Below are 71,581 nucleotides of genomic sequence, written 5' to 3'. Positions count from 1 at the left end.
TTTAGTAGTTTAAATTTGAAAATATAAAAAAATGGTGCTAGTTACCCCTTCCAAAAGGTAGTAGTTTCATATGGAGAAGAATGGGCACGAAATTCTATACTTACTCTTTTAAAATAGTTTTTACAATATTTTGTATACATTGATTTGATAATTATATGTGAAGACCATGTGCCTATAACAAAAAAAACTACTATACTAAAATAGGCGCATAGTTTTATAAATAACAATATTAATATGTAGATGGATACCTACATGGTGCTCATATATTTTCAAATATTGCAACTATAGATTTTACATACTGCTACAGCTGTTTTAAGCTGAAAAATGGAAAAGCTTTTTCGTGGTAGCAGGATTTGCAAAGTAAGTCGGAAAAACACAACGTTTCTTACGAACACTGCCTTAAGGATAATGGATATATGATAGTATCCGCGGCCGACCGTCACGCGACATGAAACACACAGACGAAAAAGTTTGAGACGATGTAATAAAAATTTCACTTAAATACAATAACATAAAAAAAATTACAAATTTTAAAACATAGTAATTCCTAAATCGTAGAAAATGATATTTTCTAAAACTAATTAAGTAATAAAACAAGTATTCGAAATCACGAAACCATAACCTCACAGACGATTTTCACACCTCATCAGATCGTTATTAGAGAGACGCAAGCATTCAGGCGTAACTCAACCATTTATTGCTAAACAGTCATCAACGGATGGCTTTATGCAAACATGCAATATTCATTCTAGATACAGCCTTATACTAAACTGAAACAAAAGTTTAATATAAATATTTTCCTGCCTTATACACTATAGGTAAGATTCTGAGATTATGTGACTAGAAACGTATTGCAACATTTCGTTTCAATCAATCATAACATATTGTATTATTTGTTGTGACAGTCCTTAATTTTAATGTGTCTTTGCATAGCCTTACGCATTTATGCTGACAGCTGGAAAACCTTGCAAGAATTCATTGCATTCTTATTAGAGAAATTTACCAGAAGCTGAAAAACGTTTACGTAAGATTTCACTGTTTGATTGGATTAAGTAGACTGCAAAACTAATTTACCGATTTGAATAATCTTTCACCAAAATCGCCTATAAACATGATCTTTTTAAAGTTAGGGGCACAGTGTGAAAATTTTGATAAAGTAACCAAAGACGTAAAACAAGCGATAAAAAACGCGTACGATGCGAAAACTGTTGACAATAGAGCATGTACTAGATACAGTTTTATACAAGACTCCTATATCTACAAAGTCTGCAATATAATTATGTCTAACTAAATAAAATAAATATATCATGCAAAGCCGGGATTAAGCCGTTTACTTTATTTTATAACGACCGGTTCTATATTCTGCTGAAAAATTTCATTGAATTTAAAATCATCAGCCTTCTTTCCAAATCGAAACAATATCGCCAGAAAATAAAAGAAAGTCCTCCGGTCTACAGGCAGTTCCTATATCACGGAACCTGTTAATTCTTATACTAGATTAAACTTCTTATACTAGATTATACTTCTTATACTAGATTTTACTTCTTGGGCTAGATAACATTTTGTTAGTCTTCTGCATAGTACCGTCTGAAATAACGGAAGCGCATAAAGCCACAACGGCGCGTGATAGCTAACGTGTCAGGGAATACATTATGTAGCTTGTAGCCGAGTCTGATGGAGTTCTAGAGGGTGGTTAAGAATTAATGTAAAAGTAGATTAAAGGCATTCATTATTTGATTCTTATTAGTATCATAAGATTTCTAAGTAATATAGAAGCTGAGTAAAGGTCGGCAACGCCCCACTAAAAATTGGTGTCTATGGGCTGCGATAAGCCCTTTTTGGGCGTCCCGCAAGCTTGTCTGCACCCCTATTGTAAAAAAATAAAAAACGTCCGTATGCAAAACATTATGATGTGGGGCGAGGATTGAATTACGCGTTATTGTTAATATTATTTTCTACTTACACCACATAATAGTAACTAAAAAGTCACTAGGTGGTCACGAAACGTTTTACTAGACTTGGGTACAGTACTGTACTTGGGTACTGAAAAACGTTACGGCGAGTTCATGGGGGGGGGGGGTCAATAATCTCCAAAAATTGCGTTACGTAATACTTGAACGCTCCCTTAGCCTTTTTTTCAATTGGCAAGTTGCAGCCTTTTACGCCTGACACACGAAGACTTTTTCATCTAAGTCATGCCTTGGTTTCCTCACGATGTTTCCATTCATTGTACGAGCCAGTGTTAAATGCTCCAGCCGGGAATCAAACCCACGGCCTCCGGGATGAGAATCACACACTGAAGCCACTGGTAATTGAAATATAAAGCAGAACCAATAGAGTCAAGAACTGTAAATTTGACAAACATATTATGACGTCTTCCAAGGTTATAAACGCGAATTGATTACATTACAGAACAGTTGTGGTCAGGGAGTACACAGACAGATGTATTAATTTCAAACTTAGTTACTATGACTTCAATATATTCCGCACTGTTCAAATACAAGAATATCATGGAGAATTATGACAACTCATTGGTCTAGTGGTTAGTACCCCTGACTGCGAATCCATGGGTCCCGGGTTCGATCCCCGGCTGAGACGAACACCGATGTGATGAGCATTTGGTGTTGTGCTTAGGTCTTGGGTGTTTAAATATGTATTTATATGTCTATCTATCTATAATATGTATGTATATCCGTTGCCTAGTACCCATAACACAAGCTTCACCAGCTTAGCATGGGACTAGGTAAATTGGTGTGAATTGTCTTTTAAAAAAAAAATTGATGGGATACAATGATATGACTAAATGCTTATATGACATACCGCTGTGCATGTAAAATAAAAGGAATATGTAAAGAAAACACTTTTTTACCGGATTGAAGTTATGTATTATTATAAACTAGCTGACCCGGCTAACTTCGTTCCGCCTTAATAATAATATCGTTGTTACTTTAGTTAAACTTATTTTAGGATTTCATTAAGGTGATAACTTTTTTTGCAAATAGAGAAATGTTTTATTGCTTGCCATTGCAAAAGAAGAATGGCAGTTTTACACATTAGGCCTCTTCTCTTTATCGCCAATATTGCGATACTGCATGTTAAAGCACTTTCTGCTTTACAACATTTTTTGATGAGGTAACACATGTTTTCGATTTCAAGATCAAAGCCTGGTTATGCATCTCCTCATTTACCTCAAGTTCGGAATTTCTTGAAGTGACACGAATTCGACGTAAAATGATGCGTAGTTTTGTCAACAAATGTCACCACATGCCGTGTGCATTCGTAAAATTAATTAATTAATTAATTGTTATTCGATAACTTATCCGATATTTTATTACTTATTCTGCTATTCGGAGTGGAGAAAAATCCATCAAAAAAGACATAACTAACATCGGTCCAGCCGATCTCGAGTTATAAGTGTTGTAACAAACACGACTTTCTTTTATATATATAGATTTACAATAATTTTAAATTTATCCGACGTTTCGCGTGCTTTACTTTCGGTAAAATCCAGTAAGAAAGTGTTTTCTTTAAATGTGTACAAGTTATGTCAAAAAAGACAATACTAGGAATATGTAAATTACTAAAAATCCTGTTTCTCGATACGAACTAACTGAGGTAAAATTAAACGTTTAAGAATGTTGAACCCCAAGAGGAATGATTGTATATTCAGTGTACTTAAGCTCAAGGCTTTCTCAATACAATTAATTTAATTAAATAAATATACTATTTAATTATTGTATTTTTATTAAAGACTAGTAGACTCGGCCAAGCGTTGCTGTGGCTAAGATTTTTGTTATATTACATAGTAGTAAACTATTCAAGAGAAAAGGCAGGAGAACACCAATCCACCATGCTTTGTTGCTTATGTGAAACGTTGGTAATTATTTTGATATGGATACCAATACCTAGGTACGAATAAAGAGCCTTTTCTAGCGGTGGTATTTAAATAAAAAAATTATAAAAGGACGCTTATTGTGACGTTAGTTAAGTCACAATAAGCGTAAAAGATAGAGACATGCTATCGCGACATTTTTTATAGTGATGTGACCTGAAAAATTGTAATATCATCAATAGTTTTCGCAGCGCACGCGATTGAAGGAAGTTTTTTGTTTATTTTTTACACCTTGGGTTAGATTATTCAAGTTTAAGTAAGCAACCCCCATTTTTTTGAAAATGAAACATAGCCTATGTCACTTGGGAATAGTGTAGCTTGCCAACGGTGAAAGAATTTTTGAAATCGGTCTAGTAGTTTCGGAGCCTATTCATTTTAAACAAACAAAAAATCAAACCTTTCCTCTTTATAATATTAGTATAGATTTTGAAATAGCTTACGTTAACAATACAGAAACAGTGTATGGTGCGACTATCCTCTCACATATATAGTTGTATGTTAACAAATTTACCCCGACATAGAAACATGCCATGTATAATTAAAATCGCATAAGTTTGGCATACAAATTAATAATTTCCTAAATAACATATGCTTAACGAAGCTATGTGCACAAAAACTGAGTTTAAAACATCAATCTTCTACCAAATAGCTTTTCCTAAAAAACAGATTAAAAAGATTGAATTGAACTGGATTCTATGAAAAAACTATTTTGAATGGGGCAGAGATACAAAACGCAATTCTAAATGGTATTCGACTTTTAGTTTGGAAAAGCAATGTTTTGTATGGAATTGTATAAAGTAACAACAGTAAAATTATTATAAACTATTTATAATTTGTTTTAAGTTGTCACGGAGCTAATTTTGGTAACTTCACAGAAATATTCAAGTAATAGTCGAATAGGTTTATATATAGGTATATATAATATATATAGTAGTATGGCTCTTAATGGAATAGTTTTTTCTTTATGTAGTTAAAGCATTTTTATGTGTGATACAACAAAGAGCCTGTACGATTATCATCTCAGTTTTATATAGAAAATAGTATTTATAAGAACATTTATTTATGCTACAATATAAAAAAACATTACACAGAAACAATTATATCGACTATTTATAGTTATATAACACAAAATAAACAAGATAAAATAAAACAAAGAGACAACAATAAATGACATATAGAAATATAACAATTTAACAAATAACACACAAATATATTCCTTCGTAACTTCGTTTTGCCCTAATATGATTTATACTTAGCTTACGGAAGAACAGAACTAATCCCTAAACAATGGTAGGGACAATTACGGGCCACTGTCTCCTTAATAAACATCTTTTCCTAGGCGCGACAGACAGTCCCTTATGCAATCACTATTTCAGCGTTGAGGAATCAGTCACCCACGTAGTCCTGGAATGCTTCCTAACGTGCAGAAATCCTCGGAACAGTGAGGTCGCTCCGTGAAGCCTGCGAAGTTCCCAGGAGACTTCTGTGCTTCTGCCAGGAGCTAGTCTGGCTTAGTTAGCCAGGAACTTACGCACAACGTACCTAATGACCGTTTAAGTGCAGAAACTGAGTCCGCCAACCATATACCATAGCCTACGAAAGATATATCTATTATTTGATTAAGTCCAGCCGTCGAGTTTTGCGCTTACATATTGTGCAATTCATTTTTATTTATTTACATATACATAGTCAAACTTAAAGCACGCCAAACCTCACTTGACGCCACGCAGGCTATTAAATAGATCAAACGCCTGCATCATGTATAATGTAGCTAGCTTACTTTCTTTTCGGTATGCTTAAGTTAATAAAGCCATTTCATAATAAAATGGACCGAGCTACGCTCGCCAAAACAGTCCGAGCCGAGCTGTAAAGGCCCTTAATTAAAGGCCAACAGCGAGATTCCATAAAAAAACCAATGCCAATTACTAATTTATGTTAGTCATTATGGTGGTTTAACATTAGGTTAAGAGGCATCTTTTTGGGATTTGCTTTAACAGCATGTATGACCTTAACGGTCATACAGAAAGTTGTTAAAAGAAATAGGTAGTAGTGTTTAATCATACGGGTTACCAATACCATTTACGTAAGCTATTTAATACCTCCGACGACTACATAGTCGGGGAATTATCTAGAAAACATTTATAATAAAAAAAACAGATTATGGTAGCTGCCCTTTCCATATTAGAATTTAGTGTTCACATTTATCCTACCTGTTAAAAACTATTTAAAGCCAATCTAGATCCACCAATCTTCATTTCATTGCAGAGGAGATTTTAAGAAACTTTCAAGCTATTTCATTTAATGGTTTAAGTTTTACAACCTACAGCAGTAATACCGCCGTATTTTATTAAAAAAATGAAGTTTATAACTAGGAGATAAACAACTTCCTCAAGAATATAATTTTATTTATTTTCTTACATAGCCCTCCCTTGAGGGACTCTGAACACTGACTGTTATAATTTTTTAGCATGATATTTACTATGAAGCTTATTTTTCCATACACACTTTGTTGTCTGATACCTTCATACAATTAATTTAAATTCTATGAAATATTTATTTTCCTATTAGGATTATTTATAGTCTAAATTCTTTTTGATAGTTTATTAAATAATATCTAGTTGGTCCCTTGTACTGTTGGATTAATTTTTAATGCAGATATTAAAAGTGATTTGAATTTGGAATGTGCATATTAATAGGAAATTTTCAGCGAAGTAACACGAGATCGATCACGAATATTGTATGCAAAGGTTACTGTCAAAAAATCGGTTGTCTGTAAAGTCGGATTACTGACGATAGTTGAACGTGGCAACGTCATAAGAAAACACTGATGGAATAGTTGCATTTTTCAAAAAAATAATTAATTTTATTTGTTTATTTATTTATTTATTTATTTAATTATAAGTAATCTTACAGCTAACATACAAAATATTACAAAACAAACACTTATACAGTACAAAAAGCCAAAACAGATTACATAGATATACAATATTATATAAGAAAAATGTAACAAATAAGCGCATCAATAGAAAAAATATATGCAGAGAACTGAAATTTAATATTTAAAACAAAAAATAATACCAAATACAACCTAAACAAAATTCGAGTCTTCCCGCCCCTTCAAATATTTTCTCACATGTTCCTTGGTGAGGTGGAAAATGTCAAATTCCTCATAATTAGTGTTATAGTTAGATAAAACCCGAAACATTGGTGAATTATGCAGGTAATTCGAGTTCGTACGAGGCACATGGAACAATTTTGAGTGTCTTGTCGCATATTTAGAAGGAATATTAAAAGAAATTAACGACAGCAAATAGGGGCTATCGATCCGCCCATTAAGGATACCATGTAAAAAAAGCAGGTCTTGCTGACTTCGCCGACTTTCTAATGAGTCTAAATTAAAATAATTGTAAGAATGCGCATAACTATCGAAGCATTGGTATTTTTTAAAACTAAGGAATTTTACAAACTTTTTTTGTATATTTTCTATTGCTTTTTTATACTTAGTATAATATGGAGACCACACAACACTCGCATACTCCAGCACGCTTCTAACATAAGCAAAATATAAGCTTTTAATGCAATGTATGTTATTAAATGTCTTGCATGACCGCTTGACAAATCCTAGTTGCATATACGCTTTGCCTGTTATGTCATCGATATGTTGTGATAGGCCCATTTTTTCATCTAATAGTATTCCCAGGTCTTTTACTAATTTTACTTGTTTTATTGGGGTGTTATCGATTTTGTAAGTGTATTGAATTTTTTTGTTTTTACGCGAAAAAGTTATCTTATTACATTTGTTTATATTTATTGAAAGTTTATTTTGCTTATAGTATATTTCTAACCTATTAAGATCTTGTTGAATTTGATTACAGTTATCTATTGATTTTATTCTTAAGAAAATTTTTTGGTCATCCGCGAACATAAGATGTTTAGAAAAGTGAAAACAATATTTTATATCGTACAAATAAGCATTAAATAATAATGGGCCAAGTATTGAACCTTGGGGTACTCCTGATGTAATGTTAGTGAACATGCTTTTGTACCCGCATATTACTGTTGCTTGCCGTCTGTTAGTTATGTATGACTTTATCCATCTGTAAAGGTCACCACGTATTCCAAGGGAGAAAAGCTTATGTAACAGGATAATATGATCAACGCGATCAAAAGCTTTTTCTATATCCGTGTAGATAGCGTCAATTTGGTCACCCTCATCCATACCTCTCAGTATATAGTCAGTAAAAATAGTCAAATTAGAAACTGTTGAGCGATTTTTAGTAAAGCCGTGTTGTTGCTCCGGTAGTTGTTTAGTGATTAATGGACTTATAACATTATGTACTAGTTTTTCGAACAGTTTGCTAAAAGAATTAAGGATTGAGATAGGTCGATAATGGTCAATTCTGTTTTTGGAGCCTTTTTTATGAATAGGAACTACATGTGCTTCTTTCCATTTTAAAGGGAATGCACAGAATGTGTTAAGGGACAGATTATATATATGTGATAGTGGTGCTGCAAGTTCCTTACTACATCTTTGTAGGAAAACTGCTGGTATTCCGTCACTACCTGGACCCTTGTTTATATTTAAATTTTTTATAGCTTTAAAGACGTCGTGTTCCGTTATGTGAATGTTATTATATATGATATCTGACTCAGGTAGTTCAGGTAGGTCATAAGTATCGTCAGGAGAGTGGAAGACGCTGTTGAAGAATTTATTAAAACCCTCACAAATCTCAGGCTCCGATTTATATGACTCATCTCCAAGAACTAGCATACTAGGGTACCCAGATTTACATTGCCTCTTGTTTCTTAAGTATGACCACAACGCCTTAGGATTCTTAGCCATGTTATCTTGTACATGCTGTTCATAAGATAGCATGCACTTTTTGGATATACGCTTTTGCCTACTACGTAACAACGAGAACTCGTCATAGTCTCGCGGGTTCTTGTACATTTTCCAACGCCTATGAGCTTTTAGTTTTTCTTTTATGACGTGTATCAGAGACTTAGTGTACCACACGGGGTACTTATTATTGCATTTATTACGGCTTATTGGGACATTGTTTATAATAGTTCTATTCACAATATCATAAAATTTTGTTGTAACTTCATCTATAGTGTCTCCATTAAGATGCTGTGTCCAGTTGACCTCGCTTAGTTCCTGATTAATAGCTTCGTAATTACCGCGATAGAAATTATACTTTTGACCAACTTTTGGAGACATTTTGCGCAGAAGTAAGTCAGTTGCATCAATACTTAAACAGGGGTGGTGCATATCGGGCTTAACCAATGCTATGTCAGCTCTGGTATTATCTAGAGAGACATTACTTAATATTAAATCCAACACATTGTTACAAATATTGGGAATAAAATTATGCTGTGTTAGGCCAGAAGAATTTAACTTTTTTATGAAATCTTCGGAGATTTCTTGTAACTGGGTCGTACCCTGCTTTAAAATAATAGGTCCCGTGGGAGACCAGTTAATGATAGGAAGATTAAAGTCACCAACAATTATGAAGTAATCATTTGGGTTTGATTCAATTATATGACTGAATGAGGAAATAAACGTCATAAGTCGTTGCGGCTGCTTAGAATCGGGAGGTATATAGACCAATCCAATATGAAGATTACGCCGACCATTAGCTCCAAGTGAATTTTCTGGTATAGTAAGCCACAAAGTTTCGACGTTAGTGCAGTTCCATTCAGGTCTTTCATAAGCCTGCAATTTAGGAGATATAAAAATTAACAAACCTCCCCCATATTTTTTATGTGATGTTTCTTTAGTTCTATCACGCCGAAACATAGTATAATTACCCCCGCAAAGTTCGCTGTCGTAAAACTTATCGCTTAACCAAGATTCAGTTATTAAAACAATATCAAAAGTAGATAAGAGTAGATTGCGATAAAATTCAGTCGTTTTCGTCCGTAAGCCTCGCACGTTTTGATAGAATATGGTTAGGGTTTTATCCAACATTTAAAGAAAAATCTAAACGTACCAACGTTTATGCAAACATTTTTATTTAGGTAGGAAGATCTCGAATTCTGCGTTACTATTAATGTGAAATTGTAAATCAAGAAACAAAGCGCTGCTAAAACCACTGAAAAATACACGAACGATGCCGTAAAATAATTAGTTAAATAATAAAAATACAAATGCAAAGTTGAATCTAAGAAATTTTTGATAAATCCCGCTCCGAATTTATTGTAATGGCTGGGGACTCTTCGTTTCTGCGTAAAAAAATGCAACAGTTTCTGACCCAAACGAATTTGTAACCTTTGTTCGTAGCCATTGTTTTAACCTCTTTTAGCAGATATTTGTTTTCAGGGGTCAGGTGCTCGTTTACAAAGAATTTCTTAGAATTACCAGCCAAACCAATATCAGACGTTTGAATTCCTCGCCTTTTTCGTAAACCGGACAAAATTTTATCTTTAATGTCGCGAGATCTGAGACGAACAACAATTGTTTTTGGCTTTCCTGGCGTTGATTGCTTCGGCTGTACGCGATTGGCGAATTCAATATCGCCCGGTTGCAATTCCACGTCAGCATGTTTTGCAATTTTTTGTATTAGTGAGCGTGTCGACTCGTTGCTAGTTTGAGGTAAACCTACAACCTCAATATTATTCATTCGGTTCCACTGCTGCTGCTTAGAAATTTGCGATTTTAGTTCACTTACAATGGCATTGCTATTCGAGAGATCATTCCTTAGTATATTTAATTCCTCCCTTAGAGATTTTGTTTCTTCAACGAATGGAATCATGAAGGACTTAATTTCTTCTCTCAATTCCATAATAAGAGAAGCTTTTAGAGTTTCGATCAGCTTATTCTGTATGTGACCCAGTTTAGCGTCGATTGCCTGGTTAATTCCCTCTGCAATTACCTTCTGCAAGTCATCCCTAGACAAGTGCTTGTCGCTTTGTCCTGGATCCTTTTTATGACGCCTCGTGGAGGCTTGTGGATTTTCAGGCGATGCATCAGGGCAGCGCCGTCCTCTACGCATGCAAGGAGGACATATCCAAGTGTCACTTGATTGTTCCACTGTAAGTCCTGTACAGTTACTGTGACAACCTCTAAAGCACTGTATACATTGAATCTGCGTGCTTATGTCTAGGTCCTTGGAGCATGCAATGCATTTGAGCATTTTATCTATTCCTCAAATTTTCCCTTCCTTATTATATAGAAGAAAAAGGAAAATATAAAAATATAAAACAAAAATAAAACCTATATGTGTCGACACTCAGGATCGAACTGGCTTCAGTTAGATTTTACGTTAAGAACTTTTGTACGGAGCCACAACGTTCGTGACAAGTGATCTGAATAAATCGTATAGTATGATAAACTTTAGTTGCGTGAATATCAATGACCTGTTTAAATAATATTTAATATTTGTATTTCTAGTCTCGCACTCACTTTGCCACTATTGACCTTGCACTAAATCACTTCATGTATCCACAATATCACTTATTGCAGGTAAATGATCTCACTGCATTCTTGGTGGTATCATGCGTCGCGTATTGTTGACGTGGTCCTAGAAGATCTTATACGCACTTTTTCTGCTTCTTCTGGGGCTGACAATATTTGACAAGGTAGTTCTTCAATAACACAGTTCGATTTTCACAGTTAATTTGGGATTTACCGCTTATATTTATTTTAAACATTAAATTTATGGATACGATTCGTCAACGTGTACGCTACCCTCAACGCGATGCAGATGTTTGATAGATATTTTGTATGGATATAGAGAAGGAGGTAAATGGAATTGATCAAGTTACATTTATTTGTACGCATAAATACAATTATGTCAATTTTTTAACGAACGAACTCTGCCGAACGCCGAGGCAGATTGTGCCTCTTTGTCGCTCGTTCTGCGCTATCCGTTGCACTTCAAGCCTTAAAAGGAACGCCTCAGAGCGAGGTAACGCCGCATACGTCAAGAGCGAGGTAATGCCGCATGCGTCATGTTTTTTCGTGCGTGCAGCCGGCTCCATCGAATTATAAGACGTTGTCACGACAAAAATGTAACGCTCGCGGACATTAATTACACCACTGGATTCCAAAAACAACGTTAAATAACGCTTTCTTCCCGAGAAAACAATATGCTAATTATAATTGAAACTAGAGACGAAAATATTCATCGTTAAAATTAAATCCCCTTTATATAGAAGGTGCCTATACTAAAAACATGTGTTGTTCTGTATTTTATTAGATTCTACACGGTACGCAAATCGGGTCGGTACTAAGTGAAATATGGTAAGATGCTTTTATTGAAATTTGTAGCAACATCACGTTTTGTTACTTTTTGTTTACGACTTTAGGTTTTTATAACTTGTAGTTAAGAAATCTGTTTTACAAGATTATTTATTACCTTCTTGGTAATAACGGGAACCTGCTGCCCGTATTCCCGGACCAATTTTACAACATATATAGGTAACTCTTTTACCAACTTCTTTTACTTTAAAAGGCCGGCAACGCACTCGCGAACCTTTTAGAATTGAGTGTCCATGGGCATACCATCGGTTGAGCCTCCTGCCCGATTGCCTCAGTTGTAGCACTGAAAAAAAAAATAACAAAAGAAAAATATTGGTAAATTAACTAATGTTTCGATTCACACAGAAAATATTCACTGCAAATCAAAACACATTTCTAGGTTGGTTGGTATGTCAGAAATTTCAAAAAGTGTCACCATCTTACAAAGAAGTAAGGCTACCTCCGTAGCTTATACTTTTAGCGTCCCCTCTACATACATTTTTACGTTTTAAATAAAACAGAAACTGGAATAGTACAGGCACAAAAGTCTCATGTCAGCAGTTTCAAAGAAAATTCAATACTTGTTGTTTACGTTTCACTATGCGCACGTAACAAACTGTCTATCCGAGAATATCCTGCAAGTTTCGTACAGTTTTTCCAAAAGTTTACATTTAAAACCACGGAATTTGGGTTTTCAATTTTTAAGAGACAATGGTGAAATAGCGTCAGTAACATGATATTCGTGTCTAAAGAAAACATCATAATATCGTAATGTCTTTTATTGACATAAAAACAGAGTAACACTATTTGACAGAAACAGCCAATAATAAACTTTAAATAAAAGAGTGCAATTAGAATGACTTTGTTTTAATTGTCTTTTATTGCATCCTTTACACATTTAAAGAAAACTCTTTTTAACCGGATTGAAGTTATGTATATGTATGTTTACAATTATTTTACATAATTTTAAATTTAACATAAGGTTATGTACTTCAATCCGGTTAAAAAGTGTTTTCTTTAAATCATAATTTCGTCTTTGGGTTGCGGGAGTATAAATTTCGAGTTTAAATAATCATAATTCGTTAATAAAATTATTGAACATGATCTTCAATCTCACCCCCTGACTACTGATAAGGACTAGGGCGCTTATGTACATAGTTTAAAATATATTTATTTATAATAACAATAGCTAAAAATCCAGTGGTACAACCTTATATGGGTCTTGGGCTCAGAACGTATCCCGTTCTTCGATCATTATTTGATAGCCTTCTGTATATGATCATAAAGTCAAGTGGTTAGTACCCCTGACTGCGAATCCATGGGTCCCGGGTTCGATCCCCGGCTGAGACGAACATCGATGTGATGAGCATTTGGTATTGTGATTAGGTCTTGGGTGTTTAAATATGTATTTATATGTATATCTATCTATACTATGTATGTATATCGCACCCCCAGATCAACACTGCACTAAGTCAAAACAGGAATTATTTGAGTATCGACTAAAAACTGTTCTCTCATGTTAGATGAAAAGTTATTCCTAGGTGTTTTAGATATTGTGTGATGAATCAAATGCTTATCAGTATGGCATTAGTTAATTACTGTAAAAAGTTCACATAAAGTGTTAAATCCTTACTTTTCAACTTAATTCACTGTTGTAAAACTATTGAACCAATAAAATAAAAAATATTTCTATTTACTCCGTTCTTACTGATTGATTCTGAAATAATGCAGTGTAATCCTATCATATATTGGTTGTAAATATTCAGCAAAGAATTATCTGTTTCAATTTCAAGAATGTATCCTATATATAGAATGTATAAAACGGTAAATAAAATAACGATGTGTATGATAATCAGCATGCACTTTTATTATACACTGTTACAGTGTCATCAGCTATGTTATGAAAAAAAAAACAGTCTTACATGTTTGTGGTCGTATGAGACCCATAGATCAAAGCAAAAAAAACACAATCTTAAACCAAAAAATATACAAAGATTCAAATAAGAAAAAAAAACAAAGATAAAGATAAAGATTCAAAAGGTAGTAATAAAACGAGGCACAAACTTTAACTTCCTACTTACTTATTAAGTACTTATTTTAAGTGGTAGGTACTTTGCTAACACTCGTGAACATGGCTGCGATAATGGCTTAGCTACCCACATAAAATAATCCAAAAACTGGACTAGATGTTATTTAAATAAAAAGTTAGCCTAATAGGAACATAGAATATATATTTATTTGTACCTATGTACAAAGAACTCTAAGAGCATACCTACTACTTACTTTAACAAGTCTTTTTAGTTTAACAAGTCTTATTTAAATCACAACAGTGTAACATCACAGGTTTACTTACATAATAATTATCTATGGACTGCCTTAAAATTACTATAAAAAATAAAATAACAACAGGGTACTCAGATATCGAAATTAGGTTTCCTGTAAGTGCTGTGCTACTCTAAATTTAATGCTGTCTTGTAATAAGAGTTGACATAATTAGTGGGAATAATATTTTTTTCAATTAATTCCATTATATCTCTCTTTTTGTTTTCAGCCAGAGGTTGTTTTTCTGTATATGCTTTAAGCAATTGTGGAGAAAAGTTTTGATCTTTGTAGCGCCTTGATCGATTTCGAACACAAACTTTCTTAAAATCAGTTTCACTGTACGATGTTTTATAGAAGACATTCAAAGGATGTTGCTTTTCAACGCGAAGTTGCTTAATGTCAATCCACTTGACTTGGTTATTGTCCTCATCCACATTGAAATTATTGCCCCAAGATTCCTGAAGGACTTTAAGGTCATAAAAGTCGTTGTGTAAAAGTTCTTTTACATGATACGGCTGTCCTGTTTTTTTCGCAGTACGAATTAAAGTAGCATATTGCTGTGGGCAATAAATAGGACCAGATTTTAAGTGTCTTTTAATCTGTTTTTCTATTACACTGTGGACGTTGTCCCCTTCATTTTGAGAATGTCCGCGGATCAAAAATTTATGTGTTATGGAATTAACTCTTAGCATATTGTTAACTGCGTAAGCATAGACAGATAGTAAGTATTTGTTTTTTTGTTGCCCACAGCAATTGTCGCTATAGAATATGATATCCACGTCATTATTAGGATCACTTTTTGCAAGAATCAACTCAATGTTTGCAAGGACACAACTACCGATCTCATTTGCACCACGCTTCGCTTCGGTTTCATCCCAGAAAAAACAAACAACATCCTTTGCATTTAAGTCGCTTACAGTCAAGTTAAGACAGTTAATACGTGATTTATAGAAAAACAGGGAAACTTGTCCTTTAGGAACCTGCATAACTGCTTGGAGGTCGTACACTGCTACAACGACATTTTTATTGTTTTTATCAGCCTCCTTTTCCAATCTGGCCAGTCCTTTTTCTTTCAGGTGGTTTTCATAATTTTCACTTAACCTAGCCTTGTCTTCACCATCGGCATTTTTATAACTTTCGCAAAGGTCACATTGATCCTTCTTTGGAACATAAAATGAAATGTTGAACTCCTCATTGAATATCCTACTAAAAGTTGAAGCTGATGCAGGGGGTAAGTTATTTTGCTCTCTGAGGTTTTTATAATCTCGATACAAGTCTGCTAGGCATTTCTCGCATGAGATATATTCTCGTGTGGTTTGAGCTCTTAGGTAATGAGACTCTATTCTTGGGATAGAGTTTATAAAATTGAACACACTATCTTTTACTTCAGAGTCTATTTTGCGCTGATTTCCATGCTTCCCACGAGCATCAGCGTCTATAAAACCGTCATCTCGTTTCTTTGAAAGGGCTGTCTTAATGTATCTGTCACATACGCTCAGTGTAGCCTTAAAAAAATCTTTGCAGACCCTAATCTTCACACCATCTATTTCAAAATAATACGCCGAATTCAAAGCTCTTAATTTTTGAGAAGTAATGTACCTATATTTTGGTTTTATTTCTTGCGTGTGCCTGACAATGTATTCTCTTTGCCTCTCTAGATCTCCCAGAAGCCAATATTTTTCGAAAATATCCTGCCTTGCCTCTTCGTTTATTTTAGTTTTGCATTTTAATTTACATTTATCGCCACAAGATGGACGGATTCGACGTTCTGCGATCTTTTTTGTGGGGTTTGATAGAGAAACATAAGATTTACCTGTATTGCGCAATGTTTTAGCAATCTTTGATTTCCAGGCAGCAGGGTTTCGTACTCGTTTTCTTCTTGGCTTGGGGTCTGTTGGAGCAGGTTCAATGGAAACAACTTGGGTATCTGCTGCAGATGGGCCTGGTCTATTGGATTCATTATCAGATGAACTGTTCGAGCTGCTAGAGCTTGATGACGATGAGCTGGAGTCTGAAGAGGTACTTGAGCAGGAAGACGAAGATACTCGTCTAGGTATTAGAGGTGGCCGGGATTTTTGTCTTTTTTGGATAGAAAAAGTAGGATCCGTATCCGAATCATCTATAAAATCACTTTCATTACTCTTATCAGGTGTTAAAGACTTTTTTGAAGCTACAATAGGTGATACCTCGAGAGCTGATGCTGCAATAGGTGATACCGTGATAGCTGATGACGTGACTGGTGATACCACGAGTGATGATGGTGATGCATTTGCTTCATTTTCAGCACAAATTTTTATTTTTCTTTGTTGAGCAGTTGACCCAGCTTCTTTTGAGGTTGCTTCCATTGCTTTTTCAAGCAACAATAGACCCCGACCCTTCATCATCTGCCAAATAACATAAAATATTAAATTTCATTCATTAATACTGCATTATCTCAAAAAACATGTTAGATCTTCTTTTAAATAAATTAAAAAAACAATTTTCAAAAGTATTCTTTTAGTTTAGATAATAAGTAGTAATTCTTAGTATTAAAAAATAAAATATTGCTCTTTTTACAGAAATTATAACATTATTCAGATTTACCAACAATAGTGCATCATTGAACTAATTTTCACCTTTATCAAACAACACTGTACTATTTTGGAATAATTAAAAAAATATAACATACCTTCGTCACCAATACAGTATTATTTAGAAATACTATCAAATCAGCAGAAACAGGAAATTCACCAACACTGTATTAAAACTAAATAATTCGGAGTAATTTTCTACTTGCATTTAACAATACTTAATTATTACGAAATAATTCACTGTTTCGTAACGTCACTACATGCTGCTTCCATAGACGAACATGTCCCAACTGGAATTAGATTCATATTCGCGGTACGACTCGGTAGTTATTAATTCACTAATAGAGACTTAGCGCGACATCTGTTGGCTGTTTTTGCAAATATAGATATGGCTGTCTTAGTGGTATGCGCGGAAAAAAATTGCCTATTGTTCTAAATAAATAAGTCGATTTTGGGATTTTTAGACTTAATTCAGTATTGTTCTGGGTGTGCGATATCCGTTGCCTTGTACCCATAACACAAGCTTCACCAGCTTAGCATGGTACTAGGTCAATTGGTGTGAATTGTCTTAAAAAAAACATAAAGAATAAATTATGCTTATAAAACCGTATATCAAATAGAGGACTCATATATTATGAAAAAAACAAATAAATCGTTGTGAATGAAATGTCGTTTCAGGAATTCTACCTTACTTACAACGTACAATAGCCAAAGAATTTAATATCTGCATGAAAGAGCTTCTGAAATGATTTAATTATGTCTAATATAAGCTTACGTTTTACTATAAAAATGCAGCATAGATTTCTACGTTATGTTGCTATAACGCCTACAAAATAAAACTGTTGGGGCGACATTGCATTAATTATTGATCAGGATCAAAAAATTCGAAAGTCTCTCTTATTATTTTTAGTTACTGACACACGCCGTTGACTTTTTGGGTCTAAGGCAAACCGGTTTCCTCACGATGTTTTCTTTCACCGTTCGAGCGAATGTTAAATTCGCACATAGAAAGAAAGTCCATTGGGGCACATCTGGGGATTGAACCTACGACCTCAGGGATGAGAGTCGCACGCTGAAGCCACTAGGCCAACTCTGCTCTCCAAAAAAATTTATTAAAAATAAAAATAAAGTTAGATCGCGTGGTATGGTGGACAGAGTACCTTACTCTTATCGTCGATTTTAGGGTTTCAGCAAGTGCTAAATGGATGCAAAGAAAGTTACATTTATATTAAAAACTAGCTCCCGCGAACTTTGTTTCGCCATAATATATTTTTTTACTTACCCTACCTCTTTAGTAGCTACATACCAACATATGGAACATTTTGCTATGCTACCTCACAGATCGATTTTCCAGAATAAAAACCTAATTTTACATTTTTTCAAAAATAAAAGAATTCCTCTCCATAAAAACCTTCCTCGAGTTCAAGGAATAAATTTAAAAAATTCTCGAATTGGTCTTACGTTTACATAATTTGTGATTAAATTTTAAGATACTTTTTAATAGATAAAAGTTAAGATTACATATATTAGTATATTCATAAGGCCTAGGTATATCAAAAGCTCACTTAACACATAAATTATTCGCTCAAGGATCACATTATTATGCAAGAACTCAGATTAGCGACAATCTCTAGATATTTGAATTACACTGATGTAAATTCAACTAAGAGGATATAACAGCTAGAATTGAATAAGGATTTACTGTTTCAAGAAGATTTATTACGAACAACAAATTAAATTAACAACGCAATAAAATATAAAGAATCTATCTAGACAACAATGACTGATTTAAAATTCATTTCACACGAACAATCGTTCGAGAACAATCAAACAATTATTGTGTGTCGCATATTGAATCATTCTATATTATATTTTCTGTAATACCTAAAAGCAGATTCATCACTTGTTTGTATGTCGGAATTGTATCACGGAAAAAATAACTTTCGTATCAAATTGGTCGATTGAGGGTTATTTGTGGTAGAGCATATTTTGTCTGTCGTGGTCGCTAGTCTGCGAGTTTGCGCCCTACGCGGACGCAATACCTAAATAACCTGGATATCCCTTTACTGTATGGGAGACAAGAGACCCAGGAGACGAAATGAGGTCTTCGATCGAAATCGTAAATATCTTTACAGACCCGAAGCATAATTATTTTATATTTATAAAAAGTATGATTTAAAAATATTGATGGTAAAAGCATTGTGTTTCTGCAGATGTTTACTTGTTCCGGTTCTTGATGCACCGTCGATTTTTACGTTCCATTATATGTAGGTACCTACACTGTATATACTTACATATAAATATTCACGATGTTTTCCATTATAATATAATCAAGTATTAACTATGCATATAGGTTTCTTTTTGTTGACAGCCGGATTTCGACATGGTATTGACAAAAACAGCCGATAAAGTACTTTAATTAAAAGAGAGCAATCTGAATCTTTTTATGAAATGGGGTAATATGTTGTGTTTCGCTATGATACCTTTTTTGAATTTAGCAAGACCACTTGTTCTGAAAGGTAAATCACGCCTGGCTTGATTGCATTTCATAGGTACATTAAAATAATATAGGTACATTATTCTTATATCATATATTATATAGCATTAAGCTTAAAAGCATTTCACTCTAGGCTAGTCATACTTGTATATAGTATATTATAGTAACAATTTGGACGACATGATGCTTTGTATTGTTCGCTATATTGACCAATAGTGTCATCGCAATATTACTCTATTGTGGACTGCCATTAGATCAAAGCTTACTTAGTAAGATTACAATCTTACAATTATGTTAATTGTACCAACACAAGCCTAAATGTCTTGTCTTACACTGTAAAGGCAAATATAGTCAAACTATTAGAAAACTGTAATAACTTTGACGCTTGTTATTGTTTTCCAGTTATGATTCCACGAAAAACTTTCTTGGGGCAAACGGGCAGGCCTTACTGGATGTTAAGTGATACCGCGATGGACAGAGGGCCGCGAGTGCGTTGCCGGCCTTTTAAGGTTTGGTACACTCTTTTCTTGAAGGCCTCTAAGTGGAATTGGTTCGGAAATACTTCAGTGGCAGCTGCCCACTGGAGTGTCATGGCATTGAGTTACAATTTCAAATCTGAATTGAAATTATTTATAAATATTCTTAATAAAATTTAGTTTATTTAAGGTTTAGTTTTTTAGTTTAGGTTTAGTGAAGGTTTACTCTGATGTTTTAGTAAGGCCGAGTGTCGGTTACGACCCGAGTAATGCTGATGATCATATCAAGATGATGCCATGGATATTCCAACTTCGAACAGTCGAAACTACATCAATATCGTTTTGGTACTTTCAAGATCCACACATTTTTTCTCCTTTTCAGTTGACAGTAATGTAATGTTGATTGAATTTTTTGAAACTTTTATCTATAATCCTAAACAATCCAACATTATACAGTCAAGCATGCTAAAGACTACGCCAATATAGTAGTACAGTATATAGCGCACTAAAAGGCTCATTTAAACTTGTGGAAATGGACTTTCTATCATCTCAAAGAATCAGATGCAATCTGAGGTCAAGACCCGGATTGGATTGTAGCGCCATTGTTTTTTTATTTATTATTAGGTTCATTAATCTATAAAAAGGACCTTTATTGGTAATAAATGATATAAGGTGACCCTCAGGGAAGCATACTGGACCCATTACTGTTTCTTCTATACATTAATGATTCACCGAATTTGTTTTCTAAAACATACGTTCTTTACAAATGATATATCAATGGTCGTATCCGTAGATACAGACTGTAACTAGGAATAGTTATTGAAACATTAAAAAATGTCATATATTATTCCGGAATTATAATAATGTGCACCACGATGCACCAATCAATATCAATTGCGTAATACTTTCAAGGGTAAAGTGATTAGACTTTTAAAGGCAAGGTGCCTTTATAATGTGGGAGAGTTTTAATATAACAATTGCAAAGAAACTATTTGTTATTAGTAACGATTTCTTCTATTTATCCTTTAATCGGGCATTGTAATGGACTAGCGAGTGAATACATCAATCAAAGTCAAACTAATTTATTGTTATTCGTACTTTTACTAATCCTATATAACTTAATTCGCACATTAGTCTTAAGTTCGTAATAAATCATGTTACCTGCATACACTGCCTACACTATACATAGTTCGTTGTTGTTTTACTGTCGCCGCACACGGGCCACACGCCACAGCCACAAACGCCGCCACGAGAAGCTAGAAGCGGCTACAAAGGTAGCTGAAGCGCGCGACAGCCACTTGTGGCCGGTGGTCGACACTTGCGGTCGGTGGCTGCTACTTTTTTTAACCCTTGCCTGCAGTATCATAATGGACTCTGACGAAGAAGGTTTAATTGCGCTACTTTTGATAAAAACCGTAGTTATTGGATACACAGAAAGACATTAAATATCCCCTCACTACGACAGGTCGGTAATCGACAACCATTGAACTATACATGATGAAGCATTTGGCCTCAGTGAAAATATGATGAGGCCATATTCTGGAAAATATTCGGACTTAGACAAAAAAGTTTTCAATTATAGGTTAAGCCCTGCCAGACGTTGCATTGAGTGTACCTTCGGCGTACTAGCAAACAAATGGAGAATATTACATCGCCTATTAAACACTTCTGTTCATTTCTCAGAAGACATTGTGAAATCTTGTTGCATTTTGCACAAATTTATTCGCAAAAGGGATGGTTTCAATTTTCGTCACACTTTGAAAATAGTGGGACTCGAAAATATACAAAATACAGGCTGGCCAGTAACACGAGCGGCTACTGCAAGAGATACTTACGTTAAAAGAATATTTTATGAATAAAGTAGCAATACCGTGGCAATAAAATAGAATATAAATATATAGTTTCATATTATTTTATTAAACTTACCTTCAATGTTCTTTTCTTTGGCAGTTTTATTCGAAAAATTTCCCACAAACAATTAGCAGATTTCTTCCCAGGCCTTAAATTTTTCTGCTCTATTACTAAAACTATCACTTTTTGAATCCCAAATCGCAGGACGGGATTGTATCTCTGATATAAATAATTCTATATCCATATTTATCTACCTATATGAAACACAGACTACGTGCGTGCGTTACCGTCGACTTCAGGTTAACTGAGGTAAGGGAGAGAGGGGCGCGGAATCGCGCGAGTGGCGTGTGGCGGCTTTTTGTGTCGGCGTTTAGTGGCCGGTGCGAGCCACAAGAAGCAAGCTGCGACGATTTGTAGCGTGTGGCCGCCACCGGCGCCACCGTGTGCGGCGAGTCCATATAAAATGTATGAAAATTACAGGAAATATGCCAGTGGCGGCGTTTTGTGGTTGTGGCCGGTGGCCCATGTGCGGGGACCCTTATAGTTGCCAGTTTTATTTATCAATGATACAATATCCTGTCATTCACATTCTCTCGATAAGTACTATTCAACAAAAAAAATCAGATCGAAACAGAAATCACGGATGTGTTCAAGATAATAATACTATTAGTTAGCTTATAATATAGTACAGCTTACACACGGCAATCTTGGGCTAGTGGCTTCAGCGTGCGATTCTCGTGAGGTCATTCAAATCGCAGATCAGTGGATTTTTCCATGTATGTATCCTACGCATTAAATACTCGTGCGGTGAAAGATAAAATCCTTCGGGAAGCTGTATGTGATATGTTAAAGCCTATATAATCTACGGCGTGTATCAGGTACAGAAGGCAGATCACTTAGTAGGGAAAAAACTAACTAAAAACATATAGAAATCTGAGGCCAAGAGCAGCAGACAAGGTTTGCACACTTTATACAATAGAAAGGATATATCTCTAAGGGTCGATTCGACCAAACTTCAATTTATACACGTGTAACTATACCAAGAATAATCTATTCCATGATTTTAATCTCGAGTAAATCCATAGTCGTTTGTCCATGTAATCGATAGTATAATTGTGCTAGGTATAACAATACGCGAATAGCAAGAGAATGGTGAACGAAAATAAAACTCGGCAAATAAATGTTGTTCTACAACGGGACAGTGTAAGAGCATACATCATGTCAACTCGATTTTGCCGTATTATAGTGTGAAAAAGTAGGGTTTAACAGGTGTCAAACGACAACAAAAAGTTTAATTACTACCACTCGACATAATTTTATTTATATGCAACAAAAATCTAGTTAGCACCAATTTTATTACTAACCAACTAATGAATCGGAGAAAATAACAATATTATGTTACAAAACTATATGAAGGTCCGCTACGTCACTGACCGGCCTTTATCAAAATATTCAATTTATCTCGTCAACATGATTTAGAGGGTCTTACCTTACTTCACTGGGTTCGTGATCAAAATAATTTCGTGGCGATCAATACCCTATCAACTATCTTACTTAGTAAAATGTAGCGAGAATTTAATTTCAGCATCTACCAAATTCATAAGGTGTTGGTCAGATAGCAAACGAGTTATACTTTAATTTATCAATATTTTCATTTATTGTTACTACGTTTAATGAATAACATTGTGAAGAAAAACAAGGGATTCATAACGCAAATATTAAATTACATCTCATTCCTATATAGCAATGTTTTGATGTGCTTAGTGTACCGTCATAGTACGGACAGTTTCATTTTGTTACGTTACATAATATATAACAGAAATATCTAGTTTATGTTACCGTCACACCATGCACGGTCTTTTCTACTGGACCTATTCTAAGTCAAATTGCTTCAGAAATACTTCAGTGGGCAGCCGGTTCCATATTAGTAATTAATTGTTTACCTATACATGTTTTTTACAAATTCAAGAGGCTTTCTGTTAAGGTATACAGTGGTTGTAACAATCACACAGTTTGTCATTATTTTAGTATTGTTCTCGTTCATTTTAAGGTCTAATTTTTCACTATCTTTGTGCTTCAGGTTAGGTGAGAGGTCTTTTATAATAAGATATAAGATTACTTATAATAGTCGCAGTTAATGATATCTTTTTTGGTTCTTGTTTCTATAGATCGATAGAAGTTTTGGATCATATTTTTATTTGTGGTCAATTCCTTGTAGGCTTTTTTATTTATTCATTTCTTTAGTTTTTTGTTTCGTTTTCAGAAGGTCCGTTCGCCTTGTAAGAAGAGTTGTAGCAGGTTCACTAAATAGTTGATAGACTTTGGTTGTTTATTTTTGGATCTGCATGCAACGCTGGTGGTAAAAAAAGTAATTTGTGGTAAAAAGTATGAATATCTTCTTCTTGTGTTTCCAGATAATGCTTGTCGATCTCGAGGTTTTAAGTACGACGATAAGTTCTCGTCTGACCTTAATGTCTTAGATTGCGCTTTAAACAATATTTCCAGAGTAGTTTTCACTGTGTCACGGCGGGAGACGCCAAGCCCAAGGGGAGTTCTATCTATATATATATATAAAAAATATACAAATGTTGCTGGTTATCAGAGGTTTTTCGGCTTGGCAAAAAACAAAAATTTCTAAATCCCAAAAGTGTAATCCATAATTTTTAATGAACTTTGTTTTTGTACTACGTTTAATCTTAATGGATTTTCACAATCCATTTTCACCAGTTTTTCACAAATTCATATTCCCAGTGAACAATGCTTTGACGTTGCATAGATTATAATTCACTTTTCGCATTCAAGTTTTTGAACAAAACTTGTACTTCATCTACACTCAAAGGGAAAAATATTTCATGCTATTTCGTATTTTTTGTGAAGTACACGAATTAATTAATTGTAATTAAATACTAGAAGAAAAATATTCATTCTATTGAAATAAAGCAAACAAAAAACCACAATCTATAATGCGCAATGGCTTTAAAGCATCGCACAGGCGACAGTAATTAATTGAAAAAAAAAAATTAGCTTCAATTTGATATATTATTGCACCCGTGATTTTTTAAAACCTTTATGTAAATTGCCGTAATGTAGACGATATTTTATTTAAATAACAAGTGAGCGAAATGTTTTACCAAAAATCAATTCAAAATAATTTAATTAAAAATACTAGCGGACAAATTTTGATAGGCACCTTGGTAGATATATATTCTCCTAATTATAAATATACATAAAAATTTGGTTTTTAGCAAATAACTTAACTTAGAAAATTCTATTTGTTGTTAGCATTAATTCACATTTATTTGTACCTGTAGTTAATTGGTGTTTAATACTTAAGATAAAACATATTATCACATATTAAATATTACATACCTACTCGAGAAAAGATAATATACGTAAAAAATAATTTTACTCATATGTAAATATTATGATAATTCATAATTTGTATAATTCAAATAGCATACTATAAAATGCACTTTAGGAAGTAATTAATTTTAACTTGAAAATTAATTAATAATTACTTAGTAATTAAATTAAATTAATTTTCAAGTTAAAATTAATTAATTTCTATTGCGTTAATATATACTTAACTTTTATTACTCAAAAATTAACGTAATAAGTTATAATGGAATGAATATTGTGTGTTTTTCGCACACAAGAAAAGAAATAAAGATTATTTCTAAACACTTAAATAAATTACCTACCTTATTTTAATATTCTCAATCTGTCATACCTACCTAAAAATAGATCACGGCTTGACCGATTTGTCTGATTTTTTTGTTGTGTTTGTAATTCTCAGGAGAAGGTTCTTTTAAAAGAAAAAAAAAAATGCGCGGAAAATTAGAAAATTTAAGAATACTTAACCACCATACAATTCGAACTTTTTGATGTAACCTAATGGCGTTCGACATAACATTGACAGAATGCGTGCTGCAAATATCGTCAAAGAGGATGCAAGAAAAATGAATATCGTTTAAAATAAATGCTTCGATCGGAGTTATTATATTGATAATATAATAATATGCGAGCCAGAAAAACAAACAAAGAATATTGTATAACATAAAGCATTAGAATAATAAACACTTTGTTTCTGAAATATTTTTAATTAATTATACCAATTTGAAATCAATATTCATAGTTAAGACATTTTTGGTGGAACACATAGGTACGGCATAGTAAATGTACGGCATGCTGGAAAATGTTATCTATTTGTGAAGTACTCTCAAGATCATTTAATTTTATGTTGTTCTATATCATCATCACCTATATGCTAATCAGACATATGTTGCGACCCTTGGCTTTCAACCGCTCCGCTGAAAATATGTACGGCGTTTACGGGTAAAGTATCTGTATATGTGTCTTAAAGGAATCACCGGGTTTGTGTACCGGGTTGTGCAGCTCCCTCAAAAATGGTTGAGCTGCATGAGCTATTCGGGGCATGCTAGCCGTCTGCTGGCACAGGCTTGCTCAGGTCGATCTGGTTCTTTCTTCCAAAGACCAGTCCAGTAAATACTCTGCATTTGTTTACACCAATTTATTAATTTATTATTGTATTATCTGGACTATAAAAGAGACTAAGACCCCCGAGTTTGTTTCGACATTTCTTCTCAGGGCAGTCAGTTAGGAAATGTCGACTTCATCTAGTTTAGGAAGACATTGTAAAAGTGATTTATATAGTCCTACTTGCAAGAATAAACTATTTCATTTCACACAAATGCCGTACAGTAATAAATGACCTATATTGCTCCTGCAACTGTCGTCGAATTAAAAATTTGCACTGACTTCCGGCACCATCACTTTAGTACGGCACTATGTTTTTCGACATTTATTTTTAATCATCTATACACTTATAACAAAGCCGTACATTAATAATTAGTCGAAATTCCCCCATTGTACCTGAGAAAGTCCATTCACTCACGTACTCACATGTACCGCTCAGAAATGACGGCATAGTGCTCAGAGCTATTTTCAGATATAGTAACAGCCTTCTAAGCGTAATTCACGTTGGGTCATTTCACAGGTATTTTTTGTTCATGGGCTTGTGGTCTATAACATTTTAGCCTCTTTCTATATAATACTAAATATTAACATATAGTGGCGCTAAGTAACATTTTTATTCTAATTAACTAAAACCCATACCGTCCTCTGATACATCGATATACAATACTAAATCTTACTAACAATACAGTTTACGGTATCATTAATTGCCTAAAGCGGGATAAATGTTATTTATACAACTTAATATTCTCGTTAGTACGATTTAGTATGGTATTACAATCAGTAATAGGAATATCGAAATATTCTATTACCTAGGTTGTCTAGAATCTTCAACGTATTAATTAAAATATATGTAATTGATTAAAATGTGTAGACTGCAGAGCATATAACAAAAAATAAAAATATATATTTGATTAAATATATTCATATATTAAATACTAGCTGACCGGGTAAACGTCGTTTTGCCATGTATGTATATCATTTATAATAAAAAAAGGGGTTGTTCGTAGAGGGGTGAAAGTTAGGGGTTGTATGTATCTTTTAATGCTGTATCATAAAAAAAAACAGAAAGAAACAAAAAAAAAAACAAATATTTAGGTGTGGACTACCCTTAACATTTAGGGGGATAAAAAATTGATGTTGTCCGATTCTCAGACATACCCAATATGCACACAAAATTTCATGAGAATCGGTCGAGCCGTTTCGGAGGAGTTTAACCACAAACACCGCGACACGAGAATTTTAAATATTAGATATGACTAGGTGTGATCTGTGGTTCCATTCGTAGCACGATGTTCTATAGCCTAGAGCTTTCTTCAATAAATCAACTTTTTAATGCAAAAATAATAATTATTATTAATTTTTTCTTTCTACTAAGTATTATTTCATTCCTTTTCTTTCTTTTTTTTTGTCATCTTAGTACATCATACTATATGTCAAATTGTTCGGCTCCTCTGCTGAATTTTTCAATACTACCTACGTTGCTTTATGTTAACGCACATTACACAGTAAACCTTGAATCGTTACTTATTACCCCCCACTGGGAGTCGATTCCACAGTTCGTTAGTTCGCAAAAGAAAATGCCTTGTGAAGCGGACCGTGGAAGACCTCCAACCATCAAGATCATCTTGATGAAATTTGTTGGTGAAATTTAGAGCTCGTACGGCTCGTACGGTGTTGAAAAGAGGCAGGAGGGATCAACCCAAACAATCCGAACACTCTCCGTAGTATACTTTATAGAAAACCCAGAGACGAAAAACAATGAAACCCAAAATTTAGCTCTTACTTAAATTATTATTTTTTCTTTTTTTTTTATATAATAGGGGGGCAAATGAGCTTGCGGGACGACCAAAAAGGGCAGTCTACGCAGCCCATAGACACCCATTTTTAGTGGGTGCGTTGCCCGCCTTTAAATTTCCTATTTAATACATAGCGAAACAGCCCTGCGATTCTGTAACTCACTTTTTTGAAAAGGTGGGAGCGTGTAGTTTATTGTTTATCAGAATGCCAAATCATAAAATGACTGCTTCACGACTGATTTCAGAGCGACCGCCGATGCGAAAACCGCTGAGTGAGTTCGAAAAGTGAGTTACAGCATCGCAGGGCAGATTCAAAATTCGACTCTAAAATCTATATAACATCAATATAACATCTAATTGCATTCACAAAACAATTTCTACCATCTGAAAATCCCCCAGAAGACATGTGAGCCATCTCATTATCCCTCAAAAGTGCAAAACTCATTACGAACACCGAATCAGGTCAGTGCATTAGTACTACGGTATGAATAGACAGTTATCATCAAAAACCTATCAAGGACTACGTTCAATGGATAAGCCACGCTTTTGTTGTCTATTGACTTAGTCAGCGATTTTAGAATGTTTGATAACACTATATTGAATAGAACGCTTGAGAATAGCATCCGAGGATTTCGTACCGGTTCAATACGTCTTTTCAAACTTAAAGACATTCTTCTATTTAGATAATTCTTTCGACAATTAGGCTATCGTTATTCTCTGTTTGATTCAATTCAAATTGTATTTGTTAATTAACTATTCTGTAACTTAGGTATTGATTTTAAGTTTAAAAAATCATTTTAAGTTCTGTTTTTGATGTCTTAACTTAGTTTTTTTTTAATATAGAACAAGTAAACGGGCAGGAGGCTCACCGCCCATGTACACTCTCAACGCTAGAGGGTCTCGCGAGTGCGTTGCCGGCCTTTTAAGAATTGGCGCGCTCTTTTATTGAAAGACCCTAAGTGGAATTTAAAAACCCCCTTAAATTTAAATTAAATTAATGGACCCTAAGTGTACACGAGGGTGTAACTTTCAAACTAAAAATTAATCAAAACTCTCAAATGAATTTTGATTGATTATTATATTTGTGTGTGTTAATGTAATGTATTTGATCACAGAACACATTATTCCAATTCCCCAGTTGCTTGCTGATAGAGATGAAACGTTTGGTTTTTTTTCGTTATCATTATTAACTGCTTTACCACGCGATGAAGCACGGTGTAATGGATGCAGGTGCTTATAAGCATTTTGCAAAAAATCCTTTTGGGATTTAATAGTGATGGAGAGTTTATTGCTAGTTCCTATCGTCTATTCTACGCCCTTGAGTTTGAGACCTTTTTAATTGATGTTCATTAGTGTTCATGGAATTGCCTAAATGCATGATTCTTTGAAGATATTTAAGATCTTTATCTAGGCGAATTTGTTACTTTTGTACAAACATAAGGAAATAAAAAAAAAATACATATAATAATATAATTGTTTCATATGAAATAATATAATATAAAAACAAGTAACCACATATAATTGTTTGATATACTGGCATTGCCAGAGACCAGATGGCTCATTAATTTATGAGTGGGCCTTGGATCTCCTCCTGGGCAATTAGGATACATCATATTCCTGTCGCAGTCCTGAAAAATATACAACATATACATTATACATATCGATACCTCCCACGTAAGTTGCTGTATGCCACAAAAATGCTATTTTGCTTTTTTGCTGAAAAATATCCTAATATGGATCAATATATCCATTCAAAGTAAAAAAACAACAAAAACATTATTTTTAAAGGATTTGTCAGACGCATAATGTTGTAATTTTCAAATGCGAACAGATTACACCAATGTATATGCCTATACATTTGTGTACGCGGGGCGCGGGGTGGGTAGAATCACGCGCTCGCGCCTCGTATTGGTTACATACAACAGAGTAAGACGCTGTTTTTCAACGTATACAGCTGTTGTAACTATCATATTATACCACAAGTGATGCTATCTGGGCGCCGCGGTATAATGTTGTTTAGTATCAGATGCAACACCTGGTAAAGCTTCTACTCCGGAGAAAAATGTTGTATGAACAATATCTCCGCAAATAGACATATTACGTAAAATTTCTTTTAACGTAGTTAAGAAGACTAATTACATTAAATTAAATACGAAATTTTAAAAAGATGCAACAATAAATGCAGATTTTGGTTTAATTTGAATCTTTGAAACGCTCTACTGTAAATTTGCAGTTTTGGAGATACAACAACTTACGTGGGAGGTATCGATATAGTTACATTGTTAATATTATTGTGTATTTATTAAGTCTATAGTAATAAATAAATACTGTTTCCCTTTAAACTTACCCAAATATTTTCTTAATATGAAATAGTCATATTTTTATAACTTAAGCAACGCTTTGAGAGCATATTTGAACTTAGCGAAGATTTATTTTATTATTTTAAAAAGGCACAAACGAAACTCATACATAGAACACACGATATACAAAAACACAATACATACATGTACATCAATTATAAGTGTGCACAACATTTAAAGGGAAACAATGCAATGATAAAAGAGACAATATATATTGTACAATAAAAATAAAAGACAATAAACTATGCAATTTAAATTTAAAAATTTATTATATTTCTACTTTGGAATTGTTATTATTGGTGTCAGGGGCCGTTCAAATATTACGTAAGCACTATAGGGGGGAGGGGGGTCTTTGATTTTCTTATTTGGTGATTACGTCAACAGAAATTATTTACTTTTTTACACATATTACCCACAGATTGTCTATGCTTGAAAACGAAATGCATTTTCGAGGATTCCTTCAAAAAATTAATACGTTTATGTGCTATTGTTTTTGAGAGCTTTGCTTATTTCTGACAAGAGAAAAGGGGGGGGATAAATAGCAGTCAATCTGCTTAATTAATATTTGAACGGCCCCTAACGGGTCAACAGTGACTGCAGCATCTTACGCCTGAAGACATGGAGACTATTATAAAATGGATCTGCTTTTTTGGCAAAGCGTCGTTTACTGTTTCGAGGAGCATTACACCCAACGTTGGTACTCACTGCCCGAACGTAAAAAAGGACTCATGTGTTTGTCTTTAAGAGGAAATGACTTGACTTAAAACATTTCGTAAAGCCAAGTTATTTAAAATTTTGTAAACGATAGTGTCAATCAAATCAAAATATTATTACATGAGAAATCAATACTTTATGCTTAAACATTATATTTAGTCTTCTGTTCCCGACATAATTAGATTTTTTAGTCTAAGTTATTCGTTTCATCAAAATATTTTCTATCATTTGAGAGTAAAATAATAGACCACAAGCCCATGAACAAAAAATACCTGTGAAATGACCCAACCTGAATTACGCTTAGAAGGCTGTTACTATATCTGAAAATAGCTCTGAGCACTATGCCGTCATTTCTGAGCGGTACATGTGAGTACGTGAGTGAATGGACTTTCTCAGGTACAATGGGGGAATTTCAACTAATTATTAATGTACGGCTTTGTTATAAGTGTATAGATGATTAAAAATAAATGTCGAAAAACCTAGTGCCGTACAAAAGTGATGGTGCTGGAAGTCGGTGCAAATTTTTAATTCGACGACAGTTGCAGGAGCAATATAGGTCATTTATTACTGTACGGCATTTGTGTGATTCCTTTTGGACACATATACAGATACTTTACCCGTAAACGCCGTACATATTCCCAGCGGAGCGGTCGAAAGCCAAGGGTCGGAACCCTACCCCTACACCCATATACCCTAAGGTCATTGTAAAATGTACGGCAACATGTTCAAAACATTATTTAACACGGACAATAATGTTTTATAATTATGCCGTCCAAATATTATAGTTAATATTTGTGTAATTAAATATTTATCGAAATTTCAGGATTTACCAGGTTCTTACTGCTGTAAGATCAGAGAATAATGTACGGCAACTTGTTTTTTTACATAATGTTACTAAATATTACCGTTGTACATTATAGCCGTTCATTATAAATGGTAACAAATAAAAATATTATGATAAAAAATATATGAAATTTCCGAAATTTAGATGACTTTTCAAATGCTCCTAGAGTAAAATGGGGAGTAATATTTTCAAAGATTATTGTTATTTTATATGTAACAAATATAAATAAAGAAAAAAAACCAGATGCCGTACATTTTTCTCCAGATTATTCTTTACAGCTGATAAAAACTTCGACGACGTTTGAGGTGTCCCTTAAGGTCATTAATAACTGTACATATCTGAGTATACTACCATAAGGCTGTAAAGTATATTTACAGCCTTATCGTACCAGCAGAGAGAGGTAAAGGAAAAATATTTTTAACAAAAATAAAAATATAATACAGGGCGTCCCAAAGTTATAGGACATGAAGGAAAAGTACCTTTAATATCGTAGATAGGGTATTTTACTAAAAGAAGACTTTATGCTATTTTTAAAAGTTAGTAATTCTGCATTCAAAGATTTTTTAAAAACTACTTGCCTCATCTGGAAATCGAACCGGCTTAAATTTAAAAAAAAACACCCCTACTTTTATGATGCCAATCGAAAGAATGGCCAAAACCTAATAACTTTTCTAAAGTAACAGACTCGTAGGGGATTTTCTTAGGCCGAATACGATAGATAATGTTTTTAATTTGATTAAAAAGATATATTCACGCTGTTACTTTCTTTTAAAATACTATGTTACTTAAGAAGAGTTATTAGTTTTTGGCCATTCTTTCGATTGGCATCATAAAAGTAGGGGTGTTTTTTTTTACATTTAAGTCGGTTCGATTCCCAGACGAGGCAAGTAATTTTTAAAAATCTTTGAATGCAGAATTAATAACTTTTAAAAATAACATAAAGTGTTCTTTTAGTAAAATACCATATGTACGATATTTAAGGTACTTTCCCTTCATTTCCCATAACTTTGGGACGCCCTGTATTGGTAGGCGGTGGTAGCGGACCATCGAAAGTGTACGGCATTTATCTTTTATTGAAGATTGTCTAAAGTATTAATAACCTGTGTTATTGCCGTACAGATAAAAGTCACCGGAAAATGACTCTTTTCTGAGGAAAGTAATTTACCCCATACACCTATGTGTTCCACAAAAAATGTACGGCATGCTGGAAAATGTTATCTATTTGTGAAGTACTCTCAAGATCATTTAATTTTATGTTGTTTCATATCATCATCACCTATATGCTAATCAGACATATGTTACGACCCTTGGCTTTCGACCGCTCCGCTGGGAATATGTACGGCGTTTACGGGTAAAGTATCTGTATATGTGTCCAAAAGGAATCACACAAATGCCGTACAGTAATAAATGACCTATATTGCTCCTGCAACTGTCGTCGAATTAAAAATTTGCACCGACTTCCAGCACCATCACTTTTGTACGGCACTAGGTTTTTCGACATTTATTTTTAATCATCTATACACTTATAACAAAGCCGTACATTAATAATTAGTCGAAATTCCCCCATTGTACCTGAGAAAGTCCATTCACTCACGTACTCACATGTACCGCTCAGAAATGACGGCATAGTGCTCAGAGCTATTTTCAGATATAGTAACAGCCTTCTAAGCGTAATTCAGGTTGGGTCATTTCACAGGTATTTTTTGTTCATGGGCTTGTGGTCTATAAAGTCAGGGTTTTAATCCTAGGCCACCATTGCTCATTATAGATTCTATATAAACAGTGTGGAAATTGAATGACATTTTAGCTTTGAATTAATTGTATTAATCCTTTTGAAATTACATTTTATGTATGGATTATAACTATAATACTCTCAATTTACAGTAGTAAACAAATACTTTGATTGTTTATTATGCGCTATATTAGCTTCACCTGTATGTATGTATGTATGTATGTAACCGAATCTTTCGGACTCGATTTTGACCCACTTTAAACGGACAGATTTAATTCAAACTTTGTACACTTATAAAGAATCAGCGACAATATAATAATTTCATAGGTTTATCTCGAAAAAACATTGAATTTTTTTTTAAGTCCACAAAGCAATACGATTAAATTGAGACAACACGTATTGCTGCTAGGACTAAAAAGTGGAAAATAAATATAGTTTAATAAAACTATAAAACACGCTTTTAAAGCACATCAAACTAAAAAGTGCTCTGTGCCATATTTTTCGTCTATCGAGCAACCCACTCTTTTTCACAATAAAACCAGTATTTTTTGTTCATTACCATTTTCAGCCTAAATTAGGAATTATTTTTCACTTTTTAGTTTGATGTGCTTTAAAAGCGTGTTTTATAGTTTTTTTTAACTATATTTATTTTATAGTAACTTTGAGTTATAGGTGTATTTGTGTTTGTGTGAGTAGTATTGGCCTAGTGGCTTTAGCGTGCAACTCTCATCCGTGAGGTCGTATGTTCGATGCTTATTATAGATTAGATGAAACGGATTCAGAAATCTGAGGTCCAGACTTAAAAAGGTTGAAGCGCCACTGATGAATTTTATAGGAGTATTTATTTCTCCCTAGTGTTAGGTTTTGGAAGGCACAAAAGACTGATTATAAATCTCTCTGGTGGAAAAATTATAGAAATAGATACAGAAAGGAGAATTCTAAGAGAAGGGAGAGAGATGGGCCACCGATCTTTAAAAAATCCCTCAAATATCGGCAACAAACTCAGGTCCGGCCCGCGGTTAGCACTTTATTCAAAGTCCTGCCTGCTCGTTTCCCTCTTATCCCATATAAGATATTCCAACGAATGTTTGGCTGACCTGATACACTCCACCTTCCGAAACAATAACGGAGAACTTTTGCAACGTGATGGCTTCCAAATGTGAGCAAGCTGTTGCTTTTTCAAATAACGCCTCGAGCGTACACCTACGAAATCTAGCCCTTGCACTGAAAAAAAAAACTGTGTAAGATTAAAATTATAGAATTTTATATATCGAAGAAACCGATATGTATAAAATTACTAGCTGATCCGGCAAACGTCGTTTTGCCATATTTATCATTTATAATAAAAAATAGGGGTTGATCGTAGAGGGGTGAAAATTAGGGGTTGTATGTATTTTTGTATGTTGTATCATAAAAAAATAGAAATTAAATTTTTTGTCTAAAAAATAAAAATGTAGGGGTGGACTACCCCTAAAATTTAGGGGGATAAAAAATAGATGTTGGCCGATTCTCATAGATACCGGATAAGCACAAAAAATTTCATCAAAATCGGTCAAGCCGTTTCGGAGGAGTATGGCAACGAAAACTGTGACACGAGAATTTTATATATTAGATATAAAATCAACATATGTCAGCTACAAAAAGCCTAACCTACTTGTCTTTAAGAAAGAAACAAATTATTACAAAACGGATATCTGAAGTCAAGTCGTGGACTTTGTGTCGCTACATATTTTCTTTTATTTTTCATTTCTATGGAATTTTTATTTTTTAATGTAATAGGAGGCAAACGGGCAGGAGGCTCACCTGATGTTAAGTGATACCGCCGCCCATGGACACTCACAATGCCAGAAGGCTCGCGAAGTGCGTTGCCGGCCTTTCAAGAATTGGTACGCTCTTTTCTTGAAGGACCCTAAGTCGTATTGGTTCGGAAATACTTCAGTGGGCAGCTGGTTCCACATAGTGGTGGTGCGCGGCAAAAACTGCCTTAGAAAACGCTCAGCTGTGGAACGACGGACGTCGAGGTGATACGGATGGTATTTTGTATTTTGCCTTGACGTCCGATGATGAAACTCAGCTGCAGGTATTATATAACATAATTTATAGTTGCAAATTGTAAGTCGTACAAACAGATTTTAAGGCTCATTTCGCTGCCCTTTTTATTTATATAGGATTAGAACCATAACACCTAACCAGTTCCCTTCAGGCGTTTGACAACCCCGCGACGGCCCAAGCCGAGGTTCTTGCAAGAGACTTCCTTGGCCTAGTCGCGGGAAAAACCCAATCCCGTCAAAACAGCCCGAGATGAGCTGTCAAGACCCTTAAGCCCAACAGCGAGATTCCATTCCAAAAAAACACCTAACTTGCTTACTTGGTACCGACAACACGCGCGTTTCGGCAAAATAAGTGTTGATAAAAATTAAAGCGTTTTTAAAGTTCAAGATGAAATAGCAGGTAAACGCTACCGTTCTGTTAAAATTTTATATGTTGATAGCAACTATATTCATGTATAGAATGCAACGGCAACGGCAATGTGCCTTGTATGAGCTTGTAAAAAATGCGGCAATGTGCCTCTTATGAGCTTGTAATAAACGCGGTAATGTGCCTTGTATGAGCTTGTAATAAATGCGGCAATGTGCCTTGTATGAGCTTGTGATAAACGCGCCAATGTGCCTCGTATGAGCTTGTAATAAACGCGGCAATGTCCCTTGTATGAGCTAGTAATAAACGCGGCAATGAGCCTTGTATGAGCTTGTAATAAACGCGGCAATGAGCCTTGTATGAGCTTGTAATAAACGCGGCAATGTGCCTTGTATGAGCTTGTAATAAATGCGGCAATATGCCCCTTAAAAGCTATCATATACACATAAATTATCCCAACCAGCATAAGTAAAAATGCACTTCATAATGTGTCCATTCGTGGGTTGTATTTTGTTGTTCCTCCACAGTGTGTTTAAAGCTTTTATAACACACCTCCCAAGAGTCCTGGGAACTTTCTATACAGGCTGATAACTCCATGTATCCTGTGGGAAATAAGGTTAGCTTGGGTAAGCGAAATTACGCATTACTATAGACAATATACAATGTTAGCTTTTAGTGTCGGAGAATTGTTTATTCTAAACCACGTTAAACGCTGAACTGAAATATTTGTTTGTTTTTCATTATTAATTTCTTTTCTTATCTATATTTTCCATTACTAACAAAACGTAAACGTTTAAATAATTTTCAACCGTACGATTTTGATAAACAAAGCTTATTATTTGATTATTATTTTCCTGTTTAAAATGAATTGAACGTATTACAAACAATATGTATAAACAAATGACGGATGGCTGACGGGATATGATCAACATAACTAAACAAAAAAAAATCTCAAGAAAATACATACACATACATACATCTCATACACCGTAACTGTCCTGTTCCTTTTTGTTAATCAAGGCGTTTACCTGTAGCTTTGAATGTATGGTTGAAATACAAAACATCTAACAATGTTTTATCTCTAATATCTGAGATATTGTGATAGAAATGCGATTTCTGCAGGTCATAGTTTAAATCTATTATACACTGTCAATTGTCAAATGTGCATTCTCTAGAGGGCGAGCGACACCCTTAATCTGCGGCTACAGTCAGTACGAAGACATATTATCTTGGATTACGCTATCAAAGTCCGAAACTTGAGTATAATATATGCAACATCTTGACAACCAGTGTCTCGGTAGAACTATCACCAAATATTCCAAGCTTAAGGGCAGGCCAGTCAATCATCATTTTTTTTATGGCTCTGGCACGATTTGTGCATTAGCCAGCGTCAAGTATAGGATTTTTTATAATTCGTACTTGTCTTTAAAAATTCGACTGTGTCCTCCATGTACGATTTAGGCACTCGCCCGGAACCGCACAACCTTCCCAAAGGCCGAGAACAAATTTAAATTAAATTAAAACTTGCCCTCGAACCGGGAATCGAACCCGGTACCCCTCACCTAGCTGCCACTTAATAAGACCGCTAGGCTATGAGGCCCCTCAATAATCATTACAATCTTAAATAAATTTGAAGCAAATGATAAATATAATCGAATACGCGGTAATTTACTAATTCAATTTTCTGAATGATTGACACGTTAATTTACATTACACTCACGTATTTGAAACAGCTCATCATCACAGATGTTGTTGGCAACGTGTATGTGACCCCGTATGCTGTCTTCATTGAAATGACTTTCACTCACAACATTGCATTCGACTTTCCAATCTAATGCGCAGTTAATAAGGTGCTTAATTGCTCTGTAAATGAATGATTATAAATAAATTAGATTATAAATGGATTCTCAGATAATCCTACGTAAATAATATAAAAAACTCTGGTATCTTTTAATAATGGCTTTGTTAATCTTCCTTTATATTAAATATATATTATATCAATGCATTTATTATAAATATATATTTTTTAGAAACATGTAAAAATTGTGCTTTATGTTTGAATGTGTATTCCGTTTTTTTTTTTATATAATAGGGGGGCAAACGAGCTTGCGGGACGACCAAAAAGGGCAGTCTACGCAGCCCATAGACACCCATTTTTAGTGGGTGCGTTGCCGGCCTTTGAGGGGAGTATGCCTTGTGAAACGTGTGGAAGACCTCCAACCATCAAGATGATGTTGGTGAAATTTAGATTCCGTTTTTTGATTTGTGTATAATGTAATTGTTTGGATATTGTTTAATGAGTAGCTGTAGGAATACTGATTAGCAAATAAATAAATAATATGTTTGCAGAATATTAACATTGTCGTCCCTTATTTATTCCCAAGGTTCAAAATCAGAAGAATCCACCAAATTCCGTCTGTAAAATCCAAGGAGTAGGAGTTCAGGCACCTCTCATTCGATTACGTATTCGCAAAGCGTTGTAAAGCGCCTATCGGGTATCTACTAGTAGAAACTAAATTTTGTAGACGGTACTGTATTTTTGTTGTATCTTTTTTCATATGTATTCACCGTAATTGTCATGTATTTTAGAATAGATAGATTGTAGTACATGTACCTACTGTAGAAAATGCTATATATGATGTGGTGTACTTTAATAAATAAATAAATTGATTATTATCATTGTATTGTCTTTTATTGAAGTTATGTATTTACAATTATTTTTCATAATTTTAAATTTAACCGACGTTTCGTGTGCTTTACAGCGTGCGTGGTCAAGAGCCTTTAATCACTATAGCGTATACCAAATTGCATGGGAACGTATATAATAACATGTTATAGTCAAAGCTTATGTGTAGTGATGAACTAATAACAACATCAACCTATATATACGATATTATAATTATTTGGTTTAGTCGTTGGTACATTTCTCTCTAATCAAAGTCACAACGCTTTGAGTTTGCAGCTTTGAAAGCAAATAGTAATGTAAATCCAACTAATTGAAGAATAATAATTTTGCTAACGAGATTTTGGTGTAGTTGCATGGTTTTTTATTTACTTTCGTGTGTATCTGTCTGTCGCCTAGTAAAAATACAAGCTACATGGAATTCGCCATTAACACATTATTACTAGACTATCAAAATTAGTAATTATTTTTGGGAAAAGGTATACTCTTCTTTAATAAAATCCCAGAGGCTCTTTCATCTCTGCCTTTTAATAAATTTAAGAAATGTATTAAAGAAAAGCTGTGTAAAAAGGCTTACTATAAAGTTAACGATTATCCAGTTGATAAAAGGGCCTGGGACTAGTGCTAGACAGGCTACTTCTAATTAATTTGCGATATTTGTTTTAACATAAGTGTTGTTTGATGATTTGCTATTTTAAAAGAGTACCGAGAGTTTTTACGCCGGCTTTTTCTCTCGGCCTACACCGTCTGTCTTCTTTGCCGATGAGTAGGGATGCCTACAGATTCAAATTTCATGTAACTGTTCTGTTGCATACTAAACATTTTTTATTTTATTAAAATTCTTTCCTTCGAGCCACAATATTTTAGTGAAGAACCCTAAATCATTATACTGAATTATAATATGCATACAGGACAAACTGTTTTAAATTTTTATATAAGGCACGTGACATCGTTTTGTTTTTCGTGATTCAAATATGAGATGAGAAGAAAAATATACTACCATTTCAAAGAAAATCTCGAAGTCTAGGTGTCTGCTTTCGAGAAAGGTCTCTTAACCAGCTATTTACGAGCACTTGGAATAACACTAGATTTTAGCTTTAAAGGGGAAGCTTAATATGTCCGTAAAATAGTTTAAAGTCCCTTTTAAAGGTACTTAAAGTCTTTATAGTAGGATTTGATTAGCTCTCGATAAAAACATACTTCTTCATAACATTAAAAGAAATGTAGAAGTCATCAAAGACCACCTTAGATGAAAATAACTTTAAAATCTTAGTCATAAATCGAGTAATTCTCAACCCTCTGAGCATTTATGTACCAATCGATTTTCTATACACTCAAATATAATATGCTAGTAAATAGAAAATATCGACATGTATCTTGTTTGGAAGAATAGTAAAGAGAAACGATCACGGTAACCAGGTATGTCGTCTACCCGGTTTGATCGTGAATCAAATATCGATCCTCATAAAGGCTGATCTCGAAAACCTAGGTCAAGGTTCATAAATATATTTATTACAGAAAATAATAATTAAAACATTAGTGTATACGTGCTTATAGATGAGACACCGCAGTATTTTTTTTTAAATTAACAAATGAAGAACGCGTTTTAGGTACTATATCCAGGATGCTCCCTTCTTTCGGTATAATACTATGCGCTGGTTCGGCTGTCGCGTGTCGGTATAATAAAAAGAAATCTAATAATCAATCACTAAGACTACCATTTACCATCAATGGTAGTGTGTCAAGCACTGGATCCTTTAATAATGGTAAAGAAAATGCGGTATATAGTGCGCACGCGACAGCGGTTAAAATTTAATAAATCATCCTTGCGCCATCACCCCCTACCATTTCCGTGCTCATGTCAAAGTCAAAACCGACAATTGTCATCCTTCTTTGACTGTCACGGATTTAGCGCAAACATGTACTTGTGAAAATATATATTATTACTAGCAGACCGGCCAAGCGTTGCTGTGGCTAAGGTTTTTGTTAAATTATATAGTAGCAAAGCATAGTAGCATAGTAGCTATTCAAGGAAAACGGTAGGAGAACACCAGTCATGGGGACCACCATGCTTTTTTGGTGGTTATGTCATTAAATTGTAGCTTATGTGAAACGTTGGTACTTTCAACACAGCGCCATCTGTTAGAATTGTGACTATCAAATAATAAATAAATATTTTGCAATAAAATAATATTGCGGGTATACATTGAGATGTAAGCTATCCTATCTTTTAAGTTGAAACTACACACGGTGTGCAAATTTGATTGATATCGGTTCGGTAGTTTAGGAGTCCATTGCGAACAAACAACGTGACACGTAATTAATATATATTATGATATTCTTACTGTGAAATAAGTGTAATTCCTCATTAACGTTTCCGACACTGATGATCTATCTTTACACTCACCTACACCAATCGGTTAGCTTCGATGGTACTGGTGGCGTCATCCGACTCGAATCATACACAAGCGCAGCCTCCGTCGTACAATTAAGTGCATATGACGAAAAATCATCGCAGTTTATGTTCTTGGATAGAGAGTTCTTGACTGACACTGTAACTGGTTCAAATTCCTCAGTGACCTGCTGTGTTTTCGTCTCTTCATAGTAGTTTGAGTCTGTGTAAGTTATCAAATATTTAGCATATCCTGGAGATGGATACATGAAAAATAAAATTACTAAAAACCAAAAGCCATAGTAATGCTAATTATTTAAAACATACGTGTTTATTATGTGTGTGAAGTAAAGAAATCATGAAACATTTCATATGTACCATTGATTAACTTTTTTCTTATGTAATAGGAGGCAAACGGACAGGAGGCTCACTTGATGTTAAGTGATACCGCCGCCCACGGACACTCACACTGCCAGAAGGCTCACAAGTGCGTTGCCGGGCTTTCAAGAATTAATTATATTATATTTGAAGGACCCTAAGCCGAATTGGTTCGGAAATACTTCAGTGGGCAGCTGAATCCACATAGTGGTGTTGCGCGGCAAAAACTGCCTTGAAAAACGCTCAGTTGTGGAACTAAGGTAACAAGACTAGAATGCCAGGAAAACATATTTTAAATGATGTTTTTATTTGGGAACACAAGCCTTATTTATTTTTTTTTATTTTTTTTTTATTTCGGAAACAATATACCCTATGCTACTCAAGAATTTAAGAAATCGGCCCAGTGAATTTTAAGTTGATTTGTAACGTACAAAAATATAAGTTAATTTGAAGTTTCATTTCTGAACACGCAACAACAAAAATATTGGTAACAAAATCATAAAAAAAATAAAAGCAAACTTACAAATCACATCGAATAAACAAAAAATAATAGTAAATAATATGATTCTCATGTGGAATTTTCACATTTCAGGTTATTTGACATATATACGTTGCTAATTGACAGCCGCTTGACATATGACATTACATTTCTATATCAAACTAATCTGTGTAACATAGGTAACGTCAATGAAAATAATGATTTTAGAATCATAATTGGTTTATGTTTTATCTATATTAATAAATAATGTTTCAAATCATAATTAAAGTGATAATGGAACTACTGAATTCATTTCACTGTAGTTTCATGGAGAACAGATACCTATATTTACGTGTGTAGCAGATATAAAATAGTTTACATATAAAATAGTCTTCTTAACAATATAAACATTGTAATATCGAGCCATTTCATTATTTTTACTAAAGTCTGTAAACGACGTTGATACCTCGGAGTATTTATTCACTACGTATCGCGACTACAGGTAGTAAAAAACATACTATGTACCTACACATATATTTATTAACCCGATTCTTAATTTTTTTTTAATACTTATATTCTGCTATTCGGGACACCGGTCTAGCTAGTAAGATAAAAAAAGAAAGTTGATAATACATCAAATACATTATGTCAAAAAATAAAAATTTACCTTCCCGAAACCCCTCCACTAACACTTGAATTTTATGAAATGGTATTAAAGTTCAAATTGCCTTGAAATATTATTACGAATTTTTTGTATGGGAATATAGAAAAGTGTTGTTTTTAGACTTTTTCACTCAATTTTTTTTAATTTTTCTCACGGTAAGAACCATCCTCGTACTTCAAGGAATATTATAAAAAAAGAATCAGACAAATCGGTCAAGCCGTTTTCATGTTATGTCGTGACAACGGAAAACGGGTTTCATTTTTATATAATTACTAGCGGACCCGACAGACGTTGTCCTGTCTTAACTATGAATATTGATTTCAAATTGTTATAATTAATTAAAAATATTTCAGAAACAAAGTGTTTATTATACTAATGCTTTATGTTATACAACATTCTTTGGTTGTTTTTCTGGCTCGCATATTATTATATTATCAATATAATAACTCCGATCGAAGCATTTAATTTGAACGATATTCATTTTTCTTACATCCTCTGACGATATTTGCAGCACGCATTCTGTCAATGTTGTGTTATGTCAAACGCCATAAGGTTACACCAAAAAGTTCGAATTGTATGGTGGTTAAGTATTCTTAAATTTTCTAATTTTCCGCGCAATTTTTTTTTCTTTTAAAAGAACCTTCTCCTGAGAATTACAAACACAACAAAAAAATCAGACAAATCGGTCAAGTCGTGATCTACTTTTAGGTAGGTATGACAGATTGACATTGCACTTAAAGATATCGCTTTGAGAATATTAAAATAAGGTAGGTAATTTATTTAAGTGCTTAGAAATAATCTTTATTTCTTTTCTTGTGTGCGAGAAACACACAATATTCATTCCATTATAACTTATTACGTTAATTTTTGAGTAATAAAAGTTAAGTATATTTTAACGCAATAGAAATTAATTAATTTTAACTTGAAGATTAATTTAATTTAATTACTAAGTAATTATTAATTAATTTTCAAGTTAAAATTAATTACTTCCTAAAGTGCATTTTATAGTATGCTATTTTAATTATACAAATTATGAATTATCATAATATTTACATATGAGTAAAATTATTTTTTACGTAATATCTTATCTCAAGTAGGTATGTAATATTTGATATGTTATATCTTAAGCATTAAACACCAATTAACTACAGGTACAAATAAATGTGAATTAATGCTAACAACAAATAGAATTTTCTTAGACATCACTAATAGTACGAGATCCGGCTGCAGGATTAGTGCGCTCATCGGTTATTTGCTAAAAACCAAATTTTTATGTATATTTATAATTAGGAGAATATATATCTACCAAGGTGCCTATCAAAATTTGTCCGCTAGTATTTTTAATTAAATTATTTTGAATTGATTTTTGGTAAAACATTTCGTTCACTTGTTATTTAAATAAAATATCGTCTACATTACGGCAATTTACATAAAGGTTTAAAAAAATCACGGGTGCAATAATATATCAAATTTTTATTTTTTCAATTAATTACTGCCGCCTGTGCGTCGCTTTAAAGCCATTGCGCATGCGTCGAATGTTAGTGTTCTCAAACTGAATAGATGTGGCATTTTTATTCTAACATAAAACCACTCTGTTTTCTAACGATGAATGTTCGTCAAACGTTCGTCGATGCCATAGGTTGCAAATACGCCCACAAAATATATATAAATAAATAATAGTTAAAAAAAACTAAAAAAACACGCTTTTAAAGAACATCAAACTAAAAAGTAGGCTGAAAATGGTAATGAACAAAAAATACTGGTATTATTGTGAAAAAGCGTGGGTTGCTCGATACTCGATAGACGAAAAATATGGCACAGATTTTTTTCAACTATTATTTATTTTTTAGTTAAATTTTTTTTTTCGGATTATCGCATTGTCATCGATCTTTGACAGGTGCGCAATGTTTGAATTAATTCTGTCCGTTAAAAGTGGGTGAAAATCAAGTCCGAAGGAGTCGGTTACATACATACATACAGGTGAAGCTAATATAAAGCGTGTAAAAATTGTATTAGTCGTATAATTTTGTTCCTAATAACGTAATAAAAATAACTTGTCTTGTCATTCTATGTTTTGCATCTATATTTTATGTTCGCACACCTCATAAACAATATTACGTTGACTCGACGCCTTCGATACGGGTACATACGGGTGCGCAGTGCGCACCCGACAGACTTCGTCCTGTCATAAAGATTTGTAATGTGGCAGTTTTTTTCCTACGTATAGACCAGGGTCGATAATTTTTAGAAACCAAAAAAAAATACAGTAGGATGAAACCCATCAGAAAAGCAGGGGAATATGATCAAAATGAAAGGAAAAATAAATTACGGTCGATCCGAGTTCGGGAAGTGGGAGGGGGTGAGTTTTTAAGGGTGAAAAATTGTTTATCTTGATTACCGGCAAAACTAAAAGTCCTATGGAAAAAAGTTGAATGGCAAAGTTGTAGGTCATAAAAAGATCTACAACTTTTGTATTTGCAATTTTTTCACATAACCTCAAAATGTAGGTGAAAAATTCAAAAAACCAATTTTTTGGTTTTTTATTTATATCTTTTTAAAAATAAAATTTTTTTCTACGAAATTTGGAGAAAACTTACCTTATTTTGTCCCAAATTTACTGTAATTTATTTGATTAAAAATATTTATTTTTTCGCCTCATTATAACATAATATCAAAAAAGCACCCTAATGCTCAAATTGACTGCGTTTTAGTTAGAAAATAATTGTATGGGAAAAAGAAAAGGGCGGTTTTTATGGTTTTTCCGGCAATTATTCGAATTTTTCTCGCTGTAGAAACCATCCCTGAACTTCAACGAACATTGTAAAAAAAGAATTGGCCAAATTGGTCCAGGCGTTGTTGAGTTATGCGCGTGGTAAGCGCATAACTTTTTTTTGTGATTCATTTTTATATTATAGATAGATGTGTATTTTCTTGTGTGTCGTATAAAAGTCAAAAATCATTTATTCATGTAGGTAATACAATGTACACTTATGAACGTCAAAAACGATATAGTATTCATTAAATGCTTCTAATTTTACATTTACTGCCAGTTCTCAAATCAAGGGCGTAGAACGGAAAAGAAGAACTGGCAATAAACTCTCCGCCACTCTTTTAATTGCCAAGTTTTTTTACACAACGTTTGTAAGGAGCTGCAACCTGTAAATTAAATAAATTAAAAATAAAGATTTGTCCTCTATCGGCAGGAGGCATGGTGAAATAGGAGCACGTACTTACATTCTCGTGGGAACAACACGCAAATACATAGTTGAAACAACTAACATAGACAAATTCAAGTATATTCCAAAATTAACATATTTTTTAACAATAATTGGCGGCAATTTGCGGCAATTTGCGGAAGCTTTAATAATGCATAGTGATTTGGTTTGAGCGACCCTCAAGCTTGAGATCGTGCGTTCGATTCATGGCTGAGCACAACACAAAAATGTAAGTCGTTTCATAGGCACAGAAGGCATACTTGCCTATTAAGAAATAAAATGGTCACATCAGAGACCAAGACGTAGAGTTGTGTCACCAATTTTTGTTTTAATATTTACTTATCTAAATAGTTATATTGTTCATATCAAAAAAGTAATTGCCCGTTATCAATCTCGCATTAGCTGGAATGAAATGAATATGTGTTCTGGTGTCGCCCTTAGTCTAGATAAAAAAAACTAATAAGTTAATAACTAACTAATATGCTGTAGAAATCAGACCATTCAAGCTACCTTGGAAAATGCTTAGTTAAAATTTTAAAGTAAACAGTAAAATAAAACTCTTTTTTGGGATAAAATCACGAAATTTAACTAAATTGGAGCAGCTATTCTTAGTATTAGGCCCTTTCTGCACTGCTCCGGTCCGGCGTCGGAAGCCGGAATGAGTCATTAAAAAAATATCGGAAAGCCGGATTGCGCTTCTCCACTATATCCGATCCGACAATAACCGATACTTGTATATTTATCATGCAACACTGATATTAACTTATTAAACCCATATACTTTATTTTATTAATAAAACGTTCTAAATTCTGAATATTTTATTGCCTGGCTAGTTTATTACTTTTTTTATATTGTCTATCTTGAAATATTATAATCTACTTAATAAATAGTTCACTAATACTTAATTATATAATATAACTATAAATAAATAAACCTATGAATAATAATTTATAACCTCTTGGATATACTTGGACCGATAAAACACAGCGTTCCGATCTAGCAAGTTAGCGGATCGTTAAAAACCGGATGCCGGAGTAGTGGAGAAGCACGTAAGTACTGTTGTGAGTTTCTAAATCGGATCGGTAATTAACGTTTGCCGGACCGGAGCAGTGGAGAAACGGCCTTACTCTTATGAATGACTCTAATTACTTTAATATTATAGTCCTTTACTCACTATGAGTCTTGGTGCAAAAACACAAAAGTGAATTCAATGTCAATGAGCTAAAGTTCATAATTGTATGATGCAAGATAAATGTAGAATCATATAACACAATTTGCATCATGACGGCAAGGCTCGTTAGCTCAGTAGGTTAGAGCGCCGATATAGCTAAAACTTGACCATCGGAGGGCGGAGGTTCAAATCCTCTACGAGTCGGAAAAATTATTTTTAGTTAGTCAGGATTTTTTTTCACTATATAATATTTAAAAAGAAAGAAAGAAAAACTTTATTATATTAAAAAATACAGGATATTTAGGTAAAGTAATGTGCACTGGCTGGGGGCCTAGGATTGCCTGTGTTGTGGGTTGTCTCTTCCTTTTAACATGTAAATAAGATTTAAATTTATGATTTCTACATAACACAAATTAATGTTTAAACTATTTTTGCAATAAGAATATTTTCTGTATCGGGATAGGACAGGTTGACAAGATATTGTTTGACATTTTTGTAAGTGTATGTAATGTTAGTGATAATTTTGTTTTTAAGGAAGTGGTTAAAAATGAAAGGGCGTCGGAAAGAGAAAAATTTACAACTATAGTATATGTACTGCATAAGGCCCTATCCTATGATCCGGCAACTCAAAAAGAGCTAGACTACAAGCGATGAATTATATTATATATTATATATATATCTTATATACATATAAAAAGAAAATGGTGTTCGTTTGAGGCTCTTTCACGCTTAAACCACTGATTGTATCGACATGAAACTACCACCATTCGATGCGAAATTTTTCCTAGATGGTTTATGGCTATTTATGTTTTTAATTCCAACGTTCCTTAATTTTTTTATTTCTGTTTTACTTTTATGAAAATTTATGCATACGGACTTCCTAGAACGTGAAAACGTTAACATCTGTCAAAAACTCGATTTACGAAATATTTCAATTTTCTTAGCGGGAAGTTAAAAAGAAGAATAATAAAAATATGAAAAAAAATAAAATAATGAAACATAAAATTTATTTTAATTCGTCCAGCAAAGCGGGCGCGAAACGGCTAGTATATATATATATAGAAGAAAGTCGTGTTTGTTACAACACTTATAACTCGAGAACGGCTGGACCGATTGCCATGGTTTTTGATTTGTTGGATTTGTTTCCGTCCCGAATAAGCAATAAAATATCGGATTAGTTATCGAATAACAATAAATAAATTAATTAATTTTACGAAGGCAAAAACCATATGGTGCCATCTGTTGACAAAACTACGCATCATTTTACGTCGAATTCGTGTCAGTTCAGTTGAGGTGAATGAGGAGATGCATAACCATGCTTTGATCCTGATCAAAAGATGTTGGATATCAGACAGTGCTTAACATGCAGTATCGCCATATTGACGCTACAGAGAAGATGCCTAATGTGTAAAACTGCCATTCTTCTTTCGCAATGGCAAGCCATAAAACATTTCTGTATTTGCAAAAAAGTTGTATTAATGTAATACTTAACATTAATGAAATCCTAAAATAAGTTAAATTAAAGTAACAACGATATTATAAGGTTGTAGGGCGGAACGAAGTTAGCCAGGTCAGCTAGTATATATATATATATGAAGTACCTATATAAAAAATGATGAACGAAAATCTACAGCTGGAGTGATGTACATGATGACAGTCTTTCAACAAACATTTCAATTATTAAATCAGAATATAACGCTTTAAAAGTAAGCATCCCAACCTAAAAAAATCCCGTAGAGCAAATACAAAATGTATTTATAGTTTCCATCATAAAAAGCAAAGAAATTAGACATTAATATATTCTTATTCAAAGTTAAGCCAATTAATAAATCCTTTGAAAGAATAAAATGTATGTCAATTTGGATTCAATATTGTATTCAATAAAAGTAATGAAAATTCCTTTCGATGGAAACAATACTGAATGGCTTCAATAGGAATTTAATATTGACGACAAGCCTGTGAAAGAAATCGTGTCAAGTGAGAATAAAATATACAAAGTTAGGTTTATAATCTAATACTGAGCAGAGTACTGGACTTTAATGATGGTTAGTTACTCCTAAACTCATTTATCAAATATTACATTGATACAAAACGTACAATGAAAATAACGCGTACTTTTATAATATCGAAATTAAATTTCGACAAACTGTTGTAGACATTGATCTTATCTGAATAAGCAATACATTGTTATTACTATTGTTATTTATTCAGGTGATATTACAATACTCTAATATTTAAAAGCTGTCACCTATATTAATATGATTCGACCGAAACTAAAATAGATATGTGACGCAATTTGAGGCATCTCCTTAGTCTTTAGAATTGATTGTGGTGTATTTAGACAGATAGTGTGCAAGCATTTACATCAACTACGCAGCAATTAATAATTAAGCCGTATAGTATGTACTATCTAAAGTAAAGGTTATTAGATGTTTAATCAGGAGACGATAAGGTTTTATCATATTGAATTACGTTTGAAATAATCTAAATGTTTTCAGGTGGAAATTATAATCGGCTCAAATATAAGAGTATCTCCTCCAACTTCGATTTCGTTCTCTTTGGAGACTCTTGGGCCGTGGGGTTCAAGTGCACAGGCGCTAATTAATGATTTAATTTGGCGCCTGGTAGATAGTACCAGTGACCCAAGAGCTGGTGATTTCTTCGCTCAGCGAGTAAGTATCGCAATACACCGAGGAAATGTTAAAGGTACACTGCCACAGGGTCCAAACTATTTAATTTTACACTTATGAATCGTCAGTAAAGAAATACATATTAATGATTCTAACTTTACATTTACTGCCAGTTTTCAAATCAAGGGCGTAGAACGGGAGAGAAGAACTGGCAATAAACTCTCCGCCACTTTTTAATCGCCATTTTTACACAACGTTTGTAAGGAGCTGCAGCCATTACACTATGTTCCACATGACATATCAAGTAATTAATAATAATAACATAAATTAAAAAAAAACAAAGACTTGTCCTCTATCAGCAGGAGGCATGGTGAAATAGGAGCACGCACTTAAATTCTCGTGGGAACAACACGCAAACACATAGTCGACATAACCAACATCATCGCATACACGTCATACGACCAGTCACCACAAGCAGCAGCATTTCAGCAGTGAACAGAGAAAAGCGAAAGCAAAGAATAAAGTCGTAGTTATTTTAACTTTACTCTCACCTCCAGGTTTCTTATAAATTTAAGTAATTATTAATCTTTCAACCCTGTTAGTCGTTACCTTATCTCAACTCTCAGCTTAAAGTACGTTTATTGGGCAGTACTGAGATAACACGAAATTTGCTGTTTCGAAACCTGAGACGCTTACCCCATTAACGAAAATGAGGATTTTCAGTTTCATTACATAAAAATCTCGTAATTTAATAATATAATTAAATTTAACACACGTATAATATAAAGTTCATTGAGTAATAGTGATTTAATTCGGCTTAAAGCGAAAAGCTACCGCCAGCTAATATAATATAGAGCAACAATATATTGACTTAAAAAAGATTATAATAAATAATAAAAATATATAAATATTTATATATAATATATAATTATACTTTACGTGTGTTTCACTGAACTACTCTTAAAAGCTGTACCGATTTGAATGAATTTGTATGCGTTTGGATGGTTTAGAATTTAGATTCACAAATCAGCCCGGCAGATAGCGCGGCAGACGGTACTTCTATACTTTGTTTAATATCCTAATCGCTTGAAATATCATGCAGGACAACGTCTGTCGGGTCCGGTAGTATAAAATAAAATTAGATAACTAAGGTCATTTAGTCTGAAGTTTTAGAAAAAGAAAAAAATAATAAGAGAAAGATATATGTAGATTGGTGTTTCCCAGTGACACTCCAAAGATCTTAGATCTTAAATATTTTTATCAAAATAAAACACTTATTTGATTACTGTGAATGCGTTTCCTTAACAACTGTACATATATATAATAACAATTTCAACCTATAAATCAATTGGTAATTTATGGACACATTAAAATAATAACATTCAATATGCTTTGAAGCAGCCAATACGTTATCAACTGTAAAATCTTGGTAGATGAATAATTTATGAAAATCAAATTTCTGGTTTCATTTTATTTCGTTCGCAGTTGAGTAGTCAACGTAAAAGTCAGAAAATCGAATAGCTATTTCCCAGTAGAGCAAAAGAAAGTTTGCCTCGATTAAGAGATTTTTCTCAGGAGTATAAGCTATTACATTCCCATTTACTTAGAAATAGCTAATATTTTATTATGGATTCAAAATGAATGTGAAAATATTACGGTTTAGCCCTGAAATATCGTCACTAAGGCACGCAAATTCGTAAATCCTATAATGGAATTCGGGACAGTTTTTTGCCGATACGAGCCTCGATTTTCGTCTTTGAGGTTTATTATGTTTAGAAAAAATAAACCTGTCGCCAAATATGAAACTTTTATCTGAAACGAATTGTATACTAGTGGTTTATTTATCGCGGATTTTTAGAATTTTTCGTGTACTATGGTCTGGTTGGCAGTGTTGGCCTAGTGGCTTCAGCGTCATCTCATCCCTGAGGTCGTAGGTTCGATCCCTGGCTGTGCACAAATGGACTCTTTCGATGTGTGCATTTAACATTCGCTCGAACGGTGAAGGAAAACATCGTGAGGAAACCGGCTTGCCTTAGACCCAAAAAGTCAAACGGCCTCATGCACAGAAGGCTAATCAAAATGATAATGAAACAGTTACATAAATCTGAGGCCCAGACCTAAAAAGGTTGTAGCGCCATTGATTTATTTATTTTTTATGGTCTGGTTGGTCTGAGGTGGTAAATAAGTGATAAGGGCAGCCTATCCTATTTTTATGATTTGGATTACATAATAAATCCCCATTATTTAAAATTGATATTGCGTATTACTGTAATGAAAAATTAACGTTTGTTGAGTCAGCTACCTTTTTTATGATTCTTAGTTTTCCGCATAACCAACTGCTGTTTGTGATTTTGAATACTTTGTAAAACAAAGCTATATGTTGAATCCGTGAAATCGCGAAATCGGTTATTCAAACCGTAATCAATTCCGTAAAACACGGTGATTACGTAGATAGCAAATTACACGGAACGAGTAAACAAATGAAGCGAGAATACGATTATTTCGCTAGGAGTCTTACGACGATTTATACGAAATGTACGCTTTGACGTGGCTAGACTACAGCGGGAGCGGACGCGATGAACTGTAAATAATGTTCCATCAAACAAGATTATATACTAAAAGAGAGAAATAAAGATTTAAAATATTTTGTCTATTTTGATGTGGAGATTTAAAATAAACCTTGTTAATAATAATAGGGAATTATTCCTAGACGCATTATACAAATTATTATTAGAATTATCAGCCCGTTAAATTCCAATTATTACAAAATTAGAGTAACTTTAAATTGTAATATAATTTTTTTTCTTGTAATCCTAATAGACTAGCTTCAGTACCGTTGATCGGAAACCCTTCACTGTTACAGGTTCCTCCAGCGTTTTTCAAATATGTCTGTTTAAACATGTAATACACTAATATTCATAATAGGTAAGGGATGTGCCGTGTTTAAAGAGCAAATATTTATCTCATTTTACAGTTTTTATTTGTCCAGCGTCGACAATAAGCAAGAAGCTGCCTTGCGATTCTGTAACTCTGATAAACAATAAACTACAAGCTCCCAATTAACAGAATGCCAAATCATAAAATGACTGCTTTACGACTGATTTGAGCGCGACCGCCGCTGTGAAAACCGCTGTGTGAGTTCGAAAAGTGAGTTACAGAATCGCAAGGCTGTTGTCTTTAACCATAGACAGTTGTCACTAAGATTTGAACAAGGTATTTAATTAATATAAATATCCCAACAACCGCCACAGATCTTACTCGAGTTAGCATTTAGCAGCAACAATATGCTGGACTCACCTCATACCAGGTCTAAAACGTTACAAAAAAGCGGATACATTTTTTATCTCCACAATAACTTGGGGTTCTTCGCAAAACAGAATGGCTAGAATGTGCAATCGGCTGCAGGGCTCGAACAATGTTGATATTTTTCCGGATCGCACATCCGATTACCGGAAGGGCATTGTGTTATCACTTACTTACGTTCTTTTTGCTATGCTTTATTATTTATGGCCTTTTTGTAATATTTTTGTTGGTAAACTTATTGGTTAAATTTGTATAAATGCTTTCTTTTTCTTATGTGTTACCTTGCTGGCTATAAATAATTAGATGTCATTTATCGTACACTAAAATTAATAGTTAGTACGTCCATTAGGCATCAGTTATTATTTATCACTAATGGTTATTGTGCAATTTGATAATTAGACTTATTAATATTCATTAATTATTCAATTAACTAAATCATAATATGAAACAATTTCATGCGCTTTAACTATTCACTAAAATGTATTGTAATTCTGCGTATTATTTTATAAATGATTGTTAAACTTTTTATTTTTTATTTATACGTAAAAAAAAAAATTTGAAGAAGCATTTTCGAGTTGATTTTGCTTTCATTATCCTAAAAAAAATATTTCTTTAACAATGTCTGTTTATAGCGATATTCGAGATACATATACATTGTTCTAACTATAGTATAGCTAATATTGGGCAGTGTTGGCCTTGTGGTGCCATTCTCTGACGTTAGAGAATTAAACTCTGTATGCACCTATGGACTTTTCATTCTACGTAGGCATCAATGGCTAGTATGGTAAAAGATAAACATCGTGAGAAATCGGCATACATTAGACCCAACAACCAGAACAATTTTCAAAATAAAAACCTACGAAAGTACTAAATAACCTACTAAATAAAACAATTTTTTTCAACTTTTATTGTTTTTAATATTTGACAAATTTTCTTTCCATAAAAACCTTCATCATACAAGTTGAAGCAGTCTAGCAGTCCACGAGTTTTGCAATTAACGTTGTGATTAATATAATTAAACGCTAAACGCTTCGCTTGTGACTAAATGTTATTATAAATTAAGTAAACGACGTTAATTTGCATATCTGTATTTCATGTCCGCGTTTGTTTATTTGTTGTAAATACAACACTTCGTTTGAAATATTTTAATAATTGGACTGATTAATATCTTAATTCACAAAAGTTATTAAGAACTAAAACTAAATTATTACAGTGTTAGCAAACATTCTAACTAATAATTATTTTATTCGATCTGTACTGTTTCTAATACTGTACGAAACAAAAATCAAATATTACTTTATTAAATATATATTTTAACAAGATTTAAGTTTAGGCTTACGTAAGCCTAAAGTTAATCCTACATACATATAATACAAAGTTGCAATAAGTACTACACAGGATAAAAGTACCAGCGCTGTTAATTTAAGTAAAAATTCTATTTCATAGAATTCGTACATGGGCATGTTAGCATTCGGTGCCCTTAGATGCTTCGCCCCACCATGCCTCAGGACGTATTCTATCCACCACACTGATCTCTCTAAAGGACTCTCTGGTTGATCGTTCAATAATTCACGAAGTTTTATTACGTTTTCTTTGTAACTGAAAGAAAATTTAGATTTTGAAAATAGAAAGTGTTGCGCTCCTTAACCAAAAGAAAGTATTTTTGAACCGCAACAATTTGTAAATGAAAAAGGTACAAAAATATGAGACGAATATGAGAGAGATTGAAACAGTTGCAGGAACCTAAAACAATGTAGCTTGCAAAACATTTGGATTGGTCAATTTCTATTATTATCAATATCCATTGTTCTATCAATATATCAATTTGGCTGTACCTAATTGTCTAATTGTGCAATTGTGAGATGAATAAAAGTCTTTTGAAAATTATTAGTGGCGTCATTTCTTGTTATGAAATCATTGAAGCAAAATCCTGATAGACCTTTTTTTTATAGAGCACACGGGCAGGAGTCTCATCTGATTGTAAGTGATACTAACCCATAGACAGTAGACACTGAGAAAGTTTCCGGCTTTTGTTTATTTTTCCTAAGTCCTTAATTTCGGTAGTTAACCTGAAATTTAGTTTCAAATACCCACCACCAACCAATACCCACCTTATATTATCAATGACAGTATGTATAGCATGTAATAGTTTTTCTTCAGTTATTGTTTCCATATAAAGCGCCTGACCAATTTTATGATATTCGTACAATTCAACATTGTACCATTGATCACCAAGCATTGGTATGCCGACAAGTGGTACTCCGGCAGTGATTGCTTCATCTGTTGATTGTAATCCTCCTTGCGTTATAAATAATTTTATATTTGGATGCCCTGTAATTTATGTATTAGTGATTTAATTGTTTACCCTTAAATTAATTCGTTACTAGCCATATTATGTTAAACGTGAGTTGGATTTTAGGCATTTATACTGTTCACTCACTTAAAAGATCCGATTGCGGTAGCCACTGAGCTGTTTTAACATTGTCTGTTTTTCCTGGAAGTTCATTTGTTTCCCATTTCCATAGGACTTCATAAGGTAATTTGGCAAACACATTTAGGAACATCTGTATTGTTTCTTTTGGCAACTGTGAGGAGCGAGCATTTGAACCGAAACTTAAATAAACTACACCATTTTTAGAAGAATCTAAATATGATTGTATCTCCTGCAAAAAAATCGAAATCAGATTCATATAACACTAATTTAATTTAATTCTAATAACTACACTCTACATAATTTTATTAATTTGCATATTGGTTCTAAGGTCTAATTCGAAATTATTTCTAAATATTTTCCGGTGTTGTTGAAAGATGTTTAATTTGCCTTGTGAGCTTTGCCAAAAGGCAAATCAAACATTATTACAGTGATTTTCGTTCAAAGCAACCCTTTGCTCAAAACCAATATTTAAATAATTATAAAAAATATTTTTTAGCCTAGTTAGCAGCACTTGTATGTACTATTTATGCTTTTCAATACGTTCCAAGATGAAGCAATCGAGCAATTTAGTTTCTAATTATTAAAGCATAGTAATGACTGACCTTGGGAAGAGGCTTTTCCGGGTTCTTGTGGATTCCCCACATCGAAACCACATTCGGTGGCAGTGGTTGTCTATTACTCCATAATGGATGAATGTTCAAAAAAAGCATGTCAACCTTATTATATAATTCGTCATATGTTGGCATATCTTCACCAAAATATTTAACATAAACTTCACGTTCCTTTGTTTCTTGGGAATACCAAAAATTCATTAGGCGATAATGGGTATACAATTCGGACACCTTGTCCCAAAATGTCAAATTCAATAATCGTTGACGCATAGAAGGTGGATATAAAAATGGATGATTTGGAGCACCGATAATCTCAGCATTACCTAACATCATACCAAACGAGCTTCCAAGAACAACAGGCGCGTTAAATAAATGTGAGAACGAAATATACTGCCTCCCACATGCTTCAATGAGTAACAGATCAAAATAATCCTTATCTGTATTATTGATCAGATTCTGTACTGGCTCCGATTGAACTTGTATTTCCACAAATTTTCCCATCATCGTTGACAAACCTTCTATGACTTTAAATATTGTTTCTCTGCTTCCGAATCTTTCATTGAGTTTCTCTAAACTTGGTTTCAAATACGTATAAGTAACATCGTGCACATCTATTTCTGTCAAGTTTTCCGGACGGTCCTCTGTCGTGAACGCTGGATTTGGAGTGATGATGGTGACTTCATGACCCCTCCTAGCTAACTCTTGGGTCAAAGGACGGAAAACTACTTGATGACTTATAGACGCTGTTGGAATCACGGCCAAAATTCTATCACCATAACTTTTAGATATTAGCACTGACAATAGAAACACTAAAATAGACCTGCGCATTCTGAATATTATTATCAACTAAACTAAACTAAACAAAACGCGAGTCCACATTGCATATTAGATAATTATAGTACTTCTTAATAGCTTTTATAATTATTATAAATGAAACAAAATAAAAAATCCTTGTTATTTCTTGCAATAGAACAAATTAAACTTAATTATGTATATTTTTAAGAAAATAAATAATTTATAATAATTATATATATTATAACTTATTATATTTCCTTTGTCACGTTTTTTTATGTCTTTGATAATCGTATGTCCTTAATGTCAATTCTTACAACATATCAGAGCTTATACTAATTAATTAGACAAATAGGACAGTGGTATATTAATAAGATATTTGAAACTCGTGTTTAAACGAATATAATCACCGCTAGATTTATAAAAGTCATAATAAGTACGACGCAATTATCTTCAGATACACTTTGTTTATATTTTTTCTAAGGCTTAACATCTCTTAAATTTCATCAGATCTAAGGTCCCTGAGAAGTTCCTTTAATCCGGAAGTAGGTAATAATCACAATGAATCAGTTAATAGATAGAAATCACATAGTTATAACCAGGTGCATTATAGTTATAGTTCGAAGCCAGTTTCTTGAATGTCACCCATCGAAACTCTGGACTTGTTATTGGGGGCATTTGCTTGGTAAAACACAACCGTCAACCACTTTAGAGAACTTCTCACGCAGTTGCTGTATATTTAACTTGCGCAGAGGGGGTTTGAACGCACCAATTTAAAGCTGAGTTGGCTAATACCCATTAAACAATATAAAATGTGAACCCAAATATTGTATGGAGTATGTGATACAATTGTTGACATGATAAGCGTCATTGAGGACATCCCAATTGATAAGAATGATATAACTGTAGTAAACCTAATGTATGACAAATACAATTATTGTACTAAAAAATTAAAATAAATAAATAAACAAACAAAAAATAAACAGGCAGAAAATAGTAAACGGCTCAAATATAAGAGGCATGGAGTAGATACTCTAGGGCCGTGGGGTTTAAGTGCACAGGCGCTAATAAAAGATTTAAGTTGGAGCCAGGTAAATAGTACCTATCGTTGACCCCAGAGCTGGTGTATTCCTCGCTCAATGAATAAGTATCGCAATACAGCAAGGAAATGCTGCCAGCGCTAAAGGTACCTACACTGCCACAGGGACCAAGTTTTTTTAAATTTGTTTTCATTTTCTATTAATAAATTTTTAATTATTATTATAATTATGTAGGTTAAGAAAATTGTAAATACTGTATACTTAATTGTTAAGAAATAAATTAGGCCGATATTACTTTTAAAGGTACAAAACGAGTGGTGTGGTGAAGATTAAAAACCATTCAATAGAATGTTTCATAAGATAATTATGTGTCAAGATTTAAGAACATGTTTGTGTTGGGCAAAAGCCCATGCTCCCATATTCTCCAATCATAATATTAAATCTTTCAAGTTGATGTGGCATGTATTTCTACACGGTCTGGTATAAAAGTAATCTATTATACCAATGTTGTATAATAAGCTGACTACTGTACGAAACATAAAACAAATATAATATTATTAAATATATATTTTAACAAGATTTAAGTTTAGGCTTACGTAAGCCTGAAGTTAATCCTAAATACATATAATACAAAGTTGCAATAATTACTACACAGGATAAAAGTACCAGCGCCGTTAATTTAAGTAAAAATTCTATTTCATAGAACTCGTACATGGGCATGTTCGCATTCGGTGCCCGTAGATGCTTCGCCCCACCATGCCTCAGGACGTATTCTATCCACCACACTGATCTCTCTAAAGGACTCTCTGGTTGATCATTCAATAATTCACGAAGTTTTATTACGTTTTCTTTGTAACTGAAAGAAAATTGAGAGTTTGAAAATAGAAAGTGTTGCGCTCCTTAACCCACAGAAAGTATTTTTGAACCGCAACAATTTGTGAATGAAAAATGTCCAAAAATATGAGACGAATATGAGAGAGATTGAAACAGTTGCAGGAACCTAAAACAATGTAGCTTACAATACATTTGGATTGCTCAATTTATATTATTATCAATATCCATTGTTCTATCAATATACCGATTTTCTAATTGTGCAATTGTGAGATGAATAAAAGTCTTTTGAAAATTATTAGTGGCGTCATTTTTTGTTATGAAATCATTGAAGCAAAATCCTGATTGACCTTTTTTTTATAGAGCAAACGGGCAGGAGTCTCATCTGATTGTAAGTGCTACCACCACTCATAGACAGTAGACACTCACTGTGTTAGAAGGCTCGCAAGAGAGTTTTCAGCCTTTGTTTATTTTTCCTAAGTAAGGACTTTCGGTATTTAAACTGAAATTTAGTTTCAAATACCCACCACCAACCAATACCCACCTTATATTATCAATGACAGTATGTATAGCATGTAATAGTTTTTCTTCAGTTATTGTTTCCATATAAAGCGCCTGACCAATTTTATGATATTCGTACAATCCAACATTGTACCATTGATCACCAAGCATTGGTATACCGACAAGTGGTACTCCGGCACTGAGTGCTTCATCTGTTGATTGTAATCCTCCTTGCGTTATAAATAATTTTATATTTGGATGCCCTGTAATTTATGTATTAGTGTTTTAATTGTTTACCATTAAATTAATTCGTTACTAGCTATATGTTATACGTGAGTTGGATTTTAGGCATTTATACTGTTCACTTACTTAAAAGATCCGATTGCGGTAGCCACTGAGCTGTTTTAACATTGTCTGTTTTTCCTGGAAGTTCATTTGTTTCCCATTTCCATAGGACTTCATAAGGTAATTTGGCAAACACATTTAGGAACATCTGTATTGTTTCTTTTGGCAACTGTGAGGAGCGAGCATTTGAACCAAAACTTAAATAAACCACACCCCTTTTAGAAGAATCTAAATATGATTGTAACTCCTGCAAAATCGAAATCAGATTCATATAACACTAATTTAATTTAATTCTAATAACTACACTTTACATAATTTGATTAATTAGCATATTGGTTCTAAGGTCTAATTCAAAATTATTTCTAAATATTTTCCGGTGTTGTTGAAAGATGTTTAATTTGCCTTGTGACCTTTGCCAACAGGCAAATCAAACCTTATTACAGTGTTTTTCGTTCAAAGCAACTCTGTGCTCAAAACCAATATTTAAATAATTATAATGAATTATTTTGTAGCCTAGTTTGCAGCACTTGTATATTTATGCTTTTCAATATGTCCCGAGAAGAAGCAATCGAGCAATTTAGTTTCCAATAACTTAAGTATAATAATGACTGACCTTGGGAAGAGGCTTTTCCGGGTTCTTATGGATTCCCCACATTGAAACCACATTCGGCGGCAGTGGTTGTCTATTACTCCATAATGGATGAATGTTCAAAAAAAGCATGTCAACCTTATTAAATAATTCGTCATATGTTGGCATATCTTCACCAAAATATTTAACATAAACTTCACGTTCCTTTGTTTCTTGGGAATACCAAAAATTCATTAGGCGATATTGGGTATACAGTTCGGACACCTTGTCCCAAAATGTCAAATTCATTAAACGTGGTAAAGTGGTAAGAAACGAAGATGGATATAAAAATGGATGATTTGGAGCACCGATAATCTCAGCATTACCTAACATCATACCAAACGAGCTTCCAAGAATAACAGGCGCGTTAAATAAATGTGAGAACGAAATATACTGCCTCCCACATGCTTCAATGAGTAACAGATCAAAATAATCCTTATCTGTATTATTGATCAGAGTCTGTACTGGCTCCGATTGAACTTGTATTTCCACAAAATTTCTCATCATCGTTGTCATACCTTCTATGACGTTAAATATTGTTTCTCTGCTTCCGAATCTTTCATTGAGTTTCTCTAAACTTGGCTTCATATACGAATAAGTAACATCGTGCACATCTATTTCTGTCAAGTTTTCCGGACTGTCTTCTTTTGTGAACGCTGGATTTGGAGTGATGATGGTGACATCATGACCCCTCCTAGCTAGCTCTTGAGTCAAAGGACGGAAAACTACTTGATGACTTATAGACGCAGTTGGAATCACGGCTAAAATTCTAGCACCATAACTTTTAGATATTAGCACTGACAAGAGAAACACTAAAATAAACCTGCGCATTCTGAACATTATTATCAACTAAACTAAACTAAACAAAACGCGAGTCCACATTGCTTATTAAATTTTATATTTATAAATGAAATATTATAAAAAAGCCTTTTTATTTCTTGCAATAGAACAAAATAAACTTAATACTATTGTATGTATATTTTTAAAGAAAATATTGTTTTTATAATTATATATAAAACTTATTATATTTTCTTTGTCACGTTTTTTTATGTCTTTTATAATCGTATTTCCTTAATGTCAATTCTTACAACATATCAGAGCTTATAATAATTAATTAGACAAATAGGACAGTGGTATATTAATAAGATATTTGAAACACGTGTTTAAATGAATATAATAGCGGTGATTTATTAAAGTCATAACAAGTACGACGCAATTATCTTTAGATACACTTTGTATATATTTTTTCTACAGCTTAACTTTTTTTTAATTCCTTAAACCTCATGTACCGCGGCGACTACTACGTCAACAAATCTTAGGCCCCCAGGAAGTTCCTTTAACCGCGGAAGTAGGTAATAAATAAATAATAAATAGATCACATAACTATAACTAGATACATGATGACGTTCGAGGATGTTCCATCAATTCGAAGCCAGTTTCTTGAAGGACACCCATCGGAACGTTGGACTTGTACGTGGGGACATTTGCTTGGTAAAAAACAACCGTCAACCACTTTAGCGAGCTTCTCACGCCGTTGCTGTGTATTTACTTGCGCAGAGGGGGTTTGAACGCACGAATTTAAAGCTGAGTTGGCTAATACCCATTAAATAATATAAAATGTGAACCCAAATATTGTTTGGAGTATGTGAAACAATTGTTGAAATGATAAGGATCATTGAGCACATCTCAATTGATAAGAATGATATAACTGTAGTAAACCTAATGTATGACAAATACAATTATTGTACTAAAAAATGAAATAAATAAATAAACAAACAAAAAATAAATAGGCGGAAATAATAAACGGCTCAAATATAAGAGGCATGGAGTAGATACTCTTGGGCCATGGGGTTTAAGTGCACAGGCGCTAATAAAAGATTTAAGTTGGCGCCAGGTAAATAGTACTTATCATGGACCCCAGAGCTGGATTTTTTTTTAATTTGTTTTAATTTTCTATTTATAAATTTTTAATTATTATTATTATTATGTAGGGTAAGAAAATTGTGAATACTGTATACTTAATTGTTAAGAAATAAATTAGGCCGATATTATTTTTATAGGTACAAAACGAGTGGTGTGGTGATGATTAAACACCATTCAGTAGAATGTTTCATAAGATAATAATGTGTCAAGATTTAAGAACATGTTTGTGTTGCGCAAAATCCCATGCTCCCATATTCTTCAATCATAATGTTAAATCTTTCAAGTTGATATGGCATGTATTTTACATGGTCTGGTATAAAAGTTATCTATTATACCAATGTTGTATAATAAGCTGAATAAAATCCTGAATATTTATTCCCTTAATATCTATGAATGTAACATAAAACTGGTTGAATGGCTAAAAACTAAAAAAAAATTGAACGATGTAAATTTGGATGTCCGCGTTTGTTTATTTGTTGTAAATACAACACTTCGTTTGAAATATTTTAATAATTGGACAGTTTAATATCTTAATTCACAAAAGTTATTTCGAACTTAAACTAAATTATTACAGTTTTAGTGAACATTCTAACTAATAATTATTTTATTCGATCTTTACTGATACTGATACTGTACGAAACATAAAACAAATATAATATTATCAAATATATATTTTAACAAGATTTAAGTTTAGGCTTACGTAAGCCTAAAGTTAATCCTAAATACATATAATACAAAGTTGCAATAAGTACTGTACAGGATAAAAGTACCAGCGCCGTTAATTTAAGTAAAAATTCTATTTCATAGAACTCGTACATGGGCATGTTAGCATTCGGTGCCCGTAGATGCTTCGCCCCACCATGCCTCAGGACGTATTCTATCCACCACACTGATCTCTCTAAAGGACTCTCTGGTTGATCATTCAATAATTCACGAAGTTTTATTACGTTTTCTTTGTAACTGAAAGAAAATTGAGAGTTTGAAAATAGAAAGTGTTGCGCTTCTTAATCCACAGAAAGTATTTTTAAACCGCAACAATTTGTGAATGAAAAAGGCCCAAAAATATGAGACCAATATGAGAGAGGAACCTAAAACAATGTAGTTTGCAAAACATTTGGATTGCTCAATTTATATTATTATCAATATCCATTGTTCTATCAATATACCGATTTTCTAATTGTGCAATTGTGAGATGAATAAAAGTCTTTTGAAAATTATTAGTGGCGTCATTTCTTGTTATGAAATCATTGAAGCAAAATCCTGATAGACCTTTTTTTATAGAGCACACGGGCAGGAGTCTCATCTGGTTGTGAACACGCAAGGGCGTAGAGCGGGTAAGAAGAACTGGCAAGAAACTTTCCGCCACTCTTTTTAATCGCCAAGTATTGTCATACAAATTGTTTGAACTGGAGCAATTCAATCCCAAGGATTAGGATCGTTTAAGTAGTCCTCAAATTTATAAAAAGCTTTGTTGATTAATTTTCGTTTAACGACGGCTTTGAATTTATTTAATGATAATTCTCTAATTTCGCTTGGGAGTTTGTTGTAAAAACGGATACAATTTCCATATAAGGAGTGGTTTATCTTTTGGAGCCTGGTTGGTCGTACAGTCAAATTAGTTCTATTTCGCGTATTATACTGGTGAAAGTCACCATTTGTTTTAAAATCGTTTATATTTTTTTGGACATACAACAAGGCTTCAAGAATATATTGACCAGATAGTGTCATAATATTTAATTCCTTAAACTTATTCCGTACCGACTCCCTCGGAGAAACATATCAAATACCCCGAACAGCCCGCTTTTGCAGCACAAATATGGATTGAACCTCTGCAGCAGCACCCCAGAGTAAAATACCGTACGACATAATGCTATGAAAGTAGCTATGATACACAATTTTAGCTGTGTCCTTATCAGTAAACTGTCGGATTTTCGGTAGTTAACCTGAAATTTAGTTACAAATACCAACCGATACCCACCTTATATTATCAATGACAGTATGTATAGCATGTAATAGTTTTTCTTCAGTTATTGTTTCCATATAAAGCGCCTGACCAATTTTATGATATTCGTACAATTCAACATTGTACCATTGGTCAGCAAACATTGGTATGCCGACAAGTGGAACTCCGGCACTAAGTGCTTCATCTGTTGATTGTAATCCTCCTTGCGTTATAAATAATTTTATATTTGGATGCCCTGTAATTTATGTATTAGTGTTTTAATTGTTTACCCTTAAATTAATTCGTTACTAACCATAATATGTTAAACCTGAATTGGATTTTAGCCATTTGTACTGTTACAACTCACTTAAAAGATCCGATTGCGGTAGCCACTGCGCTGTTTTGATATTGTCTGTTTTTCCTGGAAGTTCATTTGTTTCCCATTTCCATAGGACTTCATAAGGTAATTTGGCAAACACATTTAGGAACATCTGTATTGTTTCATTTGGCAACTGTGAGGAGCGAACATTTGAACCGAAACTTAAATATATTACACCCTTTTTAGAAGAATCTAAATATGATTGTAGCTCCTAAAAAAAAATTAAATCAGCTTCATATAACTCAAATTTTATTTTATTCTAATACCTACACTATACATAATTTTACTCGTAATTTGCATATTGCTTCTTAGGTCTAAATCAAAATTATTTCTAAATAGTTTCCGGTGTCGTTCAAAGATATTTTATTAGTATTGTGAGCTTTGCCAAAAGGCAAATCAAACATTATTACAGTGATTTTCGTTCAAAGCAACCCTTTGCTCAAAATCAATATTTAAATAATTATAAAGAATTATTTTATAGTCTAGTTTGCAGCACTTGTACGTACTATTTATGCTTTTCAATATGTTCCAAGAAGAAGCAATCGTGCAATTTAGTTTCTAATGATTAAAGCATAATAATGACTGACCTTGGGAAGAGTTTTTTCCGGGTTCTTATGGATTCCCCACATTGAAATCACATTCGGCGGCAGTGGTTGTCTATTACTCCATAATGGATGAATGTTCAAAAAAAGCATGTCAACCTTATCATATAATTCGTCATATGTTGGCATATCTTTACCAAAATATTTAACATAAACTTCACGTTCCTTTGTTTCTTGGGAATACCAAAAATTCATTAGGCGATAATGGGTATACAATTCGGACACCTTGTCCCAAAATGTCAAATTAAATAAACGTCGACGCATAGAAGGTGGATATAAAAATGGATGATTTGGAGCACCGATAATCTCAGCATTACCTAACATCATACCAAATGAGCTTGCAAGAACAACAGGCGCATTAAATAAATGTGAGAACGAAATATACTGCCTCCCACATGCTTCAATAAGTAACAGATCAAAATAATCCTTATCTGTATTATTGATCAGAGTCTGTACTGGCTCCGATTGAACTTGTATTTCCACAAAATTTCTCATCATCGTTGTCATACCTTCAATGATGTTAAATATTGTTTCTCTGCTTCCGAATCTTTCATTGAGTTTCTCTAAACTTGGCTTCATGTACGAATAAGTAACATCGTGCACATCTATTTCTGTCAAGTTTACCGGACGATCTTCTGTTGAGAACGCTGGATTTGGAGTGATGATGGTGACTTCATGACCCCTCCTAGCTAGCTCTTGGGTCAAAGGACGGAAAACTACTTGATGACTTATAGATGCAGTTGGAATCACGGCCAAAATTCTAGCACCATAACTTTTAGATATTAGCACTGACAATAGAAACACTACAATAAACCTGCGCATTCTGAACATTATTATCAACTTAACTAAATTAAACGAAATGCGAGTCCACATTGCTTATTAGATTTTATATTTATAAATGAAATAATATAAAAAAGCTATTTATTTTTTGCAATAGAACAAATGAAACTTAATTAACTATTGTTATTTTTAAGAAATTAAATTATTTATAACTTTATATAAAACTTATTATATTTCCTTTGTCACATTTTTTTATGTCTTTTATATTCGTATTTCCTTAATTTCAATTCTTACAACATATCAGAGCATATACTAATTAATTACACAAATAGGACAGTTGCATATTAATAAGATATTTGAAATATGTGTTTATACGATTATAATAGCGGTGGTTCATTAAAGTCATAATAAGAACGACGCAATTATCTTCCGAAACACTTTGTATATATATTTTCTACAGCTAACAATTCTTAAATTCCTTAAACCTCATGTACCGCGGCGACTACTACGTCATCAATTCTAAGGCCCCTGGGAAGTTCCTTTAACCGCGGAAGTAGGTTATAATCATAATGAATCAGTAAATAGATCACATAACTATAACTAGATACAGGATGACATTTGAGGATATTCCGTCACTTGGAAGCCAGTTTCTTGAAGGACACCCATCGGAACTCTGGACTTGTACGTGGGGACATTTGCTTGGTGAAACACAACCGTCAACCACTTTAGCGAGCTTCTCACACTGTTGCTGTGTTTACTTCCGCAGAGGGGGTTTGAACGCACGAATTTAAAGCTGAGTTGGCTAATACGCATTAAATAATATAAAATGTGAACCCAAATATTGTATGGAGTATGTGAAAAAATTGTTGAAATGATAAGCGTCATTGCACATCTCAATTGATAATAATGATATAACTGGAGTAAACCTAATGTATAACAAATACAATTATTGTACTAAAAATTTAAAATAAATAAATAAACAAACAAAAAATAAACAGGCGGAAAATAATAAACGGCTCAAATATAAGGGGCATGGAGTAGAGACTCTTGGGCCGTGGGGTTTAAGTGCATAGGCGCTAATAAAAGATTTAAGTTGGCGCTAAGTAAATAGTACCTATCGTTGACCCGAGAGCTGGTGCTTTCCTCGCTCAACGAATAAGTATCGCAATACAGCGAGGAAATGCTGCCAGCGTTAAAGGTTACACTACACTTCCGCAGGGACCACATTTTTTAAATTTGTTTTAATTTTCTATTTATTAATTTTTAATTATTATTATTATGATGTAGGTTAAGAAAATTGTAAATACTGCATACTTCATTGTTAAGAAATAAATTAGGCCGATATTATTTTTAAAGGTACAAAACACAGGTGTGGTGAAGATTAAAAACCGTTCAATGGAATGTTTCATTAGATAATTATGTATTGGGCAAAAACCCATGCTCCCTGCAATCATAATATTATATCTTTCAAGTTGATGTAGCATGTATTTCTACATGGTCAAAGTAATCTATTATACCAATGTTATACAGGCCCCATGTTGTATAATAAGCTAAATAAAATCCTGAATATTTATTCCCTTAATATCTATGAAGGTAAAATAAAACTGATTGAATGGCTAAAAACTCAAAAATATAATGAAATAAAAAACTTGTTTGGTAACATAAAATAAAATGGGAACTTTTAAAATTTCTAATTTCAGTCCCTAAACTCGTTCAAAATTTAATTTAAATAGAAAATCTTAAAACTAAATATAAGTTTTCATAATTACATAAATTTATATCTCGTTTCAAATTTCTCATCCACAAGACTTAAAACTCTTTGTTCTCTTTCACATTTACTATGGTGAAACCAAATGCAAACACTTGTATATAGATTCTACCTTCATTTAGTTTAATAAACAATAACCATCTAACCTGAATAAACATCTAATGACAAATAACTTAACCAATTTGTTAATGACAAGGCTGGCCTAGTTTAAACACTAGTGCTCTAGAATTATATTATGTACAAGGTTGACCAAAACGAATGGTGTATCTCAACAATTCGTTGCCTATTAAATATTTACACACTTTTTAGAATATAAGTACAAAATGTAATTGTTTTGCGTCGAATAAAGTTATTTTTATTTTATACCTCATCGTCATTAATACGTAGAGTTAAATATATTAGATTCACCATGCCTCCTGCTGATAGAGGACGAATCTTTCTTTTTAATTTATTTTATTATTATTCATTACATAAGATGTCATGTGGAACATGGTGTAATGGTTGCAGCTCCTTACAAACGTTGTGTAAAACAAAAAACTTGCCGAATAAAAAGAATGGCGGACAGTTTATTGCCAGTTCTTCTTTTCCGTTTTACGCCCTTGATTTGAGAACTGGCAGTAAATGTAAAATTAGAAGCATTTAATGTATATTTCTTTTTGACGTTCATAAGTGTACATTGTGTTACCTACATGAATAAATGATTTTTGACTTTGACTTCACTATTTACAATTTCCATGGGGATTTAAGTACTCCAAAACATTATTATAATGACATCAAATCAATCAGTGAGCCTTGTCTCTGTAATAGTAAAGTTTGAAACTTCTGTATACAACTTAGATCTCAACGGTAATAAATATTCATGTAATCAAAGTATTCCTCTAATCACAGGGACGGGCTGTGAATCTATGGGCCCTTTATCAAAAATGTATATTTTAATAACTATGGACAATTTATTTTAAACCTAACACAATTATTTATATGAAAAGAACTCACAAGTTTAATTAAAAATTTGTTAGATTAGTTACGGTATAGAGTATGATTTATTGGCAAAGCTTATCTCTCTCTTTAATCGGCAGCTGTCTGAGCGTCGTGGTCAGCAAGGAAGCATCTGGAGGGGACTATCTGTGTCTACTGGTTTCTGTCCAGCGCCTCTCTTAAGGCCGATTTACATTATCTTAGTGTTTAGGAGAGTGTTTTAGGATAGTACTTTAGTTGAAACATGTAAACGCTACTTGCTTTAGTAAACGCTACGCTAAAGAACTTGCCTTTCAACTTGTACTAAAATACTCTCCTAAACACTAAGATAATGTAAATCGGCCTTTATGACAGTGTACAGTCACTGAATCGGTCCATCTGGTTGGTACGGCAACGTGATCTTTTGCCTTCTGCGTTACAAACTACGATCAGTTTCTCCAAATTCTCATCGCATCTGCGCATTGTGTGGCCGAAAAAAGATACAATTATCTGTAGGCATATAGATAGGCGAGTCCGTATGCGGAGTTGGGTCAGTATCGATGTATTGGTGCGCTTTGCACTAGATATTCTAAGTATTCACCGTCAGCACCACATCTCAAAGGCATCCAACCTTTGCTTTTCATAAACATATCTCTGATAAACTAATATGATATCTAAAAACTGAAATAAAAGTGTGTGTGTGTGCACTTTAATATCTCATGCGCACATACTGCGAATGGAACCGATGTCCGAACCGACAGTAATATCTACTACTCCCTTCTCTCTATTTCTACAATAGTACATTACGATTATGTGCTACAAATTGAATGCCCGATTAGTTAACGAATTAAAAATTGTGCCGATATTTTGCCATTTTTGATAGAATCTATGGTAAACATAACAACTTCTTTACTTAATGTATAAGTAATGCGACGTACAATACTGTGTTCGGCTAAGACTAAAAATTGAGCACTTCTTATTTCTAATATCAAAATTTCTGATCGGCCCCATTTCAAAATACTGCCAACGCTTAAATTGATGTTATGTAAATAGTATATAGACCTCTGGTAATTGATATACCCCAAAGCGCTGTTTAAATTGCTTCAATTATATAGTAATTAATGACATAGCTTTCTTATTCTGAAAGACAGAAGATGGTATTGAAAATACAATTGGGGTAATAAGGTCATGCGTCTGATTATGAGTTGTATGTAACACAAAACGTACCATAAATTTATAAGTTAACACAAAGAATAAATTATGTTTATAAAAACGTACCTATAGCAAATATAAGACTCAAATATAAAAAAAAAAAATATTGGTTGTTTGTAAAGTAGGTTTACGGTCGAGATGTTTACGTGATAACGTCTTATTGGTGATATAAGTTTTTGGGAAGTAAGGAATTAATGAATATAAATTTTTTTTCAAATTTTAAATTAGGTACATCTATCGTTTTATTCACACTTTTGATGATAAATTTCGGGTGTAAAATGATAAGTTTACTTATTCGACTATGATATACATTTTTCTTCATACATTCACGGAATGACTGGCAGCGCTCGAGATGAGACGGGAGATCGGTCCGTCTCTCTCTCGTTATACCTGCGATCGCGCTCGTGAGGTTTTGGTGTGACACAAGTTTCTGAATTTGTCACCCGACTAAAACGATTTTAAAGACGTTATCACGTCAAAACCAAATGAATCGTTATGAATGAAATGTCGCTTCAGGCGAATAGAATAGAATAGAATACCTTCCTCACAACGTACAATAGCCAAAGAATTTACATAATTTTAACAACTGTAAGAAAGAACTTCTGAAATGATTTCATTATGTCTATTGCATGTGTTTTACTATAAAAAAAGGCAGCATTGAGCAACCGTTCGTAATGTTGCTATAACGCCTACGAAATAAGACCGTTAAGGCGACTTTGCGTTAATTCTTGATCAGGATCAAAAAAGTCTTCGAAAGTCTCTCTTATTTATATTACAGAAAATTATGGAACGTCATAGGAAATGTTGTTATAAATAATCCTTCAAATCAAGATATCAGCTAACGCTGGCTTGATCGCCATTTTGGTTTTTTACTGACCTCATGTGACTTTCCATAAAATAAATAAGAGACTTTCGACTACTTTTTTTGATCCTGATCGAGAATTCACGCAAAGTCGCCTTAACGGTTATATTTTGTAGGCGTTATAGCAACATAACGAACGGTTGAAAGCTATCTTTGCTGTGTTTATATTTTTCGAGTAAAACATATGCCAATGTCCAACAAAATCATTTCAGAAGTTCTTTCATGAAGATATTACATTATTTGGCTTTTGTACGTTGTAAAAAAGGTAGAATACCTAAATCGACATTTGCGAGTAGATAATGCTTATTTTTAGTCTTTCAGCCAAACTCGGTATTATTCATCGAATTACTTATACACTAAGTAAAGAATTTATTGGATTTACCATAGATTAAATCAGAAATGAATAAACATCGATACAATCAATTCGTTATCTAATAGGGTATTAATGTTTTAGCTCATAATCGTAAGGGCTCTTGCCCACGAGACGGTTTCAAAACGGCCCGATTTTTGGCCGGAGCTAGGCCCGGCTAAAAACCGGGTCTATGTCCGGTCGACAGTCTTGTAATGGGCTTATTACACTACACGGTCTTAGTAAGACTGTCTTAAAATCTAACTAGTCAAGCTCGCTATTACACTGGACTGAATACCGCAAGCTAACTCATTTTACTCATTTGCAAAGCGTACGTAGTCGGTGACGGTTGTCTCGCGATGGGAAAACTTTCAAAGCACCAGAAAATCGCCATAGCTCTTGCCGCGTCTATTAATTTAAATACAAAAAAGGGTGCGTGTACTTATGTACACGCGTAAGAAGTTATACTTCTTTGGCATTATTAAACATAGTTTTTGATTGCA

General features: G+C 33.4%; 5 protein-coding genes across 5 annotated transcripts; all 5 read right to left on the bottom strand.

Moving 5' to 3' along the window:
* Positions 1-13,976: 13,976 nt before the first annotated feature.
* On the bottom strand, positions 13,977-17,513 carry LOC125059414. The gene is made up of 2 exons (XM_047663831.1): positions 17,125-17,513; positions 13,977-16,840 (listed from the first exon to the last, which is right to left on the bottom strand). Exon 2 carries the CDS (start codon positions 16,838-16,840, stop codon positions 14,585-14,587), a length of 2,256 nt encoding a protein of 751 aa, XP_047519787.1. The 5' UTR covers positions 17,125-17,513; the 3' UTR covers positions 13,977-14,584.
* Positions 17,514-29,598: 12,085 nt separating this feature from the next.
* LOC125059284 lies at positions 29,599-42,281 on the bottom strand. The gene is made up of 6 exons (XM_047663651.1): positions 42,188-42,281; positions 41,302-41,509; positions 37,932-38,074; positions 36,672-36,813; positions 34,891-35,017; positions 29,599-29,771 (listed from the first exon to the last, which is right to left on the bottom strand). The coding sequence occupies exons 1-6, from the start codon at positions 42,234-42,236 to the stop codon at positions 29,622-29,624; spliced, it is 819 nt and encodes a 272-aa protein (XP_047519607.1). The 5' UTR covers positions 42,237-42,281; the 3' UTR covers positions 29,599-29,621.
* An 11,743-nt stretch (positions 42,282-54,024) lies between these two features.
* On the bottom strand, positions 54,025-57,045 carry LOC125059360 (UDP-glucosyltransferase 2-like). Its single transcript, XM_047663755.1, has 4 exons — positions 56,162-57,045; positions 55,566-55,788; positions 55,237-55,456; positions 54,025-54,724 (listed from the first exon to the last, which is right to left on the bottom strand). The coding sequence occupies exons 1-4, from the start codon at positions 56,996-56,998 to the stop codon at positions 54,439-54,441; spliced, it is 1,566 nt and encodes a 521-aa protein (XP_047519711.1). The 5' UTR covers positions 56,999-57,045; the 3' UTR covers positions 54,025-54,438.
* A 1,495-nt stretch (positions 57,046-58,540) lies between these two features.
* On the bottom strand, positions 58,541-61,168 carry LOC125059358 (UDP-glucosyltransferase 2-like). Its single transcript, XM_047663753.1, has 4 exons — positions 60,293-61,168; positions 59,704-59,926; positions 59,378-59,597; positions 58,541-58,858 (listed from the first exon to the last, which is right to left on the bottom strand). The coding sequence occupies exons 1-4, from the start codon at positions 61,145-61,147 to the stop codon at positions 58,573-58,575; spliced, it is 1,584 nt and encodes a 527-aa protein (XP_047519709.1). The 5' UTR covers positions 61,148-61,168; the 3' UTR covers positions 58,541-58,572.
* Positions 61,169-62,676: 1,508 nt separating this feature from the next.
* On the bottom strand, positions 62,677-66,014 carry LOC125059359 (UDP-glucosyltransferase 2-like). The gene is made up of 4 exons (XM_047663754.1): positions 65,139-66,014; positions 64,540-64,762; positions 64,209-64,428; positions 62,677-63,190 (listed from the first exon to the last, which is right to left on the bottom strand). The coding sequence occupies exons 1-4, from the start codon at positions 65,982-65,984 to the stop codon at positions 62,905-62,907; spliced, it is 1,575 nt and encodes a 524-aa protein (XP_047519710.1). The 5' UTR covers positions 65,985-66,014; the 3' UTR covers positions 62,677-62,904.
* Between the last annotated feature and the right edge of the window lie 5,567 nt (positions 66,015-71,581).

Source organism: Pieris napi, chromosome 19 (assembly GCF_905475465.1).
Source record: "Pieris napi chromosome 19, ilPieNapi1.2, whole genome shotgun sequence".
In the NCBI taxonomy this organism is placed as follows: domain Eukaryota; kingdom Metazoa; phylum Arthropoda; class Insecta; order Lepidoptera; family Pieridae; genus Pieris; species Pieris napi.
This window is presented reverse-complemented; position numbering and strand designations above follow the sequence as displayed.

Coding starts and splice junctions, on each gene's coding strand:
- LOC125059414 (XM_047663831.1), bottom strand. CDS start 16,840: ATGATGAAGGGTCGGGGTCTATTGTTGCTTGAAAAAGCAATGGAAGCA.
- LOC125059284 (XM_047663651.1), bottom strand. CDS start 42,236: ATGAGAATCATATTATTTACTATTATTTTTTGTTTATTCGATGTGATT. Junction 38,075..41,301: donor AAGCTAACCGATTGGTGTAG/GTGAGTGTAAAG, acceptor ATTCATTTACAG/AGCAATTAAGCACCTTATTA. Junction 35,018..36,671: donor GTGCATTTTTACTTATGCTG/GTTGGGATAATT, acceptor TTTTTTTTTCAG/TGCAAGGGCTAGATTTCGTA.
- LOC125059360 (XM_047663755.1), bottom strand. CDS start 56,998: ATGCGCAGGTCTATTTTAGTGTTTCTATTGTCAGTGCTAATATCTAAA. Junction 55,789..56,161: donor CGGAAAAGCCTCTTCCCAAG/GTCAGTCATTAC, acceptor ATTTTTTTGCAG/GAGATACAATCATATTTAGA. Junction 54,725..55,236: donor ACTGTCATTGATAATATAAG/GTGGGTATTGGT, acceptor ATTTTCTTTCAG/TTACAAAGAAAACGTAATAA.
- LOC125059358 (XM_047663753.1), bottom strand. CDS start 61,147: ATGTTCAGAATGCGCAGGTTTATTTTAGTGTTTCTCTTGTCAGTGCTA. Junction 59,927..60,292: donor CGGAAAAGCCTCTTCCCAAG/GTCAGTCATTAT, acceptor TCGATTTTGCAG/GAGTTACAATCATATTTAGA. Junction 58,859..59,377: donor ACTGTCATTGATAATATAAG/GTGGGTATTGGT, acceptor ATTTTCTTTCAG/TTACAAAGAAAACGTAATAA.
- LOC125059359 (XM_047663754.1), bottom strand. CDS start 65,984: ATGTTCAGAATGCGCAGGTTTATTGTAGTGTTTCTATTGTCAGTGCTA. Junction 64,763..65,138: donor CGGAAAAAACTCTTCCCAAG/GTCAGTCATTAT, acceptor ATTTTTTTTTAG/GAGCTACAATCATATTTAGA. Junction 63,191..64,208: donor ACTGTCATTGATAATATAAG/GTGGGTATCGGT, acceptor ATTTTCTTTCAG/TTACAAAGAAAACGTAATAA.